Genomic DNA, 66933 nt, shown 5'->3' with positions numbered 1-66933 from the left:
GGACACTGTGAAACAAAGTTTTTTCTTCCCAGAGGGTCAATACAGCTGCATTAGACAAAGACATGGTTTCACCCGTGGTAGTATACAGTTGAAGTTGGAAGTTTACATACACTTAGGTTGGAGTCATTAAAACTCGTTTTTTCAACCACTCCACAATTTTCTTGTTAACAAACTATAGTTTTGGCAAGTCGGTTAGGACATCGACTTTGTGCATGACACAAGTAATTTTTCCAACAACTGTTTACAGGACAGATTATTTCACTTATAATTCACTGTATCACAATTCAAGTGGGTCAGAAGATTACATACACTAAGTTGACTGTGCCTTTAAACAGATTGGAAAATTCCAGAAAATGATGTCATGGCTTTAGAAGATTCTGATAGGCTAATTGACATCATTTGAGTCAATTGGAGGTGTACCTGTGGAAGATGTTCAAGGCCTACCTTCAAACTCAGTGCCTCTTTGCTTGACATCATGCGAAAATCAAAAGAAATCAGCCAAGACCTCAGAAAAAAATTGTAGACCTCCACAAGTCTGGTTCATCCTTGGGAGCAATTTCCAAATGCCTGAAGGTACCATGTTCATCTGTACAAACAATAGTACGCAATTATAAACACCATGGGACTACACAGCCGTCATACCGCTCAGGAAGGAGACGCGTTCTGTCTCCTAGAGATGCGAAAAGTGCAAATCAATCCCAGAACAACAGAAAAGGACCTTGTGAAGATGCTGGAGGAAACAGGTTCAAAAGTATCTATATCCACAGTAAAACGAGTCCTATAGCGACATAACCTGAAAGGCCGCCCAGCAAGGAAGAAGCCACTGCTCCAAAACCGCCATAGAAAATCCAGACTACGGTTTGCAACTGCACATGGGGACAAAGATCATACTTTTTGGAGAAATGTCCTCTGGTGTGATGAAACGAAAATAGACCTGCTCGGCCATAATGACCATCATTATGTTTGGAGGAAAAATTAAAAGGGGGAGGCTTGCAAGCCGAAGAACACCATCCCAACTGTGAAGCACGGGGTGGCAGCATCATGTTGTGGGGGTGCTTTGCTGCAGGAGGGACTGGTGCACTTCACAAAATAGATGGAATCATGAAGAAGAAACATTATGTGGGTATATTGAAGCAACATCTCAAGACATCAGTCAGGAAGTTAAAACTTGGTTGCAAATGGATCTTCCAAATGGACAATGACCCCAAGCATACTTCCAAAGTTGGCTTAAGGATAACAAAGTCAAGGTATTGGAGTGGCCATCACAAAGCCCTGACCTCAATCCTATAGAACATTTGTGGGCAAAACTGAAAAGGCGTGTGCGAGCAAGGTTACACCAGCTCTGTCAGGAGGAATGGGCCAAAATTCACCCAACTTATTGTGGGAAGCTTGTGGAAGGTTACCTGAAACGTTTGACCCAAGTTAAACAATTTAAAGGCAATGCTACCAAATACTAATTGAGTGTATGTAAACTTCTGACCCACTGGGAATGTGATGAAATAAATAAAAGCTGAAATAAATCATTCTCTCTACTATTATTCTGACATTTCACATTCTTAAAATAAAGTGGTGATCCTAACTGACCTAAGACAGGGAATTTTTACTAGGATTAAATGTCAGGAATTGTGAAAAACTGAGTTTAAATGTATTTGGCTAAGGTGTATGTAAACTTCCGACTTCAACTGTACATGTTATATCACCTTAAAAAGGGTTTATTTACAACTTATTGGGTATAAGATGTTGGAAAAAGTTGTATAGGATAGTCTGACATATAACCCCTAACTTGAGTACAGTCCTAGCCAATGAGAACCAAGAGGGGTCTAGCTTCGTCATTCCTGACTGGGAAAGGCCTTGTTTCTAGGCCGTAGAAAATCCTACATCCATCTCATTAGATCAGAACAGGTTGGTTCAACAGTGATTCATATTACTGGTTTGCATCCTAAATAAAGGGATAGTTGTGTTTTGCTGCATAACACTTACATTATTTGTTTACTTATATGATGTGGATCATTGTCAGGTTATTAGATATTTAAGCTTCTGTAACAAAATAACACCATGGTTATAATAACACTTTAAACAGGTAGTTTGTAAATGTGTAGAATGTGTTTGCTTTGGGGCCACATTGGTAAGTTAACTTATGTAAATTAGACAGTCACAGAGGATTTTCTTCTGAATAACTGGTCAGAGCATAGCACTTTCCATTCAGCTTCAGGCAACTTTGATGTAAGTCTTGATCACACCTGTAGTGAGCACTTCTATCCGTTACACCCATTGTTGCTTATCCATTGTTCACTAGATATATCAATGGATTTACACCCAACACAATGTTGAAAAACAGAATGCTTCCCACCACTAGAACACAGAACTAGACTTGGGCTGGACGTGATCCCAATGCTGCCACCAATGTAGCAGAAGAAAGTGAATGCTGCAACAGGGACTCTAACCAGGGCTCATACGTGGCAAAGTGAACTCTAATGGCCGTTGCCATGAAAACCTAGTAGGCCTCTGGGCAGAGGCAGTAGGCCTAAAATGCTGGCAATGCCTTGTTAGTTGTTACAATAGCCTAAGTATATAACATGATTGACACAACATAATAATCATCATGAAACGGCCTTGGAAGTCCCATACGGTAGGTGGAAGCCAACATAATTCATTATTTACATTAGCCTGTTTAACTGGATTGATATGGCTTAACTGATCATATTCCAGACTCGTTATAGTTCCAAATACCATTCAGTTGCACCGGGGGAATTGAAACCAAACAGATCTTCTGTTTCCCCACATTTATTGATTAATTCATTTCCCATCATGAAAATGTATCCCCATTCCCCAATCAAATACCTTCATCGATACCACAAAAAACAGACAAATACAGTTTTCCCAATCTGGCAACCCTCATAAAATCTGACATAGGACCAGTATCCCAAAGTATTAAGTCAAAAAAAGCACATGAAACAGCATTAGCATTAATAAAATAAACGTAAGGCTACTATTATATTACAACTATTTCGGTGACAACCTGGTTTATTAACAAAATTTGGTTGTTAACACTTTTTTTTTATATACACTACCGTTCAAAAGTTTGGGGTCACTTAAAAATGTCCTTGTTTTTGAAAGAAAAGCACATTTTTGTCTGTCAGCGTAGTGTCCAGAGCATGGAGGCGCTACCAGGAGACAGGCCAGTACATCAGGAGACATGGAGGAGGCCGTAGGAGGGCAACAACCCAGCAGCAGGACCGCTACCTCCGCCTTTGTGCAAGGAGGAGCAGGAGGAGCACTGCCAGAGCCCTGCAAAATGACCTCCAGCAGGCCACAAATGTGCATGTGTCTGCTCAAACGGTCAGAAACAGACTCCATGAGGGTGGTATGAGGACCCGACGTCCACAGGTGGGGGTTGTGCTTACAGCCCAACACCGTGCAGGACGTTTGGCATTTGCCAGAGAACACCAAGATTGGCAAATTCGCCACTGGCGCCCTGTGCTCTTCACAAATGAAAGCAGTTTCACACTGAGCACGTGACAGAGTCTGGAGACGCCGTGGAGAACGTTCTGCTGCCTGCAACATCCTCCAGCATGACCGGTTTGGCGGTGGGTCAGTCATGGTGTGGGGTGGCATTTCTTTGGGGGTCCGCACAGCCCTCCATGTGCTCGCCAGAGGTAGCCTGACTGCCATTAGGTACCGAGATGAGATCCTCAGACCCCTTGTGAGACCATATGCTGGTGCAGTTGGCCCTGGGTTCCTCCTAATGCAAGACAATGCTAGGCCTCATGTGGCTGGAGTGTGTCAGCAGTTCCTGCAAGAGGAAGGCATTGATGCTATGGACTGGCCCGCCCGTTCCCCAGACCTGAATCCAATTGAGCACATCTGGGACATAATGTCTCGCTCCATCCACCAACGCCACGTTGCACCACAGACTGTCCAGGAGTTGGCGGATGCTTTAGTCCAGGTCTGGGAGGAGATCCCTCAGGAGACCATCCGCCACCTCATCAGGAGCATGCCCAGGCGTTGTAGGGAGGTCATACAGGCACGTGGAGGCCACACACACTACTGAGCCTCATTTTGACTTGTTTTAAGGACATTACATCAAAGTTGGATCAGCCTGTAGTGTGGTTTTCCACTTTAATTTTGAGTGTGACTCCAAATCCAGATAATTTTTGTGTGATTTTGTTGTCAGCACATTCAACTATGTAAAGAAAAAAGTATTTAATAAGAATATTTCATTCATTCAGATCTAGGATGTGTTATTTTAGTGTTCCCTTTATTTTTTTGAGCAGTGTATATATAAAATATTATTTATTGTGTGGTCTTATTATGTGTGTAAAACTGAATAAACAGAGTTAAAAAAATAAAAAAATAAAAATGTAAAAGACTCAAGGTCACAGAATATTACAGCTGCAATATAGGGGGTTGGAACCAACATTATTTTCCAATTGTTTCCACTTTTTTTTCCGTTACATTGTTCCAACCAACAAAATAAACTTCTGAACCGGTTCATTTCATTCCTTTCTGTTCATTTTTAACCTGTGAAATCAACCTTTTTAGCTCATTAATTTACTTCACCAATCAGTGCAGATAGGGCAGGCAAGCTAGTTGTTTACATGCGTGATGGACAGACAAGTGTTGCTTATGGCACAAGATGTGACTGACATTTTATGGGTGGGGAGAGAGCGAGAGAGGGTTGAGGAGCAGGCTTGAAGTGCTAGACATCTTGTTAGCTAACAAGCTTGAGCTAGCAAGCTTGTGTGTGCAGAGCGGCACCAGAATTAAATACACGTCTTAGTTTTTAAAATTTTAAATACAACGTGAAATGTTATAACTAGACCTATAGGCCTTAATTATCATTCTTCTGTCTAATAAAAAATATAAATTCCTCTCTCACATCAGTACAGTAGCCTTTGCTTCGGCGGTAGAGGGGTAGGTAGCCTAAACATGATGCACACCTTGGCAAAGATTTTCAGCTTGCAGGCAGACACTGGAATAAGTTTCTGAGTGACTGAGTGAGGGCTTTGCATAGGCGCGTTGTTGAGTTTTTTTTGTTGGACTAGAAAAAAATGCCTGGAACGTAAAATAATGTTATTAACCGGTTTACATGCTTTTAAAATCACGGTTCTGTTCCGGAACAGTATGGATTACATTTGTTTCCGTTTCTGTTACTTAAATAATTAAGTTATTTTCCGGTTTTCGGTTCTGTTCCCTGAACAGGTTCCAACCCCTGTGCAATATGTACATTTTTGGGCGACCTGACCAAATTCACATAGAAATGTGAGTTATAGATCTCTCTTTCGCATTGAAATCAAGTGTAAGACGCAGTAGATCTCTTCTATGTGCATTATTTCTATGCTTCCCGTTCTTAAGTTTTGTTTTTACTTTCGGTTTTGTACACCAACTTCAAAAGCTGAAAAATATTTTTGGTTATGGAAAATTTAGATGGTTTAGAATGTACAATTATTCTCTATACTATACTTGCTTGTTTTGTCACAAACTGAAATTAAGCAAACTATTAGTATATTAGCAACCAGGAAATGCCGGAGCGATTTCTGCATAGTGCTTCTTTAAGTCAAATCGAGCAATATCCCACATGACATCTTATTAGTAATACATTTCTTGTTTTAGAAACATTACTAAGCATGCTCATCAGTTTTTTTGTGAAAATTTGGCAGAAAATATATTTTCTAATCTACCTGCCACAGTGGCTGGAATACAAAAAAGTTAGTTTTAGGCCCTGCTCCTAGTGCAAGGCCTAACAATGGAAGTCGGTGTCCCAAAGGCGGGAAGACAGGCGGTCTGCTTATCGTGGAGCAAACCCTTTCGCTTCGCCGCCTCTTCTTCTTTGGGATTGGGTTGGCGGATCGCATTCAAATTTTAAAGTGCATACACCGCCACCTACTGTACTGGAGTGTGAGGACAGTCCCAGCCTACCTACATTAAATTCTCTTAATTAGTTCTGTTCCTCAAAGAAAGTGAAAAAGCCCTAGACACCACGTCCTCACCCCATTCTCTCCTGCCCTCAATCATGTCCACATCTACACTTGGTTTCAGAAACATCCATGGAGGAACGTTCCCCAATGCAATTGGCAGCCCTATCTCTCTCTCCCCCAGTCCATATTCTACCAGTAAGATGTCCTTCTGAACTCCCTTTCAACCTCACCCAGTAGGCTAATGCAAGTTTGTCCTGCCTTATCCTCAGTGGCAGTTCCCCACTATCCACCTACAATGCCTCAACAGGTGTCGTCCTGAAGGCACCCACGCACAGTCTAAGGACCCTTGACGGTATCCTATCCAGGTGCCGTAGTACTGTTTTGGCTGCCAATCCATATACAAAGCACCCATAATCCAAAGATGACCTGATCAATGCCTGATACATATACAACAGTGTTGGTGTATCCAACCCTCAATCATACCCTGCTACTGCTTTCGTGAGGTTCAGCACCTTCCTACATTTAATTTCAATATACTCAACATGTCCCTTCCATATAAGACTCTCATTAAACCCCATACCTAAATACTTAAACTCCGACACCATATATTTGCAGCCTAAAATCGGTAACCTTCCTCCTCGAATACACCATAAAGCAGGACTTGGCCACAGACATCCTAAACCCCCCATGTTAGAGACCAATCTTCCACAACTCTCACAGCTACTTGCATCTTCCTCATCACACATTTGACATCCCCACCTCTCTTCCATACTCATCGGCATACAAAGCCACGCCTACTCCCTGTCCCACCTCCTTAAAGATGCAATTTGCAGAGAAATCACTGCCATTTCCTGGTTGCCAAAATTCAAATAGTTAGCCTAATTTCAGTTTGTGACAAAAAAGCAGTCAATATAAAGAATCGTTTTACCATCTAAACCACTGTGAAATATATTTTCCATAACCAAAAATATTGTATTTTCAGCTGTTTGAAGCTGGTGTATAAAAGTGAAGGTAAAAGATGCAAAAATTAAACTTACAAACAGGCAGCATAGAAATAGTGCACATGGAACAGATCTTCCGCATTTAAGACTTGCTTTCTATGAGAATGACAGATCTATAACTCACATTTCTATGTGAATTTGGACAGATCGCCCAAAATGTTACATATTGCAGCTTTAAATATGTCATCTATCATCAGGGTTAACAACACCGGACTAACTACACTTTGCTGAGAAGAAACATTGCCCACTTAAAACCACACTGACAATTCTGACGCCACCTTCACCCGTATGACTCGATCGAACTTGATCAACAACCCTTCCCTCCACATGGTATTGAAAGCTTTCTCAATGTCAAAATACACAACACTCATCACCTCTTTTATTGTCAGGGCCTTGGCTATGTCTGTGCTAACTGTCATCAGGGCATCCATGGCAGACCTCCCTCTCCTGAACCAACTCTGTGCTACGCTCATCAAACCCTTAGCCCTCCAACACCATTGTCATCTCAAACACCCTTGTCATCTCAAACATGCCCTTACGAAAAAAGATTGCAGTCAGAGTGCAGTATAACTCCAGTGCACTGCAGTATGCTGCAAATACTGCGTCCAAAATACTTTTATGCAGTAATTTGCAGTGTAACTGCAATAAGAGTGCAGTTCACTGAAGTTATTCTGCAATTACTGCGTCCAAAATACCACAGTCAACTGCAGTTACTGCACTTTCAAAGCTGTAATATTTTTTGTAAGGGTAGAGAACTCATCCATAGCTTCTCCTGACTCCCCTTTTCTCTTTAAGACATCTCCATGCTCCTTTAACTTTTCAATACGTCACTTCTTATCATAACACAGGTGCTCACATCTATGAACCGCTGCATTTGTCTTTTCTTTACTTGATACAGCTGTGACGTTTTCTTCTACCAACACTGGAATTCCAACTCTGCTTTTACTCAGCTTCGCCTCTTCGCAGTAAACTGTCCCAAAGCTCAACAGAGATCGACTATCTCTGCTATCGATATATTTTTCTCTGCTGTGTGGCAGACTGTTGTAGTCGATTAATAGCTTTAAAATGTGGCGGATAAATAAAGATGTCCCACTCAGGCCATTTACAATTGAAAAAAATGGTCACAGTTCCGGTCTGCTTAAGGGGTGTTTCTCCCATAGCCACCAATGCATTAGCTGCTGGGTCTGGTCCGCTTAGTTCATTGATTTGTATATGAACCAGAAAAAAGGAGCGAGTGAAATGTCTCGCTTCCTGTTTCATCTCTGATAACTATGATCCATATCCGATTTCGGATTTCCTGATATGATTAGGGGTTGGGAAAGAACGAAGTTCATTCAATTTAGCTAGTCTTTTCTGAAACGTAACTGTTTCGTATGATTTGGGCATTTAGAGTACGGTGTAACTCAAGTATTATGATTCAGTAAACGTAGAAAGGCTAAGCACTGTTTTTATTTGTGAAAAGAAGCGGCTAGGTTAGCCAGCTAGATTTAGCGAAAGCCTTTAGCCTGCACTGTTGAAATGTCTGCCTCGGCCGGTGTCTCTCCGTCAGCCCAGGGCACTGCCCTGGTCAGTCCAGGCACGGGGATGTCCATGTTTCGGTGGCTTGAGGTTCTTGAGAAGGAGTTTGACAAGGCGTTTGTTGACGTCGATTTACTACTGGGAGAAATCGATCCAGATCAAGCTGACATCACCTACGAGGGTCGTCAAAAGATGACAAGTCTCAGCTCCTGTTTTGCTCAGCTTTGCCACAAAGCCCAGACAATTTTTCAACTTAATCACAAAGTCGAGGTGAGCACAAGCTTTTCTTGTATCAATGTTAAAAAGTATGTGTATGATCATCTGGTATGTAAGGGTATGCTGGTTATGTATGAATTATTAAATAGCTGTCAGAATGTCACTTTCCATGACAGTGCGTCTCTGCCCATCCAGCTGACTGTCAATTGAAATAGCTAATTGACATAGCTAATCAGGCATCACACACACACGATTTGAGTGCCCCTCCACGTTGCCAAATCTATTGATGAGAGAAACAAAATGAAGGATCATCCTAACCCTTACTCCACATATGACCTCACCATGCTCACATTAATGAATGTTTGATCAGGAGTGTAGTTGACTCTGTCAACAAGACTTTCCCAGCAATTCCTGACTACCATAGAGCTCTTATTACTGCTTGTAAATCAATACTGAATTTCAGCCTTCAACTTCAGCTCAATGTATTGCTGAGGCCAGGAAATCTGGCTTTACACAAGCAGTTGGCCCCCAACAACACTAGAACGTCATTGCCTATTAGGCTATTTGACGTGGCTAAAGTAAACAACATTTGTGGGAAATCCGCTATCATGCAATTTGCGAAATGCCTCAGTTTTCTGTCCACTGGCAGAGTGTGTGACCATTTCAAATTATTCTAAGATATATTTAGAGAAAATAGGTTAGATCTGCATTGTTACATCCTTACCTAGGCCTACATGTTTTCCACCGGCCTACAGTAGTTTTATGAGCTAATGGTAGGTTGATACAATGGTCATATTAGATGGTGGTCGTCCCCAGGTCAGGTATCGGGTTTATAGCAGGAAGGGTAGGTCAGAAGCTCATGCTAAATATACATCAAAGGCCCCCAAAAATCCATGCCTTTTGCGGCCAGTGGCCATTGTGCCCTTCTCCCTGAGTGCTGTGTGCTCCATCACGTGATTGGGTCTTTCTCACAGGCTACAAGTGAAGACAGACACATCGGATCAAATTCCGAGGTGCATATTGAAGATATTGGAAGAACGTCCACATTTACTTTTCGTCAGCCAACAAGATGAGTAGGCATAATGGACAGCAAAAGCACTAGCCTATGTCAATCTACTATCCTCCAGAGTACAAAAGTCGACCTATTCTGTGCGAGAAATAAATATTTGTTTACTACATTCTTTTGGTTACTACATGATTCCATATGTGTTATTTCATAGTTTTGATGTCTTCACTATTATTCTACAATGTAGAAAATAATAAAGAAAAACCCTGGAATGAGTAGGTGTGTCCAACCTTTTGACTGGTACTGTATGTGTGAAATTTGTTTTGATTTAGAATGGACCATTATCATGCACTTGTATCGAAACAGGGGCATCGGGAAAAAATAGATGTCATCTATGCACTTAAATAGCGAATTGAGGACACTTTTCCCCATGGTTTATTTTCATGCCAGGCAGGTAGGCTATACTCCTGTTGTAAATATAAGCGAAGTGCTTAATATTAGGGAAGTTGAGAAATAAATATAGTAGGCCTAGCCTATAGAAAGCTGGTGCGATTCTCCTCTTTTTAGTAGAGGCGTGTTTTCTCACGCAATTGCATAGCCTATTGAAATGTTGCGCAGCATGAGCTCATGGGTTCTCATGAAGTGTTTGATTAGATTTTCAAATACATTTGCATTGTCGTCAGTGATTAGAGGGACAATAGAGTGCTGAGTACCAGGCAGTTAGCAAGTTTGGTAGGCTACTAATGACCAGCAGCATCAGAGCTTGGAGAAGCCTAATCACCGTGACTATACGGTCACGTGGAATTTGACTGCCGTCATGACTCGTGACCGCCGATGCGGCGGTAATACGGTCACCGCAACAGCCCTATATAGGCCTGCCATACTAGACTGTTATTGATTACCAAACATAAAAAAGTGATTGCTCAGCTATTAAGACTTCCTCAGCCTCGTCTCCGGACTGTTACTCAGGTATAGTTTATCAGGAAGAGGTCAGCCGGACGCCTGTCTTTTCCTTCCTTCATGCTTAGAGAGCACATTGTTTAGGAGCAAGGATATAGAGACTCCAACCACGAGACACACATTCCACACTTGCCCAACACTCTGTGTCACATCAGGAAGTCCTGCCCCTTTTTGACATGTGTGTGTGTGTGCATTTGTCTGCTTGCATGTCTGTATGTGTCTTTGTATTTTGTCGGTTGGTTTGGCGTGCGATGCCAGCAGCTGCACTGTGTAGGCTAATGTTTCTCCTGATGTAGCATACAGCCACCTGTGTGTCCAGACATGTGGGCTGCCTCAGTCTGAATAGAGGCCAAAGTGGTCAGCAAACAGACACACACACTCCTAATGTCCTGAATTATTTAAACTTTTGTCCCCTACTACCCTACATTTGAGGAGTAAATACAGGCTAAACTGTCTTAAATGGTGGGTTGTACTATAGAATATTCTAGGCCTGTTTGATTTAGACTGGATCTCTATTATAATGAAGGCCTGCCTGATTACTGCAATGATAGATGAGTCTCTGTCTGAGGATGATGATTGATAAATCATTTAGGAGACAGGTAGTATAGTACTCAGTTAGATTCACATGATATAATCACACTCCTCTTTCATCATCATAGGTGGAGTGAATCCTAACCTTATTCAAAGCATACTGTGGATCAATTCATTCCTTCAGCTGTGACATGCAGGTGGCCCCAGTTAGATGAATTGTTCTCTGCACTCAACTCTGCTTCCCATGTTGCCAAGCTGAATAAGCTCCAGAGACGAGCACAAATTATATTTTTTTCCCCAGGGTTTTGTTGTGTACAATAGACAACCTTCAGCGCAAGATCTGTAGGCCAATTCATTTTGGCACAATTCATTCAGGCTTGAATAACAAGGAGCCTGCTTTCTAAGAAAAATAGTATTGAAAAATCTGATAGAGAGCAGAGTGGAAATGTAAAACGGGAAAAATGGAATTTGATCGGTGTTGGGATAATGATTTGGGCCTGGTACACTTGACTTGACTAAACATACATGATGATGAGGGTTCCTAAGAATCTAGGAAGTCTGAAGAAGCGTACAATTATGTAACTCTGTCTGTCTGACTCTCTCCCTCTCTCCTCCAGGCTCAGCTGGTTGGCCTGCGATCGGAGCTGACTGACGTGCAGGCAGAGAAGGTGGTGGTGGAGAGGGAGGTCCACGACCAGCTCCTCCAGCTCCATGCCATGCAGCTGCAGCTTCACGCCAAGGCTGGAAAGACTGTGGACTCGGACTCCATCAAAGACAGGATGGTAGGGCACCGACCACACACCCTCACACCCACACTACTCTCGCTCTAGTTTCTACTTTGTGATTCCTACTGTGGTTTCAAGGTTTCTTATGTCGCAGTTCCGTCCGAGAATAAAACTACCTGTATACGTCTTGGACATTCTTGGGAAGAAATACAAATACCTTTTTTTACCTTTGTTGATGCGTTACTGTACCTGAATCTGGTATACCTGCTAAGGTTCCAGTGGGCCTGTAAAGTGGTAAATGGTCACATTCTTCCCCACTGCTTGGCTGTGATTTTCTAACCTCTTACCCCTTCTCTGTTCTTCTCACCTTAAGCCTGTTCCCTCAGTGGAGGAGATGGTAAGTGTGTGCATGTCCTCTGTGTGTGTGGTTTTTTGGTTGGGGATAGCTGTGCGTCTGTGTCTGTACTCATCCCACCCTCAAGGTCTGTCTTTTCCTGCTCTTGCTAACAACAGTTCATCAACAAGTCCAACAGGCTGTCTATGGGGCTCATGCTAGCAATGACTGACAGTGACAACAGATCTGGAATTATTGTAGCTTTGTTGCATTGTCTGTTATTGCCTATTCATGTATGTCCGTGTTGCCCCATTTGATTGGAATGTGCATGTTTTGATACTTGGAACGTGTTTTGTTTCAATAGTCAAAAAAGCGCAAAGGGAAGTCAATGATTTCCAGGATGTGTGTGTGTGTGAGTAACCCAGTTTGCGTGTTGTTCATTCTTAATCAGCAGAAGTGTCAATGCTTTGAACTTATGACAGCCAAACCCACAGTCACCTATCTTGTTTGTGTGTATGTTGTCAAGTAGATATTTCATTTCTGCTTCACCGATACTGTGTATTGTATCCATGTTTGTCTGTGACATGGTCTTTGTGGCTGCAGCCCAGCCTGTGAGGATGCAGCAGTGGACTGCTCTTTTCCTGCTCCCTGCCCTGCGGGCCGGCTGCAGTGCCTGTCAACTGCGCTTCCTCTAATGTTGATCAGAGGAGACTGCTCCAACCTCCAGTCATGGCCCATTCTCTCTGACTCCTCAGTGGAGCATGGATGGGTCTCTGTACAGCAAAGTGCCAAAGCTGATAGGAGTAAAGCACTTGCACTCTATCTTTCTCTGTAGAGTTTAACTCAACCATTTATCTTTGTGTGTGTGTGTGACAGGAGAGGGAGCTGCAGGCCAACAAGAAGGAGAAGGTGAAGGAAGTGAAGTTGGAGGCAGAGGTCAAGCTGCATAAGAAGGAGAATGAGGCCCTCCGCAGGCACATCGCCGTACTGCAGGCTGAGGTCTACGGGGCCAGACTGGCAGCCAAGTACCTGGACAAAGAGCTGGCTGGAAGGTAACCCTAACTCCAGCTCCAACCCTAACTCCAGCTCCAACCCTAACTCCAGCTCCAACCCTAACTCCAGCTCCAACCCTAACTCCAGCTCCAACCCTAACTCCAGCTCCAACCCTAACTCCAGCTCCAACCCTAACTCCAGCTCCAACCCTAACTCCAGCTCCAACCCTAACTCCAGCTCCAACCCTAACTCCAGCTCCAACCCTAATCTTGACATAACGCAAATAGGATCTTCCCCTCCAAATTCCCAGATTTGAAATAGGGAGGGACTACCTGAAACCAATAATGCTGGTATTGGTAACTGGTTGTCTTTGGGTCCATTGTCTCCAGGGTTCAGCAGATCCAGTTACTGGGTCGGGACATGAAGGGGCCCGCTCATGACAAACTATGGAACCAGCTGGAGGCTGAGATCCACCTCCACCGCCACAAGACAGTCATCCGAGCCTGCAGGGGGCGCAACGATCCCAAGAAACCCCTACCGTCTCCAGTAGGGCATGTGAGTGGACATCAGAGCCATCGCTAGGGGATTGATCTTAATTGTAGTTAAGGTATGTTTACTGTTTGCTTTTCACTATTTATTTGCCTGTTCGATCTCTCCCTCAGGAAACCGATGTACTGAAGAAGACCCAAGGAGTTGGTCCTATTCGTAAAGTAGTGCTGGCCAAAGAAGATCACGAGGGACTTGGAATTTCAATCACGGTAACCTCCACCAATTTAGCCCAAACCAGAAAGTGTTAAATGCTATGTCTTAACCCATAGTGTGTTGCTCATCTGTCATGGTCCATACCTTAATATGTGTGTGTGTGTCTTATTTCCGGATGGACAGGGTGGTAAGGAACACGGGGTGCCCATCCTGATCTCAGAGATCCATCCTACCCAGCCTGCGGAGCGCTGTGGGGGGCTCCATGTGGGTGATGCCATCCTGGCTGTCAACAGCATCAACCTGAGGGACGCCAAACACAAGGAAGCTGTCACCATCCTCTCACAACAGGTCAGACTCAGCTCCTGGGAGAGAGAAGGGCTGAGTGCTCGCATCTTGAATTCAGGCAAACGTAGCCTGCTGGTCCAGATATGTTTGCTTTGTTATGTTTGTTGTCATGCTATACATGTATGACATAATGACTGCATTGAAGCGTTGGTACATGTACACCAAGGGACCAGGCTAAGTAAAACCATTGTAAAAAGCTAAGACATTCCTTTTGGGATTTCAAAAGCCTTTATTGAGTTGGTGACACCTTTTTGTGTCTGTATGACCATTTAGTGGTTAGCCTGGGGGTTAAGCTTTTACTGAGAGTCAGTCATCTCTCCTCTCTCTAAAACAGCAGTGGTGACCTCAGTCAGCCTACAACCGGAGGTTCATGAAGGTTCATGCTGGGGTTAGTCAATTTAGCCTGCGGGACTGCTGCTGTGCATTGGTGGGGAAAACAGTTAATCATGCCTCAGCAAACCAACAAATGAACTAAGTAAGCTCTTGTTAAGTTTTGTCTCACTCTCTGTGGTGTGTGTGTGTGTCTCCAGAGGGGAGAGATAGAGTTTGAGGTTGTGTACGTAGCCCCGGAGGTGGACTCTGACGATGAGAACGTGGAGTATGAGGATGACGGCGGCCATCGCTACCGGCTCTACCTAGATGAGCTGGAGGAGGGGTCAGCCGCCAGCAGGAACAACGGCACCGCAGACGCCGCATCGCTACAAGGTAAGTTATGTCTGCGGTACCTCATTATTCATAGAAAACTAACACATTGTTTTCATAGTAGTATGGCTTCATTTTAGTGTGCGTGCATTTTAAAGTGTTGTCTTCACATTTCGCTTGCTTTATACAAATGGGAGTCTTTGTGTTAATGTGAAAATGGACTTTAAAGAGTGCCAAAATGCCATATGAGCATATGTGAATGAACTGAAAATGTAGCGTTTCATCCACCTGAAATGCCCACAGAATGTGACGGTAGATGCTCCAGTAAAGAGAGAGTGTATTCATGTCCGTCTCTCTCTCTCTCTCTGTGCTGCAGCTCTGGAGAAGATGTCAGTGAGTGACAGCCCGGAGAACGGAGACACCGGGATCTCCAGTGAGACACCATCGGAGGAGACCCTGTCTAAGGCTGCTGAGTCCGGAGAGAGCTCGTCATAGAGAGAGGGAGGGAGGGAGGGAGGGGGGGGGGGGGGGGAGCTGAAAGACTGAAGTGCATGTGTGTTTGTGTACTATACTGTATGAGATTTGAGAGACTGGACTGCACCAGAGTCCCCCGGAGGATATATGTGGGGATAGAGTTGACTCATCATTAAGTTGTTATGGAAACGCACTCGGAGCTCTGTTGAATTCACGTCACCATCTTCGTGCAGTGGTGAGGAGCCAATGAGATGAGACCCGATATTGAGGAGAGGATGTGGGTCTAGTTTGGAGAAGATAGTAGAATCGATGGATGGTATATCCCTCAGCTGAGTGGTATATTTCTCTGTTTGTGTATAGTTACTGATCCTTTTTGCCCCCACACTGACTACACTACCTTACTGGGACTGCCATGCTGGATACTATTTTACAAGGCCGAGAAAGATCTTCTCCCTTCATAAATGTTGGCTTTTATTTTTATCTTCCACATGTAGCTACTGTAGATGAGGGTTTTTCTCTCAACTTGAATGTTCATCTTCTACCACTGATTATGATATCGATGTTGAATCCCACGTCAAACCTGCACCGCTCTAAGATCCACCAGTAGGCCTAGTCCTTTGTTCAGAATATGAGAGAGTTACATTCACCTACTTTATGTCAAAACAGAATGTACAGGGAAAGAATTCTAACTATATGAACTTTGAGGGTGTTCCATCTGTGTTTGATTAATGGTATCACAGAATGTCACCATAGTTCAGTGTTTAAATGCTGGATACATCTGTTTTTCAGTCCTCTGAGGACTCATTACATAATGTTTTTCTTTAATGACCCAGTGCACCAGTTAAAAAAAAAAAATCTCAATATAAAATCATTTCTGAGTAGCAATTAGGTACCTTACTGTGATTTATTGTCAATTTAAAATGGTTAAATAGAAGCAAATTGCTCCTTAGCAAGAGCAGTTTCTCAAGCAAGATTTTTGCTAGAACTGTCTGAGTGGTTTGAGTGAGGAGGGGAAAACTAGCTGTTATTGGCAGAGAGGTTTGGAACTCTCTTATTGGTCTATTAACAAATTTACCACCTGGTGATGTCACCAGGCAGGCAAAAACTCCATCACACCAAAACTGCCTGAAACGTCAGGTGATCTTTTCAAACAGCTTTTATACTAAAAGGGCATTATCATAGTTAATGGTGTTTAACTGACCAGTGTTTGCAAAGTTGGGCTATATCTTCAACATTACACCGACAATGATATGATTAGTGTGTGTATAAAGCACTGCAAATTGAGTCGCCTGTAAGAGGAAGTGAGCGCTCAGGGGGACAACTCAAAAGGACAGAATAGGGAGACACTGGATTGGAGGGCCAAATCTTGTCTTTTCAGTTATTGTCACGTTGACAGAAATTAGAAGTGCAATGTCTTTATTTTCCCCCTCTTAAACTCAACTAGGATTTCTCCTTTGTTCTAGTCCCTTTTAACAAAGTACATATCTTGCCTTTTGTATGCGTCTCCCAAAAGTCCATCGCTGGTTGGTTTTCCCACCCTTCTCTACTGCTGGTGTGCTGTGGTCTTGTGGTGGCAGTCAAGCTGTGTCTTCAGACTCGTTAGGACCCAGAGATGACTGACAACAGTGTGTCTGCTACACTGTGTTCTGATATCTTTTTCAAATGTATTTATTTCACCTTTATTTAACCAGGTAGGCCAGTTGAGAACAAGTTCTCATTTACAACTGCGACCTTGCCAAGATAAAGCAAAGCAGTGCGACAAAAACAACAGTTACACATAAACAAACGTACAGTCAATAACACAATAGAAAAAAATCAATGTACAGTCTGTCATAGGTTGGTAACCTTATCTGAGTGATGGGGGTTTGTTTTCCAGCTTTATTCAATTCATTTGACACAACCAAAAGGTTTCTGTATATTTATATTCTGTATATGCAAAGGTTAATAGCAATAGAATGTTTTTATGCACGATCCATTTATTCAAATTCACAAACTATCATCTTAGACTAGAAATAAATCTGTATATGCTATATTAATGTATTAGCTATTTTAAAATAAGAAATCGGTGCATTTCTGTAGATCATATTGGAATTTAGCTACTGTAGTAGCATCTCTACGTAATACAAATGTACCCCCATGGAGTGATTGTGGGGGGTGGGGGGTCATGACAATCTACAGCCTTGTGTACTAATGTTGATTTAATTCATGGCCATTTCTTATCAGTGAGGCTAAACTGCAGGTCCGGTTTTGGATGTAAATTGCGCTTTGATCTAACTCAAATGCTCTGCATGAAGGATGTGTCCAAGCCATGGACAGTTCCCTGCTTAACGTTAGTGAAATGACAGAGCGGCACTAGAGACCGAGGCGTCATCCCAACACTGGCGCTGCATGTCATGCCATAAAGAATGTTCATCTTTCCGCTTGTTGCCAGTGATTTCGCCCAAAGGAACAAAGGCTCCCTTTTTGTACACAGTTTTTTACCCGACCTTGTTTTCTTAATGTTATTTTAAAAGGGGTCTCTGAAATATCTGTACGTAATGTATAACAACGTTAAATAAAGAAATGTATTTGCCCAATGTGGTCTGTGGATAGCCCGCCCAGCCGTCAGGGCTCAGATCTCTTGAAGGATTCAATCTTCACTAGGTTGAAATGTGAAGATCCAAATGTTTGAATGAGGAACAGAATGATAAAGTGGAAGTAATTTTTTCTGATCTGTTTATTATTGTTACTATAATATTGCTTTTGTTCAGTGAACCACAATGAACACCAGGGGGCGATGTAAACTGTAGAACCAGTCGGTACAGTGAGTTTATCCATACATGAAAATGGCAACATTCATGGCAATTATTCAGTGATTAATAGTAACAAGCATAATAAAAATTTTGCTAATTAAAAGTTGATTCCAACTGCTGATCTTAGTTATGGTAAAAAAAAATAAGATTTGCCAAATACTTTAAAATAAGCTCCAATTTTAGATTTGAACCGTTTAAGCCGTTTCGATGGGAGGCACAGTACAAAACAGATGGGCCTTCAATCAATTGTATACTCCTCACATCCTTTCATCTCCTCAAAACCCATTAGGTCAGAGGGGAGGGACATCAGGCTTTCTCATCCAATTGGTTTTGAGGATACAGAGGACTTGAGTAGTATGCAATTGAGAAAAGGCCATACTCTTCAAGCTCATATGAACAAAGTCAGCAGTCTGCAAGAAGAGACATGACTGGAATTTGAGGGGATAAGCTGAATAGCTAGGAGCAGTGTGTTCACAGAGAGCTGCTCTGAGTCTGAGCTTTCATGTAGCTTTGGGTTGGAGGCTGGAGGTGTAAACAGTGTTCCACACCCCTGTGTGAACGACGAGGCCACTGGCAGACACTCTGATCACAGCCACAAAACAGGCTCTACTCAAGCCTAGTCTATCTCCATCAGACCATCACCCTACCCCCCGCTTCTGAAGAGACCAGTGACGTGTTATCAGGGTCCTCAGAGAGGCCGTCATACCCCCCCACCACCCAGCTCTCTCCCCTCGGTTGGGCCCATAGCTGGGAGGACTGGGCAGCAGCAGTGTCGCTGATTATCAGCTGCTTCCCCACGACTGACACCAAACTGCCACATTCCTCCACAGACAGACACAGGCTGAGTGGAGGTGGGGGATCCTGTAACTTCCTGCTTCTTTGGGCGCTGGGACTGGAATGCCGGGCATCCTAGGGCCGAGGCTACGGCTGCTGAGAAACACATTTTCACATAGTAAAGAGACCTTGACATGAAGAAGTCAACTGCTGGTGTTTTTATTCAGGGCTCAGCTTACAGCCAACATGCAGTAGACACACAGAACGCTTTGAAAGAGAGTGACATCACAGAGAGAGTCTGTAGAGAATAACCTCTCGCAGTACATGTACATACAACCCAGCTGAAAAGATTTCCCCAAAAGATTTCACAGAAATGAAAGAGTTCTTAGCTCGATCCTAAGTTCTGTCTTCAGTACACAGCAGCAACACCACACTCACAGGTGCTTTAAATACAGTCGACAGCATTTTTCTTTTTTCTTTCCTCTTGGCAATATACATTTTCAAACTATGCACTTGTATGTACACACCTATACACAAATCGACTAGACTGTAGTATCGGTACCATTCAACATGGCTTTGTATTCAAGATCAATTTAAATGGAACTGGCCTGTATAGTAGTTCTTCACCTTGTCCAGTTAAACAGAGCATCTAGAAACACAGCTTTGTGATGTGTTGTAGTCCAGTTTACTCTCCTAAATCCCCAGCTGGACGTTTCTCAATACGCCAGACTAACTGTAAACACTCTGCCGTTGCCTTTTCATTGGCTCTCTGATCACACTGACCAGATCTGCCTCCAGACTGATACAGAGCAGCAATGCAGCCGTCGGCTTCAGAGCCCCCTGCAACATGGTGACAAAGCCCCCATTGTGGGGGACCCCATGCGGTGACACCAGTCCTTTCAGTCACTTCATTCACAGTGTGTACTTACAATTATTTGTTAAGAGCACTGACTGACTTTGTAAAACATCCTATAGTAGGACCCGCTGGGGACAAATCTACCACTTTTAACTGGGGTGCTGCTTCATTTAATAAAGCACTCTGCTTCCTCTATGCTTCCCTGCTGAAAGCAGCTTAACCTCAGACCGAGAGATTCTGAAAGCTTTATCATGCCCTCAAAATATACTGTACAGTTAAGGAACGAAGTCACATTATTTCTTAATGTATGTTACAGTCACAGTTGAGAATGAGGAGAAGCATTTTCCCATTTTTCAGGACATTTCCTGTCTCCATCACCATTTGCTTTTTAATAAATCACCCCACCCCTTAAAAAAAATAGGACAGTTAAAGTAACCATCTGTATTTTCTTATTCACAAAATGTCTGTCAGCACAGCCTCCGATACAAACACAAACACTGTCGTCTCCCACATTCCCGAAAGTCAGTTGAGAAATCATTTACCGGTTGTGTTTGCTACAGTAAGCTCAATCTCAAACGGCCGTGAACTGATCAAAATCACAGTTTGACAGTTTAGTCCTGTAGTCCCAGACATGTTCCATCTTCAGGTTCCTCCAGAACTGCCCTCAGGGTCTGGTCTATGGTCCGGCCTATGGCCCATGGTGGGGGCCACCCTCACACAGTCCCTGGGGGTGGAGTAGGTTTCCAGCACGGCCGGCTTGGCCTGGGGGCTCTGGTAGTCTGAGAGGCCACTGCTCTGGCACACAGGCTTGTTCACCTTGGGGCTGTCGTAGACCCCCTCAGAGTTACTGTGTTCCCGGTCTATTTTGAGCTGGGGCATCTGGTAGCCCCCGGAGGAGCCCACCCCTGCCTTCCTGTCCAGGGTTTTAAAGGATGGGGTCTTGCTGAGGATCACACCTGGGACGCTGTAACTAGCCGGGTCGGGCAGGAACCCGTCCTTGTGGAAGGTGTGATGCTCAATGATGGGCGTGGCGTACTCTGGCTCCTGGTTGGTGAGAGGCAGGGCATACTGGTTGGCTGTGTGCAGGTAGTCGTAGTGGGTGGAGGGGTTGCTAGGATCCTCCTTGGTCTCCATGTCCATAGGCCGGAACGTAGAGCCCTTCCTGGCCACTGTGCCAACCCCAATCATCAGAGGCTGCTGGTACTCTGGAGGACAAGGACACAGGCCACTTAAGAACAGAACTGAATACTACCAACTTTATTACCAGTGTCCCGGTGATCAAACGTGACATTCTGTTTTGGAATGAGCATATTAAAACACCAACTTAAAATTGTTTTCACTCAGTTATAATGAATTACATCACTCTGTTATAGATCAAAAGGACACCACTTTTTCAACACGGACATTATCTCTTTGATTTCTCTGCATATACAGGTAGCAGGTTTACAGTGCACAGGGAGCCTGTGATCTATCTAAATATAGAATATTCAACCCTGGCAGAGTATGTGAATCATCAATAATTGGTGCCCTGAAGGGAAGCTGTGGATTATTAACAGTAGCAGTAGACCATTACTCATCTGGCTGCCTCTCAGCCTGTCAGGAACTATTCAGCAGACTACTAGAGGACTTTCCAAAGTCAAGGATTACACTGGCTAGCCTCCTACTGGCTCCAGCTTTAATGATCAAACCTCTCCAGCTTACCCAGAATTACATGTAATTACTAATAAGAGCCAGAGAAGAGAGGATCGTCAACTGGCTTTTCAGGCCATTGTGTGATGTCTTCTTACTTTGTATGGTCGGTTCACACACTGAGCCAGGAGCTTACAATGAGTTCTAGATTACCTTGGCCATGGAGTGAGCAGAGAACTGTAAAGCAGAGAATTGTGTGCGCAAGAAGGGTCACAGTTACTGTGAATGGGGTTGTCTGTAAAGAGTGGAGAGCTTGACTTTCAGAGTTTACCACCACACACTGCCTGGGTGATGGAGTAATTATGGATCAATACAAGTAACCCAGCCTCTCGTGAAGGAAGATGGAAGTTCAATAGCAGGTGGTGGTGCCTAGGGCTGTTACGGTGACTGTATTACCACCACAACGGGACTCAAAGGGAGTCAAATTCCATGTGATCTTTTAGTCACGGTGATTGGGCTTCTTCAAGCTCTGATACTGCTGATGGTCATTAGTAGCCTTCCAAACTTGCTAACTGGTACTCAGCACTCTATTGTCCCTCTAATCTCTCTGATATCAATGCAAATGTAATCGAAAATCTAATCAAACACTTCATGAGAGCCCATGAGCTCATGTTGTAAAACATTTCTATAGGCTATGCAATTGGGTGAGAAAACAGAGTGATGGCCTCTACTAAAAAGAGGAGAATCTCATCAGCTTTCTATAGGCTTTTCCTAATATTAAGTAGGGCTGGGCGATATGACGATGTATATTGTGTGACGATAAAAAAACTTTTATCGTTTCATATTATGCTCTCGTTTATTTCATTGTGTCGCAAATCACTCTATACGGCAATATTTTTAGTCAATTGGACGACGCACGTGCCGTGTGAAAGAAAATTTGCAACACAAACAAACATGGAGGAGAGTGAACGTGACATAGAACACAGAGACACGGAGCTCGTACCTAAAAGAGGGGCTACTTCGGTCGCATGGATGTGGTTTGGGTATGAAAAGTCTGACACAGACCAGAAAACAGTCCTCTGCAAAATATGCCGCAGGCCGGTCCCGACAACAGGCTCAAATACCACTAACCTCTTACCACCTATGCAAGAATCTTGTGAAACATTACGGAGAGAGTCTACGGATGAGACCCAAAAGTACAGTCGAGGGCTCAAAAACAAACCCCCAACTCAGACGTTGCAAGAGGCTTTTGCCCGCGGCAAACCGTATGGCAAAGAATCACAAAGATGGAAGGAGATAACAGCTGCCGTTACAACTTACATCTGCAAAGACATGGCCCCAATTTACACGGTCGAGAAACGGGGGTTTCGTGAGTTGGTGCTAACACTCGGCCCAAGGTACCAAATGCAAATTGATTTGTGACATGTATTAAATGCGAAAATAACATGCAAAGCGGGCAAGCCCCCCAAAATAAATAAATTATATATATATATATATATATATATATATTTTAGGCCTATATTTTCTTTGCAACTATAGTTGAAGTGTTTTCTATTTACCTTTTTATACATTAGTATTTTATATTTTGTTACATGCTTAATAGAACATTTGCACAAAGGTTCTAAATAAGAGGAGAAATAACCTTTTATTTGTTGAGTAAAATTCAAAATGTAATAAGAAATAGGCCTTTACATGTGGTCATTTTATATAAACTATTTATTCATTGAATTGACAGAAAACGTGCAATATCGTGATATGTATCTTTATCGGGATATGAAATGACCTAAACTCAGCAAAAAAAGAAACGTCCATTTTTCAAAACCCTGTCTTTCAAAGATAATTTGTAAAAATCCAAATAACTTCACAGATCTTCATTGTAAAGGGTTTAAACACCGTTTCCCATGCTTGTTCAATGAACCATAAACAATTAATGAACATGCACCTGTGGAAAGGTAGTTAAGACACTAACAGCTTACAGACGGTAGGCAATTAAGATCACAGTTATGAAAACTTAGAACACTAAAAAGAGGCCTTTCTACGGACTCTGAAAAACACCAAAAGAAAGATGCCCAGGGTCCCTGCTCATCTGTGTGAACGTGCCTTAGGCATGCTGCAGGGAGGCATGACGACTGCAGATGTGGCCAGGGCAATAAATTGCAATGACCGTACTGTGAGACGCCTAAGACAGCGCTACAGGTAGACAGGACGGACAGCTGATCGTCCTCGCAGTGGCAGACCACGTGTAACAACACCTGCACAGGATCGGTACATCCGAACATCACACCTGCGGAACAGGTACAGGATGGCAACAACAACTGCCTGAGTTACACCAGGAACGCACAATCCCTGCATCAGTGCTCAGACTGTCCGCAATAGGCTGGGCTTGTAGGCCTGTTGTAAGGCAGGTCCTCACTAGACATCACCGGCAACAACGTTGCCTATGGGCACAAACCCACCATCGCTGGACCAGACAGGACTGGCAAAAAATGCTCTTCACTGACGATTCACGGTTTTGTCTCACCAGGGGTGATGGTCGGATTCGCGTTTATCGTTGAAGGGATGAGCGTTACACTGAGGCCTGTACTCTGGAGAGGGATCGATTTGGAGGTGGAGGGTCCGTCCGTCATTGTCTGGGGCAGTGTGTCACAGCATCATCGGACTGAGCTTGTTGTCATTGCAGGCAATATCAACGCTGTGCATTACAGGGAAGACATCCTCCTCCCTCATGTGGTACCATTCCTGCAAGCTCATCCTGACATGACCCTCCAGCATGACAATGCCACCAGCCATACTGCTCATTCTGTGCGTGATTTCCTGCAAGACAGGAATGTCAGTGTTCTGCCATGGCCAACGAAGAGCCCGGATCTCAATCCCATTGAGCACGTCTGGGACCTGTTGGATCAGAGGGTGAGGGCTTGCGGACATCTCCCTCTGAGAACAACTAACACAGTAACACACTTCCTGTTGAATCTGCAGACGTGTTGCTGTGCGTTTTGTTGCTGTGCGTTTTGCTGCCAACTTTACTTTGCTAGCTGACAACTTTACGTTTTTTTGTTTTGTTTTTGTTTTTAATTACCGTTTATATTTTTAGTTTTTTCCATCGCAACTTTTTCCCCTCATTCAACTTTTTCACTCCGGACGCTTTATCTGGACATGGTTCGTCAACACCTTCAACAGCCGAAGCTAAGTAGTAACATTAACATGATGTCTTCTAATTGCAGTCGCTGTACTCATAATATACAGGAGAACGATCGCCTTACGGCGAGAATAGCTGTGCTACAAGCCCAGCTTCAGACGCAATCGTTAGGCAAGGGTAATTTCAGTGTAGGAAAGGAAGAAACAGCGTCTGTGCCACCAGTAAGTACAGATAGTAACGTTAGTATAAATCCCCCCGCACAGTCCCCGCAGCCGGACAACTTTCTCATGGCTTCTGGAGGGAAATGCTGTTGGAATGCTCAACCGGTGTCGCTCATTCAGCCGACAGAAACTTTCAACCGGTTCTCCCCATTATGTAGCGAGTCGGAGTCTGAGTCTGAGTCTTCTCTTGTCTCTACTCCTCCCGTTACGGGGTCTGAGACGCCGAAGGCTCCCACCATTAGCTCTGACAAATTGAAAACCCTAGTCATTGGCGACTCCATTACCCGCAGTATTAGACTTAAAGCGAATCACCCAGCGATCATACACTGTTTACCAGGGGGCAGGGCTACCGACGTTAAGGCTAATCTAAAGATGGTGCTGGCTAAAGCTAAATCTGGCGAGTGTAGAGAGTATAGAGATATTGTTATCCACGTCGGCACCAACGATGTTAGGATGAAACAGTCAGAGGTCACCAAGTGCAACATAGCTTCAGCGTGTAAATCAGCTAGAAAGATGTGTCGGCATCGAGTAATTGTCTCTGGCCCCCTCCCAGTTAGGGGGAGTGACGAGCTCTACAGCAGAGTCTCAGCACTCAATCGCTGGTTGAAAACTGTTTTCTGCCCCTCCCAAAATATAGAATTTGTAGATAATTGTCCCTCTTTCTGGGACTCACCCACAAACAGGACCAAGCCTGACCTGCTGAGGAGTGACGGACTCCATCCTAGCTGGAGGGGTGCTCTCATCTTATCTACCAACATAGATAGGGCTCTAACTCCTCTAGCCCCACAATGAAATAGGGTGCAGGCCAGGCAGCAGGCTGTTAGCCAACCTGCCAGCTTAGTGGAGTCTGCCAATAGCACAGTCAGTGTAGTCAGCTCAGCCATACCCATTGAGACTGTGTCTGTGCCTCGACCTAGGTTGGGCAAAACTAAACATGGCGGTGTTCGCCTTAGCAATCTTATTAGGATAAAGACCTCCTCCATTCCTGCCATTATTGAAAGAGATCGTGATACCTCACATCTCAAAATAGGGTTACTTAATGTTAGATCCCTCACTTCAAAGGCAGTCATAGTCAATGAACTAATCACTGATCATAATCTTGATGTGATTGGCCTGACTGAAACATGGCTTAAGCCTGATGAATTTACTGTGTTAAATGAGGCCTCACCTCCTGGTTACACTAGTGACCATATCCCCCGTGCATCCCGCAAAGGCGGAGGTGTTGCTAACATTTACGATAGCAAATTTCAATTTACAAAAAAAAAAATGGCGTTTTCGTCTTTTGAGCTTCTAGTCATGAAATCTATGCAGCCTAGTCAATCACTTTTTATAGCTACTGTTTACAGGCCTCCTGGGCCATATACAGCGTTCCTCTCTGAGTTTCCTGAATTCCTATCAGACCTTGTAGTCATAGCAGATCATATTCTAATTTTTGGTGATTTTAATATTCACATGGAGAAGTCCACAGACCCACTCCAAAAGTATTTCGGAGCCATTATCGACTCGGTTTTGTCCAACATGTCTCTGGACCTACTCACTGCCACAGTCATACTCTGGACCTAGTTTTGTCCCATGGAATAAATGTTGTAGATCTTAATGTTTTTCCACATAATCCTGGACTATCGGACCACCATTTTATTACGTTTGCAATCGCAACAAATAATCTGCTCAGACCCCAACCAAGGAGCATCAAAAGTCATGCTATAAATTCTCAGACAACACAAAAATTCCTTGATGCCCTTCCAGACTCCTTCTGCCTACCCAAGGACGTCAGAGGACAAAAATCAGTTAACCACCTAACTGAGGAACTCAATTTAACCTTGCGCAATACCCTAGATGCAGTTGCACCCCTAAAAACGAAAAACATTTGTCATAAGAAACTAGCTCCCTGGTATACAGAAAATACCCGAGCTTTGAAGCAAGCTTCCAGGAAATTGGAACGGAAATGGCGCCACACCAAACTGGAAGTCTTCCGACTAGCTTGGAAAGACAGTACCGTGCAGTACCGAAGTGCCCTCACTGCTGCTCGATCATCCTACTTTTCCAACTTAATCGAGGAAAATAAGAACAATCCCAAAAAAATTTTTGATACTGTTGCGAAACTAACTAAAAAGCAGCATTCCCCAAGAGAGGATGGCTTTCACTTCAGCAGTAATAAATTCATGAACTTCTTTGAGGAAAAGATCATGACCATTAGAAAGCAAATTACGGACTCCTCTTTGAATCTGCGTATTCCTCCAGGGCTTAGCTGTCCTGGATCTGCACAGCTCTGCGAGGGCCTGGGATCGGGAGAGACACTTAAGTGTTTTAGTACTATATCTCTTGACACAATGATGAAAATAATCATGGCCTCTAAACCTTCAAGCTGCATACTGGATCCTATTCCTACTAAACTGCTGAAGGAGCTGCTTCCTGTGCTTGGCCCTCCTATGTTGAACATAATAAACAGCTCTCTATCCACCGGATGTGTACCAAACTCACTAAAAGTGGCAGTGATAAAGCCTCTCTTGAAAAAGCCAAACCTTGACCCGGAAAATATAAAAAACTATCAGCCTATATCGAATCTTCCATTCCTCTCAAAGATTTTAGAAAAAGCTGTTGCGCAGCAACTCACTGCCTTTCTGAAGACAAATAATGTATACGAAATGCTTCAGTCTGGTTTTAGACCCCATCATAGCACTGAGACTGCACTTGTGAAGGTGGTAAATGACCTTTTAATGGCGTCAGACCGAGGCTCTGCATCTGTCCTCGTGCTACTAGACCTTAGTGCTGCCTTTGACACCATCGATCACCACATTCTTTTGGAGAGACTGGAAACCCAAATTGGTCTACACGGACAAGTTCTGGCCTGGTTTAGATCTTACCTGTCGGAAAGATATCAGTTTGTCTCTGTGAATGGTCTGTCCTCTGACAAATCAACTGTACATTTCGGTGTTCCTCAAGGTTCCGTTTTAGGACCACTATTGTTTTCACTATATATTTTACCTCTTGGGGATGTTATTCGAAAACATAATGTTAACTTTCACTGCTATGCGGATGACACACAGCTGTACATTTCAATGAAACATGGTGAAGCCCCAAAATTGCCCTCGCTAGAAGCCTGTGTTTCAGACATAAGGAAGTGGATGGCTGAAAACTTTCTACTTTTAAACTCGGACAAAACAGAGATGCTTGTTCTAGGTCCCAAGAAACAAAGAGATCTTCTGTTAAATCTGACAATTCATCTTGATGGTTGTAAAGTCGTCTCAAATAAAACTGTGAAGGACCTCGGCGTTACTCTTGACCCTGATCTCTCTTTTGACGAACATATCAAGACTGTTTCAAGGACAGCTTTTTTCCATCTACGTAACATTGCAAAAATCAGAAATTTTCTGTCCAAAAATGATGCAGAAAAATTAATCCATGCATTTGTTACTTCTAGGTTAGACTACTGCAATGCTCTACTTTCCGGCTACCCGGATAAAGCACTAAATAAACTTCAGTTAGTGCTAAATACGGCTGCTAGAATCCTGACTAGAACCAAGAAATTTGATCATATTACTCCAGTGCTAGCTTCCCTACACTGGCTTCCTGTTAAGGCAAGGGCTGATTTCAAGGTTTTACTGTTAACCTATAAAGCGTTACATGGGCTTGCTCCTACCTATCTTTCCGAGTTGGTCCTGCCGTACATACCAATACGTACGCTACGGTCACAAGACGCAGGCCTCCTAATTGTCCCTAGAATTTCTAAGCAAACAGCGGGAGGCAGGGCTTTCTCCTATAGATCTCAATTTTTATGGAACAGTCTGCCTACCCATGTGAGAGACGCAGACTCGGTCTCAACCTTTAAGTCTTTACTGAAGACTTATCTCTTCAGTAGGTCATATGATTGAGTGTAGTCTGGCCCAGGAGTGTGAAGGTGAACGGAAAGGCTCTGGAGCAACGAACCCCCCTTGCTGTCTCCGCCAGGCCGGTTCCCCTCTCTCCACTGGGATTCTCTGCCTCTAACCCTGTTACAGGGGCTGAGTCACTGGCTTGCTGGTGCTCTTTCATGCCGTCCCTAGGAGGGGTGCGTCACTTGAGTGGGTTGAGTTACTGACGTGATCTTCCTGTCTGGGTTGGCGCCCCCCCTTGGTTTGTGCTGTGGTGGAGACCTTTGTGGGCTATACTCGGCCTTGTCTCAGGATTGTAAGTTGGTGGTTGAGGATTTCCCTCTAGTGGTGCGGGGGCTGTGCTTTGGCAAAGTGGGTGGGGTTATATCCTTCCTATTTGGCCCTGTCCGGGGGTTTCTTCGGATGGGGCCACAGTGTCTCCTGACCGCTCCTGTCTCAGCCTCCAGTATTTATGCTGCAGTAGTTTGTGTCGGGGGGCTAGGGTCAGTTGGTTACCTGGAGTACTTCTCCTGTCTTATCCAGTGTCCTGTGTGAATTTAAGTATGCTCTCTCTAATTCTCTCGTTCTCTCTTTCTCTCTGAGAACCTGAGCCCTAGGACCATACGTCAGGACTACCGGGCATGATGACACCTTGCTGTCCCCAGTCCGCCTGGCCTTGCTGCTATTCCAGTTTCAACTGTTCTGCCTGCGGTTACGGAACCCCTACCTGTCCCAGACCTGCTGTTTTCAACTCTTAATGATCGGCTATGAAAAGCCAACTGAGATTTATTCCTGATTATTATTTGACCATGCTTGTCATTTATGAACATTTTGAAAATCTTGTCTCTCTCTAATTTTCTCCTTCTCTCTTTCTTTCTCTCGGAGGACCTGAGCCCTAGGACCATACGTCGGGACTACCGGCCGTGGTGACTCCTTGCTGTCCCCAGTCCGCCTGGCCTTGCTGCTATTCCAGTTTCAACTGTTCTGCCTGCGGTTATGGAACCCCCACCTGTCCCAGACCTGCTGTTTTCAACTCTTAATGATCGGCTATGAAAAGCCAACTGAGATTTATTCCTGATTATTATTTGACCATGCTTGTCATTTATGAACATTTTGAAAATCTTGTCTCTCTCTAATTTTCTCCTTCTCTCTTTCTTTCTCTCGGAGGACCTGAGCCCTAGGACCATACGTCGGGACTACCGGCCGTGGTGACTCCTTGCTGTCCCCAGTCCGCCTGGCCTTGCTGCTATTCCAGTTTCAACTGTTCTGCCTGCGGTTATGGAACCGCCACCTGTCCCAGACCTGTTGTTTTTCAACTCTTGATGATCGACTATGAAAAGCCAACTGAAAATTATTCATGATTATTATTTGACCATGCTTGTCACTTATGAACATTTTTGAACATCTTGGCATAGTTCTGTTATAATCTCCACCCGGCACAGCCAGAAGAGGACTGGCCACCCCTCATAGCCTGGTTCCTCTCTAGGTTTCTTCCTAGGTTTTGGCCTTTCTAGGGAGTTTTTCCTAGCCACCGTGCTTCTACACCTGCATTACTAGCTGTTTGGGGTTTTAGGCTGGGTGTCTGTACAGCACTTCGAGATATTAGCTGATGTACGAAGGGCTATATAAAATACAATTGATTGATAGGGCCATTCCCTCCAGAAATGTCTGGGAACTTGCAGGTGCCTTGGTGGAAGAGTGGGGTAACATCCCACAGAAAGAACTGGCAAATCTGGTGCAGTCCATGAGGAGGAGATGCTCTGCAGTACTTAATGCAGCTGGTGGCCACACCAGATACTGACTGTTACTTTTGATTTTGACCCCACCTTTGTTCAGGGACACATTATTCCATTTATGTTAGTCACATGTCTGTGGAACTTGTTCAGTTTATGTCTCAGTTGTTGAATCTTGTCATGTTCATACAAATATTTACACATGTTAAGTTTGCTGAAAATAAACGCAGTTGACAGTGAGAGGACATTTCTTTTTTGCTGAGTTTGTCGGGATATGAGATTTTGGCCATATCGCCCAGCCCTAATATTTAGCACATTGTTTCTCTTTACAACAGGAGTATAACCTACCTGGCTGGCATGAAAATGAACCACGGGAAAAGCGTCCTCCATTCGCTATTTAAGTGCATAGATTACATCTATTTTCCCTGCCCCTGTTTTCGAGACAGGTGCATGATAATGGTTCATTCTAAATCAAAACAAATTTCACACATATATTATTTAGCATATGTAAAGACAAGATTAAATCAAGAATAGTCTGATGGGTGAGAATATTAGCCTATCACTTGTGAATTATCTATTATCACCAGCATAAGAAACAAAGTATTTTTTGCAACTCACCCATGTTTTAATAAGGTTTGTATCACAACTAAAGTGGCCAAATAAGTTTTTAAAATGAAGCACATTATTGCCTAACTGGCATACAGAAGCAGCGCATGAGTTTCAAGTTTGGGGAAGAAAATGTTCACCATAAAATTGCACCTTTAATAAAAGCATAATCGCATTTGGGCTCACTTTTGATAATTGTGTTTTCCGCTAGTGGAACATTCGCGCTTATAGCCTACTGCCGTGTGCACATTGCTGCGCTTATAATGTGAAGAAATAGCCTAATAGTTTATCAACATTTTAAGCTAAACGTTCTGATCTGTTGCGTTAGCCTCATTGTGTAAAAAAGGTTTTTTGATGCTAGTGGTTCTCTTATTTTGGGATCTATCAGATCCCACAACTGTCCCAGACTATTTTTGGAATATTTATTTCTCGCACAGAATAGGTCAACTTTTGTACTATGGGGGATAGTAGATTGACATTGGCTAGTGCTTTTGCTGTTCGTTAGGCCTACTCATCTAGTTGGCTGACAAAGTAAATGTGGACAGTTCTTCCAATATCTGTAATATGCACCTCGGAATTGGATAAGAGTGTGAGCAGTTACGTCTCCAATGTGTAGGTCTTCACTTGTAGCCTGTGAGAAAGACCGGATCACGTGATTGAGAGCCATGTGAGTAACAGGTGCTTCGGAGCATTCAGCACCCAGGGAGAAGGGAATTCTAATTATTATATTTAGCCCCAGTGTACAACAGCCACAAAAGGTATGGATTTTTTAGGGGGCAGCCACACAAACGGGATGCCAGTGGGAAATTCGAGGCATTATCAAGTGCATGTTAAATTGTGAATGAGAGAATGATGAAGGGTGTACAGCCTGCGCAAAAAACTAAGCAGAGCTCATGCCTTTAATGCGACTTTTTTCAAATCATTGGAGTTGCATCATACAGCCATACAATGTATTAAAAATCAAAACATAACCCAACGTTTGTAGAACAATTAAAGTTACATTAATTAATCTAAATGAAGCATATAGGAGTACCTATTTCTTTGTTAAACGCTCAACACAGAATAGCCGCATGTGCACACTCCATCAAATCGTTTGGAGAAAATATCCTTTCTATTTTATTCAGCTTTGTAAAATAATATAAAATAATGCCACGGAATTCTAAGCTAATCTTGTCTACTAAATGAACTAGTGTAGCCCACAGCCAAATGGCATAGCCAGATCAGGACCTAACATAAAGACAAGAGTATGCTATTCTGTTATTCTGAAATAGACTACATTTTCTTCATATGATGTTTCTTTAGACCTGTCTAAAATAAATAATGGATTTATTGTGAAGGTGTAGGCTACATTACATGGATTTATAATACTGGATTTCTTAAAATGTAGATGTTCCAAAGGTCTGCATCAGTGGCTTGTAGGTTATGTGTGGAAGACAGGAGATGCTAAAAGTGTTCATGTTAATTCATGGTAAATTACCATGGGACCGGCAGTTATTTGTTTGACAATCACCGGCTGACAGAATTTCGTGACCGCCACAGAACGGTTCTATATTCACTTCCATGGGTGCCTCAGTCTCTTGAGTTGTGATGATTGGAAGTGTGGGAGTATGGACGTACGTCTCAGTGAGTGCATGTGTCCTCACCTGCCATGGTGCTGGTGACCAGGTCTAGTTTCTGTATTGGGTCTTTCTCTGAGCTGTAGCTGATGGTGAACTCTGTGGACTGGTGCCTGGCAAACGGCTGCTTGATCTGCTTCCAGCAACCTGAGGGCCGGCAGGCAGTAAAAAGACAACTCCACAGACAGACAGATATAATGACAGGACTCTAGCATGGAGAGAGAGCAAAGATATAAGCCCCAGATGCAAGCCCAGGCCTGACTGAATTTTCACTAACCACACCCCCCACTACACAGCACAGACATGTTGTCACAGATCAACAAATGGACTCTGGCAGTTTCCTTAAAGCAGCCATAATGATGAATGATAGGTAACCTGTCCACTGACTGGGTATCACTATAACAACATGGATTATTTCTAGGGCTCATCTTCACCATACATGTTCTGTTTCTCACAAAATAAATGATTCAATTTTGATGTGCAGTTATATGAATGACATCTTTTACAAAGTAAAATGTTCACTGACCTGGTTTCTGGGCATCTGACGATCCGTACGAGTTCTCTTTTCTCTTCTTCCTGTGACAGAAAGACAAATGCCTTTGTGAACTCCAGTTACAGGGAGGACAGTGGTGCTCCCTCACCCCATTCCTCTGATAACCTCCTGGGGGGAGATGAGGCAGGGGGGGTGAGGTGTCCCCTAAACACCACTGCCTGGCTCTGCTGAGCACCCCTCGTTTCTCTTCCTTTTTCCCCTCTCCCTTTTGCTCAGCTGGCCACATCTTCTGACACTGACAGATGACCCCGTAACGGATTAGCATGCTTCAGCCAAACGAGTGTACTCACATACTCCGTTGAAAAGACATTCGCTTGAAAAACGAGAAAAAAAGCTTCAATAGTACTGTTTGTCCATTTTGAGACGCAATAGCCACTTCCTAGTCTGAATTAGGGCTGCAAATTTTCCATGTGAAGTTAAGCCCAGGAATTTTGCTTAAAATTCATCAAATAAGTTAGCTTATGACAGTGAACCTTTTTTTGTGGGATATACAAGGAAATTCTAGGTCTTGTGGCATATTTTGGTTAAACTATCCCCAATTCAATGGAATTGCAACCGTCTCTATGCACAGTGCATTCTGCCATCACATGCACAGTGCACGCTTCCATTACATGTACAGCTGATTCTCAAGATCTTTCACACTAATGAGATGCAATTGAGCCCACACTACTGAGCCAAGGACTACATGCTTTCTGGTAAGTTTTGATTACAAAACTGAGTGGAGTGAACATTTCATATGACATACATGTTTTTTAGTTAACTAGTAAATAGTAGCCTACAGCAAAATGTTTAAATAATTTCTAACTAGTTCGTTTTTGATACCATGTGGGTTTTTAGACGTGTTGCTGTGCGTTTTGTTGCCAACCTTACTTTGCTAGCTGACAACTTTACCGTTTATATTTTTTGTTTTTCCCTCACAACTTTTTTCCCTCATTCAACTTTTTCACTCCGGACGCTTTATCTGGACATGGTTCGTCAGCACCTTCAACAGCCGAAGCTAAGTAGTAACATTAACATGATGCCTTCTAATTGCAGTCGCTGTACTTATAATATACAGGAGAACGATCGCCTTACGGCGAGGATAGCTGTGCTGCAAGCTCAGCTTCAGACGCAATCGTTAGGCAAGGGTAATTTCAGTGTAGGAAAGGATGAAACAGCGTCTGTGCCACCAGTAAGTACAGATAGTAGTATAAATCCCCCCGCACAGTCCCCGCAGCCGGACAACTTTCTCATGGCTTCTGGAGGGAAATGCTGTAGGAATGCTCAACTGGTGTCGCTCATTCAGCCGACAGAAACTTTCAACCGGTTTTCCCCATTAAGTAGCGAGTCGGAGTCTGAGGCCGAGTCTTCTCTTGTCTCTACTCCTCCCGTTACGGGAATTGAGTTCCCTGAATTCCTATCGGACCTTGTAGTCATAGCAGATAATATTCTAATTTTTGGTGATTTTAATATTCATATGGAAAAGTCCACAGACCCACTCCAAAAGGCTTTTGGAGCCATCATCGACTCAGTGGGTTTTGTCCAACATGTCTCTGGACCTACTCACTGCCACAGTCATACTCTGGACCTAGTTTTGTCCCATGGAATAAATGTTGTGGATCTTAATGTTTTTCCTCATAATCCTGGACTATCGGACCACCATTTTATTACAATCTGCTCAGACCCCAACCAAGGAGAATCAAAAGTCATGCTATAAATTCTCAGACAACACAAAGATTTCTTGATGCCTTTCCAGACTCCTTCTGCCTACCCAAGGACGTCAGAGGACAAAAATCAGTTAACCACCTAACTGAGGAACTCAATTTAACCTTGCGCAATACCCTAGATGCAGTTGCACCCCTAAAAACTAAAAACATTTGTCATAAGAAACTAGCTCCCTGGTATACAGAAAATACCCGAGCTCTGAAGCAAGCTTCCAGAAAATTGGAACGGAAATGGCGCCACACCAAACTGGAAGTCTTCCGACTAGCTTGGAAAGACAGTACCGTGCAGTATCGAAGAGCCCTCACTGCTGCTCGATCATCCTACTTTTCCAAATTAATTGAGGAAAATAAGAACAATCCAAATTTTATTTTTGATACTGTTGCAAAGCTAACTAAAAAGCAGCATTCCCCAAGTGAGGATGGCTTTCACTTCAGCAGTAATAAATTCATGAACTTCTTTGAGGAAAAGATCATGATCATTAGAAAGCAAATTACGGACTCCTCTTTAAATCTGCGTATTCCTCCAAAGCTTAGCTGTCCTGAGTCTGCAAAACTCTGCCAGGACCTAGGATCAAGAGAGACACTGAAGTGTTTTAGTACTATATCTCTTGACACAATGATGAAAATAATCATGGCCTCTAAACCTTCAAGCTGCATACTGGATCCTATTCCAACTAAACTACTGAAAGAGCTGCTTCATGTGCTTGGCCCTCCTATGTTGAACATAATAAACGGCTCTCTATCCACCGGATGTGTACCAAACTCACTAAAAGTGGCAGTAATAAAGCCTCTCTTGAAAAAGCCAAACCTTGACCCAGAAAATATTTAAAAAACTAAAAATCGGCCTATATCGAATCTTCCATTCCTCTCAAATTTTTTTGAAAAAGCTGTTGCACAGCAACTCACTGCCTTCCTGAAGACAAACAATGTATATACGAAATGCTTCAGTCTGGTTTTAGACCCCATCATAGCACTGAGACTGCACTTGTGAAGGTGGTAAATTACCTTTTAATGGCGTCAGACCGAGGCTCTGCATCTGTCCTCGTGCTACTAGACCTTAGTGCTGCCTTTGATACTTTCCGGCTACCCGGATAAAGCACTAAATAAACTTCAGTTAGTGCTAAATACGGCTGCTAGAATCCTGACTAGAACCAAGAAATTTGATCATATTACTCCAGTGCTAGCTTCCCTACACTGGCTTCCTGTTAAGGCAAGGGCTGATTTCAAAGTTTTACTGTTAACCTATAAAGCGTTACATGGGCTTGCTCCTACCTATCTTTCAGAGTTGGTCCTGCCGTACATACCTACACGTACGCTACGGTCACAAGACGCAGGCCTCCTAATTGTCCCTAGAATTTCTAAGCAAACAGCTGGAGGCAGGGCTTTCTCCTATAGATCTCCATTTTTATGGAATAGTCTGCCTACCCATGTGAGAGACGCAGACTCGGTCTCAACCTTTAAGTCTTTACTGAAGACTTATCTCTTCAGTAGGTCATATGATTGAGTGTAGTCTGGCCCAGGAGTGTGAAGGTGAACGGAAAGGCTCTGGAGCAACGAACCGCCCTTGCTGTCTCTGCCTGGCCGGTTCCCCTCTCTCCACTGGGATTCTCTGCCTCTAACCCTATTACAGGGGCTGAGTCACTGGCTTACTGGTGCTCTTTCATGCCGTCCCTAGGAGGGGTGCGTCACTTGAGTGGGTTGAGTTACTGACGTGATCTTCCTGTCTGGGTTGGCGCCCCCCCTTGGTTTGTGCTGTGGTGGAGATCTTTGTGGGCTATACTCGGCCTTGTCTCAGGATGGTAAGTTGGTGGTTGAAGATATCCCTCTAGTGGTGTGGGGGCTGTGCTTTGGCAAAGTGGGTGGGGTTATATCCTTCCTGTTTGGCCCTGTCCGGGGGTATCATCGGATGGGGCCACAGTGTCTCCTGACCCCTCCTGTCTCAGCCTCCAGTATTTATGCTGCAGTAGTTTATGTGTCGGGGGGCTAGGGTCAGTTGGTTATATCTGGAGTACTTCTCCTGTCTTATCCGGTGTCCTGTGTGAATTTAAGTATGCTCTCTCTAATTCTCTCCTTCTCTCTTTCTTTCTCTCTCTCGGAGGACCTGAGCCCTATGACCATGCGTCAGGACTACCGGGCATGATGACTCCTTGCTGTCCCCAGTCCACCTGGCCTTGCTGCTGTTCCAGTTTCAACTGTTCTGCCTGCGGCTATGGAACCCTGACCTGTCCACCGGACGTGCTACCTGTCCCAGACCTGCTGTTTTCAACTCTCTAGAGACCGCAGGAGCGGTAGAGATACTCTTAATGATCGGCTATGAAAAGCAAACTGACATTTACTTCTGATTATTATTTGACCATGCTGGTCATTTATGAACATTTGAACATCTTGGCCATGTTCTGTTATAATCTCCACCCGGCACAGCCAGAAGAGGACTGGCCACCCCTCATAGCCTGGTTCCTCTCTAGGTTTCTTCCTAGGTTTTGGCCTTTCTAGGGAGTTTTTCCTAGCCGCCGTGCTTCTACACCTGAATTGCTTGCTGTTTGGGGTTTTAGGCTGGGTTTCTGTACAGCACTTCGAGATATTAGCTGATGTACGAAGGGCTATATAAAATAAACTAGATTTGATGATTTTAGCTCGCTTGAGCCTGCTAACTGAGGAGTGTTAATTCACCTGTTTCCATAAATGTATCATTTTAAAACATCTATCTCACACAGGAGTTGTTTATTCTAACTGCTTAACTATTTATCACCCCTCCAAACAGACATGCTTTATCTACTCATTTGCTGGATGCTGAGTTCAGAGTTCAAGTGAAGGTCAAGCAAATCATAGAGAAAGCACTGTATTGCAATCATCTCTGATGGGAGGTTGAATGTTCATGGGCAAGGAATAATTAACTACATTATCTCCACCCCTCAACCAGTATTCTACAAGAGCACAGACACAAGGGACAACAGACACACCGGTCTCTACATTACAGATGAGCTGAAGGCAGTCATCAATGACCTTGGACCACAGAAGTTGTTTGTACTGGTGACAGACAATGCTGCGAACATGAAGGCTGCTTGATCTAGTGGAGGAGTCCTACCCTCACATCATACCCATTGGCTGTGCTGCTCATGCATTGAATCTGCTCCTCAAGGACATCAGGCACTGAAAACAATGGATACACTCTACAAGAGAGTCAAGGAAATGGTTAGGTATATGAAGGGTCATCAAGTTATAGCAGCAATCTACTTCACCAAGCAAAGTGAGAAAAATAAGAGCACCACATTGAAGCTGCCGTTGTGGTGGTGTTGTCATCATGTTTGACAATCTCCTGGAGGGGAAGGAGTCTCTCCAAGAAATGGCCATATCACAGTCTGCTGATATAGGCAGCCACATCAAGAGGATCCTCCTGGATTATGTATTTTGGGAGAGAGTGGTAAGCAGCCTGAAATCTATAGCAGTAGCCATTGCATGGATTGAGGGAGACAATGCCATCCTGTCTGATGTTCAGACTCTGCTTGCAGATGTAAGAGAAGAGATCCGTACTACCCTGCCCACTTCACTGTTGCTCCAAGCAGAAGACACTGCAGTTCTGAAATACATCAAAAAGCTGAAGACTGCCTGAAGCCCATACACGCTGCAGCGTACATGTTGGACCACAAGTATGCTGGCAAGAGCATCCTGTCTGGTGCAGAGATCAACAAGGCCAATGGTGTCATCACTACCGTGTCTCGCCACCTTGGCGTGGATGAGGGCATGGTTCTTGGCAGTCTGGCAAAGTACACTTCCAAGCAAGGGCTTTGGGATGGAGATGCAATATGGAAGTCTTGCCAACATATCTCATCAGCCACCTGGTGGAAGGGACTTTGTGGATCTGAGGCTCTTTCCCCTGTCGCCTCAATCATCCTCCAAATCCCACAACCATCAGCCGCCTCAGAGCGCAATTGGTCCTTGTTTGGGAACACACACACCAAAACACACAACAGGCTGACCAATACTAGAGTTGAAAAACTGGTGGCCATCCAGGCAAATTTGAGGCTTTTTGAGCCTGACAACGAGTCAACTCATTTAATTAAAGTTCAATTCGTAAATAAATATATTTTTTTCTATTGGAAGGATTTTAATAATTTGCAATTACGTCTACTTATGATAAGGTAAAAGGTTTCTGTTTCTGTCTCCATATATGGTAAATATATCCAATGCAAAAAACATCTACATTTAAATACATTTGCATATATTTCCATTAATTCCCACGGAAAGTTTCCACCTGTGAATATTCCCCAAAATATTGTCTGAACGAAGACTCAAGAAATCTGTCATTCATTTTGACATTTTCGCCGAGATCTTAGTCGCGTAATTTTTCATCTAACCAAGTTGTTTGGTTCATTATTTCTTAATGAAAAAAACTGCATGAAAACGAGTCGTCTCTCATTGAATGGCAACAAAGACTTTATTGAATAATCCCTACTGTTTTTGTTTTTGTGTGCACTTTTTACCCCTTTTTTCTCCCCAATTTTGTGATATCCAAATTGGCAGTTACAGTCTTGTCCCATCACTTCAACTCCCGGACGGACTTGGGAGAGGCAAAGGTTGAGAGCCATGCGTCCTCCGAAACACGACCCCGCCAAGCCACACTGCTTCTTGACACACTGCTCGCTTTACCCGGAAGCCAGCCGCACCAATGTGTCAGAGGAAACACCGTACAGCTGGGGACCAAAGTCAGTATGCATGCGCCGGCCTCCACAAGGAGTCGCTAGAGCAGTATGGGACAAGGACATCCCGGCCGGCCAAACCCTCCCCTAACCCGGACGATGCTTGGCCAATTGTGCGCCGCCTCATGGGTCTCCCTGTTGCGTCCGGCTGCGACACAGCCCGGGATCGAACCCGGATCTGTAGTGATGCCTCTAGCACTGCAGTGCGGTACCTTAGACCGCTGTGCCACTCAGAAGGCCCTATAATCCCTACTGTCGACCAATCACAGACAAAGAAAAAAGTGCCCGAACAGCCGACCAAACAAACATTTCACAAAATGTCATCAGAATATAAGTGCAAACTCCTCCGAACTGTTTTGGCTGGGAAGCTTGTGGACGCCTTTAAGCCCCTCTATCTTCCACCTCCACATAACAAAAGACAACAAAGGCTGATAGTAAAAAGATGAATGGTATACATCCACATGTGTTGTGCATCCTCCTCCAGTGTTCTCTCACTGGCACGAATGACTGTGGTTGTGTTGGTGGTCAGGCTTGTTGTGTTAGCTGAGCAACAGACAGGCAGCCATTTCAAAAGGACCGTTCTAGGAATCTCCCTGACCCTCATTGTCCCATACATCTCTCCCTCGCTCAAATCTATTCCATCTCCTTCCCTCTCTTTTCCTGAAAAGATCTCCTCCTCAGGCACATCCATACTGACACAGACACACAGGCAGGCTGACGACATCTCCCACACATAATTAACAGACATAGTCTAGAGAGTAGGCACAAGGTAGGGCAGAACCCGCTGCTATGGGGCCATATAAGGTCAGGCCACTCTGAGCTCGTCAGTCACGTTGTCATGGGGACAGGAAACCTATGAGTCATTAAGGTGCAAGCTCTTCTTACACGACCTTACACTACAGTCTCTAAAAGCATTACATTATCTATTCAAATGACATGAACCAGCCACTTACTTCTGCAGCATCTTGAATAGACAAATCCCAATGAGCACCACAGATAAGACTGTGGGTACGATGATGATGGCCAGCTTGACTGTGAATAGAGAGGAGAGAGCATGTTAGCCGGCTATTACACAAACAAACATCTGGTGGAAGCAGTGTTTTAATGAGATGGGTACCTAGGTCTGCCTGGGAGGGCACCGGCTCAGTGATCTCCTCGTCCCCCACCGGAGGCTTGGGTTTGGTGGGTACCGTCTCCAGGGTGACCTGGGATGACATGTTCACTGAGGGTAAAGAGGGAAAGGGAGAAGAGTAGAGGAGTGGAAGCGAGTGAGAGAGAGTGAGCGTTGAACGATCAACAGGTGTGCCAATAACATTCAGCAAAATTACAGATCTATCCTACTTCCCCACTTTATTGTAAATGTACTGTAAAACAATAGGTCAGTTCCCTACAGGAACTGATCTTCCTCACCAAAGCTTCTCTAAAAGGCAGTCATCAATCGCAATTACTGACTCACTGATAACACCATCTGGTCCTGCAGCCAGACCCACTCAACCAGACTGATATATTTCTGCTGTAGTCAGGTTAGATATGGTTAGGATTTATACCTCTGACATAGTTACAGCCCAGCAGCTCTACCCTCATGGCAATCCTCTGGTGCCAGGTGTGAGGTATGATGCGCAAATAGCGGGCTATGATTGGAGGGTGGAAGGTGTTCCTGGTCTGATGCAGACTGTCCTGGTTCCCCTCAAATATCTGACCGGGAGAAAGGGGGAGAGAGACAGAGACAGAGAGGAGAGGGTCAGAGGGACCGGCAAGCATTCTTGTGACTCATGAGTAACAGAAGACATTGATTATGCATATAGGAATGTCTGTTGTTGTACAATAATGTATAAAGACAGTTCATTATGGAACAATAGACATAACAGGCAATTGAATATGGAAGTCAGATATCAGATAACTGGGTTTGGAATAGTCACCATGTATTGTGTTCTGTTGTTCTGTGTGTAGGTTCTCCACCGACGACTCTCCTTGTGATCCATCACGAAGCTCATCACATAGTAGTCATAGTTCAACATTGTAGAGCCAGTCGTGATAATTCCTGTAAAACAAAAACAGAGCGCATGAAACTCCAGTCAAAATGTCGCATTTTCTTTCTATTGTACAGCATGTTTCACCCCCCCTTTAATCTTTTCTCTCCGTCTCCGGGGCAGTGATGTCACCCATTGGTCAGTCCTGGAATGTACTGGAACAGGGACAGGAGACATCACCTCAGAGAGCAGAACAATCACTGCACCACCACGTGGAGACCTTCACAGTCATTTGCAGCTCCCAGACAGTATGATTGAGCATTTTTGTGGCAGATGAGCACCTGGCACTGGGCCAGAACAATATGGCGGCAGACGGGCGACCCGCAACATGTCATTACTCCACATTACACACGGCATTGTGGGTTATATGGAGACGCAGCACACCTATCATTATAGGAAATGACTGTCATAATTCCAATACAGAATCTCAAGGTATTGAAATTAACTACTGGATTTTTGGCTCATGGTTGAAATTGTACTTTTGGTGTACTTTGAGTGCAAGAGTTTCCAATTCATAATTGTTATATCAAATTGTATTTGTCACATGCACAGAATACAGTGAAATGCTTACTTACAAGCCCTTAACTTCTTAAAGCATTGTTGTTTAAAAAAATTAATTAAATTAAGTTTAAAAAATAGATAAGTAGAAAATAAAAGTAACAAATAATTAAACAGCAGCAGTTAAATAACAGGTGAGGGTATATACAGGGGGTACCAGTACAGAGTCAATGTGCGGGGACACCGTTTAGTTGAGGTCATATGTACATGTAGGTAGAGTTAAAGTGACAATGCATAGACTATAAACAAGAGTAGCAGAATTGTAAAAGAGGGGTCTGGGTAGCCCTTTGATTAGCTGTTCAGGAGTCTTATGGCTTGGGGATAGAAGCTGTTAAGAAACCTTTTGGACCTCAACTTGGCACACCGGTACAGCTTGCTGTGCGGTAGTAGAGACAACAGTCTATGACTAGGGTGGCTGGAGTCTGACAATTTTTAGGGCCTTCCTCTGACACCGCCTGGTATAGAGGTCGTGGACAGCAGGAAGCTGGGCCCAAGTGATGTACTGGGCCGTACGCTCTAGCCTCTGAGGTGCCTTGCGGTCGGAGGCCGAGCAGCCCCGTCGATGAGAATGGCGTACTCGGTCCTCCTTTTCCTGTAGTCCACAATCATCTCCTTTGTCTTGATCACGTTGAGGGAGAGGTTGTTGTCCTGGCACCAAACAGTCAGGTCTCTGACCTCCCTATAGGCTGTCTCATTGTTGTCGGTGATCAGGCCTACCACTGTTGTGTCAAACTTGATGATGGGGTTGGAGTCTTGCCTGGCCATGCAGTCATGAGTGAACATGGAGTACAGGAGGGGACTGAGCACGCACCCCTGAAGGGCCCGCATGTTGAGGATCAGCGTGGCGGATGGGTTGTTCCCTACCTTTACCAACTGGGGGCAACCTGTCAGGAAGTCCAGGATCCAGTTGCAGAGGGAAGTGTTTAGTCCCAGGGTCCTTAGCTTATTGATGAGCTTTGAGGGCACTATGGTGTTGAACGCTGAGTTGTTGTCAATGAATAGCATTCTCACATAGGTGGGAAAGTGCAGTGTGGAGTGCAATAGAGATTGCATCATCTGTGGATCTGTTGTGGTGGTATGCAAATTGGAGTGGGTCTAGGATTTCTGGGATAATGGTGTTGATGTGAGCCATGACCAGCCTTTAAAAGCATTTCATGGCTACAAACGTGAGTGCTACGGGTCGGTAGTCATTTAGGCAGGTTACCTTAGGCACCTGGACTATGGTGGTCTGCTTGAAACATGTTGGTATTACAGACTCCGTCAGGGACAGGTTGAAAATGTCAATGAAGACACTTGCCTGTTGGTCAGCGCATGCTCGGAATACACGTCCTGGTAATCCGTCTGGCCCTGCGGCCTTGTGACCTGTTTAAAAGGTCTTACATCGGCTACGGAGCGCGTGATCACACAGTCGTTCGGAACAGCTGGTGCTCTCATGCATGTTTCAGTGTTACTTGCCTCGAAACGAGCATAAAGGTAATTTAGCTCGTCTGGTAGGTTCGTGTCACTGGGCAGCTCGTGGCTGTGCTTCCCTTTGTTGTCTGTAATAGTTTGCAAGCCCTGCCACATCTGACGAGCGTCGGAGCCGGTGCAATACGATTTGATCTTTGTCCTGTATTGATGCTTTGCTTTTTTGATGGTTCGTCAGAGGGCATAGCGGGATTCATATATAGGCTTCCGGGTTAGAGTCCCGCTCCTTGAAAGTGGCAGCTCAGTGCGGACGTTGCCTGTAATCCATGGCTTCTGGTTGGGGTATGTACGTACGGTCACTGTGGGGACGTCGTCGTCGATGCACTTATTGATGAAGCCAGTTACTGATGTGGTGTACTCCTCAATGCCATCAGAAGAATCCCGGAACATATTCTGACAACAGAAATCCAATCTACCATAATATGATTATCAGAAAAGCATGACCGTCTAGGAAAGAAAGGGTTGTATTCCTCAGACTATAGAATCTTATGATTGTTGCACAACAACAATTCTACTATAAAAGTGCTTCCATTTTCAATAGCTCGCATTCCAATCAATACAACGTTCTCCTTAACTCTGAATTTCGGAAACGGCAGACAAAGCAGACATTCTTTATTGACTGGAACCCAATGTGTTGTAAAGCAGCATGAAATTAACTGGTGACTACATACACCACGCTCAAAATAAACTCTCGTGTCCGGCATGGTCCTATATTTAAACCAGCCTTCATAAGTCTCACTCTTGTTTGTAGAGGAGCAATACAGAGGGGCATTCTCTAACGCTGTGTGTGTGTGTGTGTGTGTGTGTGTGTGTGTGTGTGTGTGTGTGTGTGTGTGTGTGTGTGTGTGTGTGTGTGTGTGTGTGTGTGTGTGTGTGTGGTGCACATGTGCCACAATTTGGCAGTGGTGAGCCCTCCAGAGTTAAATCACGAGACAGACCCCTTTTTCCGACAGATGTGTTCGTGTTGCGCCTTAGGGCAGCCAGGCAGGAGAGAGTTAAAACTGAAGGCCTGTTTTTAAATTGATGCCACGGAGGGAGGAATTCTACAGCAAAGCTCTGCCATTGATCCTTTATGACTTGGCCAAGAACACCAGGGCTCCTACTTCATTACGGTTAACGGTTACAGTATGCTGAGCACGGAGCAGGCCCAGTAAGAAGGGATTGCCATTCATCAGGACAGAGAGCGTGGTAACGGTGGAAATATGTACCAGTAGGCTACAACCAAATCTCAAAATTCCAACAACAAAAAAAACTTAAGCGTCGCCTGGTAACCCAAAGGCATGCTGGGCAAGCAAGACATGCTCTATAGGGTGTGGAGCCAATATGGGGATCCAAATAAATGAATAAACCCTGAGAAAAAAAACAGAGTGCTACTTATCTTCTATTGTTAAGAGTGAGTTAGAGAGGCGTTTTGGATGAGTCATGTTTGAAAGCAGATTTCACTGAGTAGGACTCTTATCTCACCTGTGATCCTCTTCTTCTCCCCCAGGTCCAGCTGGAGCCACTGCAGGCTGTCGTTCTGGTCTGCAGCCCAGGAGCGGCTCCCTGATCCTGGGTCAGCCTGGGAGCTGTTGGGCGCCCAGTCAGACTGATGACCCATCTCCCCTGCCCTCTGCCACCATGAACTGGCACTCACAGACACAGTCCGCAGCACTGACTGGTTCTTACAGTCTAGAAAACAACAAAGGAAGAGGAAAAAGTAAATAACATTAAACTTAACGAAAATATTCCCACTATTTCCTCTGTCTCCCTCCAACATGACTGCTTGTTTTAGTTTTTCTGGTTTATTATGGATTATAAGTGACGAATGTTAAAACCAAATTCAAAGGAGGGGGACTGTATATTGTTTCTCAACTTTGCACTGGCGTTTAACTAACATAAAACGCATGTGGAACCAATAACACAGCCACTCGTGGTGAGCACTGACTCAACAGGAAAATGTACACGTCTTAAAAATCCGCCTCTGTACTCTTAACTGGAGTCACATGTTGTAAAAAAAGAGCACAAAGGCAGTGGAGAAGCATTAGGGGAATCTGAGCCCAGCTTTTCTGAAGCCCACTTCTTTCTGAGGGGAGACATCCTGTCAGAACAGTCACAGGAGCACCTAGTCTGACTAAAAGCCCTGTCAACTCCACAACTAACTAAAACCCTATGTAACAACTATGACTAAAGCCCAGTCAACTCTTCAACAAACTAAACCCTTCTGCACTAGGACCCTACGGCAGCTATGACTCCTGTACTCATCACCATTCCAACATAATGAGAGTGTGGACAGAGGACAGTCAATAAGGAGCTAGTCTTGATTAAAGTGCAGGACATCGACGTTGTTGACGAGGTCATGAAGCTTCCAGACTAGGGAAAGTATGTCATGGCATCATTTGTCAGTGTCAGGACATTTGTCAATGTGTCATGTGAACATTGATGCTGTCTAAGTCAATCGGAGAGATCGCTCCACTCAAAGATTGATTTGTTAAAGGGAGCAGTCCTCGAGGCAATAAACGAATGATCACATATTAAGGCCAATAGTCCACAAGAAACATAACTAAATTGGAAATGTTTCACATCACAAGTTCTTAGAAATCGGTACCGTTGTCCAGTTACTGAGCGTAAATATGACTAATACATGCAGCCAATCTGCAGTTGTATCATCACGTGTCTGAATTAATACTTCTGCTCTCTATACTAAACACCAACGGTTTATTTCAAATCAAATCTTATTCGTCACGTGCTTCGTAAACAACAGGTGTAAACTAACAGTCAAATGCTGACAGGCCCTTTCCAGCAATGCAGAGAGAAATAGTAGAAAAGTAGTAATAATAATAAAAATAAATACACAATGAGTAACGATAACTTGGCTATATACACTGGGTACCAGTACCGAGTCGATGTGCAGAGGTACAAGGTAATAACTTGGTTATATACACAGGGTACCCGTACAGAGTCGGTGTGCAGAGGTACGAGTAATTGCGGTAGATATGTACATATAACTAGGAGTAAATAGATAATAGTAGAAGCAGCATACGTGAGGAGTCAAAAGAGTTTGTGCAAAAAGGGTCGATGCAGATAGTTAAATAGTTAACCAAATAGCTACACGGACTAACTATTTAGCAGTCTAATGGCTTGGGGGTAGAAGCTGTTCAGGGTCCTCTGACTCCTCCTGGTATAGAGGTCCTGGATGGCAGTGTGCTCGGCCCCAGTGAAGTACTGGGTCGTACGCACTACCCTCTGTAGCGCCTTGCAGCCGGATGCCAAGCAGTTGCCATACCAAGCAGCGATGCAGCCAGTCAAGATGCTCTCAATATTGCAGCTGTAGAACTTTGAGGATCTGAGGGCCCATGCCAAATCTTTTCAGCCTCCTAAGGGGGAAGAAGCGTTGTCATGCCCTCTTCCCGACTGTGTTGGTGTGTGGACCATGATAGATCCTTATCGATGTGGACACAGAGGAACTTGAAGATGACGATGATGCAGCCTATGGGGGCGTGCTCAGCCCTGTTTCCTGTAGTCCACGATCAGCTCCTTTGTCTTGCTGATGTTGAGGGGAGAGGTTGTTGTCCTGGCACCACACGGCCAGGTCCCCTCCCTATAGGCTGTCTCATCATCGTCGGTGATCCGGCCTACCACTGTCGTGTCGTCAGCAAATGTAATGATGGTGTTGGAGTCATGCGCAGCCACTTAGTCGTGGGTGAACAGGGAGTACAGGAGGGGACTAAGCACGCACCACTGAGGGGCCCTAGTGTTGAGGGTTAGCGTGGCGGATGGGTTGTTGCCTACCCTCAACACTCGGGGGCAGCCCGTCAGAAAGTCCAGGATCCAGTTGAATAGGGAAGTGTTCAGTCCCAGTGTCCTTAGCTTAGTGATGAGCTTGGAGGGCACTGTTTGAACGCTGAGCTGTAGTCAATTAACAGCATTTTCACATAGGTGTTCCTCTTGTCCAGGTGGGAGAGGGCAATGTGGAGAAAAAATATATAGATTGCATCCTCTGTGGATCTGTTGGGGCGGTATGCAAATTAGAGTGGGTCCAGGGTCTCTGGGATGATGTGAATGTGATTATTTGTGGGTGTTCCCTGGAGGCCTGCCTGCCTGCTGTGAGATAGATAGCCAGAGCCTATCTATCTATCTCCACAGGCAGAGTTGACTGACTGGATGAAACTGTGCCAGATTGCAAACAGCCGTATTAAAATAAACAGACAGGAGATAAGGGGTTCCCATGCTTCCCAAGATAAGATGCGACTACGCTAACTTTCATTTTTCCTTGCCATTTAGCACTTATTGACTGTGAATTATGTCCTTTTTCAACACCTATCAGCAAATTGTCCGAAATGCCAGCGTACAATTTTTAATTTAGTAAGCTGTAGGGAGGCTTTGACAAATTTCTGCCTGATAAAATCAGCACATTTTGTTTGAGATACAAATACTTAAGAGCATAAAATCAGTAGCGAATGAGAACAAAACAAATCTTACCATTAGTGACGAACGTGAAGAGAGCATCGGACAAAGAACCGCTGGAAGAAGAAAAATAAGATTTCCATCAATGGTGGACTGTTAGCTTCAACCATTACAATGATACATTGAGGGCCTGCCATTGTGGAGGAACACCCATTGTGGCCACAAAGGAGCATCCCCAGATTGTCACCCCACCCAGTTCTCTTCCCAAATCAGCCTTCCCCCAGGACCCAGTGCCTTGTTTCCCCTGCCCTCCTACACGCTCTGTGGAGTCTCTTCTCTCCTCGCTGCCTGTAACTGGGGGATTAACCTGAACACATTAAGACACCGGGGGTGGTGTGAATTAAAGGGGGCTAGTCGGAAGAATTATCTTTCTCAGCCATCACTCAATATCCTGTCATTTTCACCAGCTTCCTGAATCTGATGTCTCTGAACAGTTCAAAAAAGCAGATATGGTGGCTCAATTATATTTTGGGACGATTACAGAGGTGTGTCAAACTACAAAAAGAGAAAACGCTTTAATGTGGGTCCTAAACTTCACCTGAGTGTCAAAATAATCGAAGTATCTCAGTCAAAATGTAACTGATCCTGCTACAACGTGGATACAGTACGAACACCACACAGGTATCCATCGTGATTTGACATCATCCAATTTCATATTACAAACAAGATATTGATATTTTCTTCCAGAGACAGAGACTTACATCTTCTGGAGGTGGGATGGGGCTTGAGTGAATGCGATGTTTTCTTTCCACATTTCTAGTCCAAATCCAGCACAATCCAACGGGAAAATGTCAAACTTGGCTTGACAGCGTCCAACACTTTCTGCATTTCATTCATACCACCTTAAATACCGTTGGAGTGTTGCAGTTAACAGTGGGTTCTGACAAGCCAGGTATTCACCCCTTTTAGCAAAGGCCAAGCATTTGGAGAATTAGCCTTGTATTAGGCTGGGGTTGTACATTTACAACGGAGCAGCTCTGTGCTTTATGTAGATTTGATGACATAGCACTTTTCAAGGGAAATCCACAAATACTCAAGGTCTATAAGGAGGTGTATATTCATTTCAGCAGTGCATGTTAGCCAGTGAATCCAACGAAGCATTAAGAAAGTGATTGCTTGATGAGCAGCATTCAACGGTTCGTGAAAACCTAAAACACACATTTCAAAATGTCTCCATTTGAATTGCCAATATAGCTTTAATGCATTCACATAGCTGTAGGCCTTAGGGCTCTGAAGCCTATTTGTGATATCCATGACTTTTCAGGTAATCTTTGCATGCATTACTTCTAACTGACAGAAACCTGTCCCCCACTGAATATATTACGGACAGCTTGAGTGATGGCCAATATTATTCTCTCCTCGGCCACCTCAGACCTCCACCATACATCTCTGTGAATGCCATAGGCCAGACTGAGTGTCTCTGACATTAGGAGCTGGCTAATCTTATCGCTGAAACAGTGCAGGAATGCTAGCCCGCTAGCCCTGCCTGATGAATCCTGTTTTGACTGAGGTAAACTATCCAAGGTCAGCTGGTGCCATTTATTTAACACTCATAGCAGAGATGACAGAGAACATGGTGTCCCATCATGCAACCACTTCTTTCATAATCTTACGAGCTATCCTAAGCCAGTAGGTAATGTTTTTGGATGCTAATTGGTACCTCTGCTTAGGCTGCATTTACACAGGCAGCCCAATTCTGATCATTTTTGACCAATCACATCAGATCTTTTCACATCTGATCTTTTTCAGAGATCAGAATTGGGCTGCCTATCTAAAGTGCAGCCTTAGTAGTAGCCTTTAGTGCTGTTAAGGGCAACATATGATGCCTGACATTCACATCTACTGCTGTCGTACTGCCTACACTCTTAATCATGGCATGTCATTCCGCAGTACTCACTCTTTGGACTGGATCCCATTGGCTCTGGTGGCGGGGTAGTGACTCAGGCCTTTTTGGGTCTCCACGGATACCCAGCCTCCTAACTCATCCAGGATAACCCCGGCATGGACCGCAGCCTTACACAGCACAGACGTCTGAAAGCAGAGAGATATATGACACAGACAGTCAGCACAGATAACCACGACTAAACGCAGTGAGGCTGGGAGAAGAGTGAAACTTCGCACACTGGTAATGAAAGTCTGACCGTGAGCTAGCCAAAAACCACAACCACACAGAAATACTACATATGGCAAAAACCATTTCATCAAGACAGTGTAGGCCACGAAACATACAAATTTAAACATGGACACCCTAAGTGAAAAAGCTTGCACTACGGCTTCCATCAGTGCATCTTTGTTCATTACAATGCACCATCCCTCCATCTGAAGTTCCCCTTTACGGGGACTGGCCCCGCCCCATGATAGATGGCATGTACGCAATGCCGCTCCCCATCATTCACCTGTGTCAGCAATGGGAGCACAGGCATCTCAACACAAATGAAAGAGGCAATCTCATGACATGGAGCCACCGTCGACTCTAATCTTATTTAAGGTCCATGCATTATCAATCACGCCACACTTAACTTAAGCATGGAAAAAAGGCACATTGTGATTGCACTCAGGGGCGACAATGACGGTCATTGTAGCTATAGGAGGAATGTCAAACATATTTCTCGGTGGTGAGTTACTTAGAAAAGCAGTACCTTGTCACAGAACATAGCCCTGGAATAGCTAGCTGCCTACCTCTCAGTGAATGACCCACCCTGCTGCTGAAATGAAGGACTGGGACAGGTAGGAATGACCTCAGAGATAAGAGTATAAAACAGACATTTTCTCCAAAAAGACAGGATTGATGATTTACAATTCATGACAATTAACATGGCAATCATTGGAGCGCTTTAAAAATGTCCATCAAGGATCAATTGAAACAAGCACTCAAACACATTAATACAGACAAAAAAAATGAATTACCGAAAACATATTGTTATTCAAATGTTAAAATAAATATATATACTAACTAACTTTAACATGGGGACAAGGTGAAAGCTCTGTGCTCAAATCTGTTTCGGCTCATTTCAGCCTGCAGCAATTTCCTCCCTTTCCATGTAAAAAGCCAGTACAGACAAGCTAGATTCCAGACAGGCTGGTCTGGCAACTAGGTGTTATAGGTGACCACTGAGCACATATTCCATGCTGGGTGGGAGGGATGGGAGGGAGGGCTGCTGCTCCCATAACGGGACCAGTGGCTGGGACCCTGAGGACCTGCTTTACAGAATCTCTTATCTGGAATAACAGCTGCTCTGGTGAAAGATTTAACTGCCTCATGAGTATAACCCTGATCTTTTATTTACTGCAGGGCAAGACACCGTAAATACAGATAACGCTGCCCTGCTGCCTGTCCGTCTGTCTGCCGATAGAGCAGATGGATAGGCTCTGGTAGTTTGTATATTAGATCATGGCCCCAGTCAGTTATGTCTAGAGACTAATCATGGACTGGTGATGGAGCAAGGCTGGGTTCAAGGCTGCTGCTGGTACTAGGAGGGGCATAATAGACTAGATAATGGCTTTAACACTTCAGCCAAGGACTGTCTGGTTCTAACTGAGACTGGCCATGTGTCCTGCCTCGGTTAACCTTCTTGTCTATACCTCTGCTGACTACTGTATTTCACAGAACCATTTACCATTTTAGCGGGGGGGGGGGGGGGGGGGTTAATACCACACAGTAGGAGAGGAACCATCAACAGTTACTTACTTCCCTGCTGTCAATGCCCAAGGGTCATATTCACTAACTAAAAGAGACAAATGACCTGTCAACAAACAGAATATATTGCTAAATGATTCATTTACTACAGTGCTTCTTAACACGGAACGGCGACATATGGTATGATAACCACGTTAATTACCTATATGCAGTGTATCAAAACAATGCGAATGGTTATACCAAATATACTCTGAGGAACCATTAATACAACAAACTGCCCGGAACACATACAAACGGTTGTGTTAGTCTAAATGCTAATGAGCGTGTCTATTGAATGGGTGCAGTGGACAGACAAAGCCTGTTGAACAGAAGTTGTTATCTCATAATCCTGGCCCTCCACCAAACCCTCCCTATACAATAGCCAACGTGGACTAATCAATCGCTCTGGAAACGAGTTCTATGGTTCAGTCCCTCAGCCCTCAAGCTTCTTCCCAGCAGAAGACGGTGGAACGTCGTTGTTGTGCTCAAGCAGCCTATTGTTGTGGGGCTTGAGCTCCCTGCTGGGCTTCCTAAGCCTGAAGCTGTCTGTCACATTGTCACACTGACCGCTGGCCACTCAATAGCCCTGATCACGCCCAAGAGAGAGCTGACCCTCAGGAGCCCGAGAAAGCCTCTGGTCTGAAAAGCCCCTCTCTTTTTAGATACACCAGCCAAGGCAGGGGTGAACATGGCAGGAGGACCACAACTGGGGTTGATCCCCTCCAGGAGGCCCACATGAAAGGTATCCGGAGCCCCATAGAGATCATAATTGATTTTATATGTCTTGAGCCCATAGGTGGGAGGGCTGGTAAAACTATGGTTCTGAAGTGACTCTGGACATCAGTGACCAGAACTTTCTCACAGCGCTTAGTTCTTAAGTGCTTAGTCTGTATGTGTTTGGCTGTTTACCTCAGTATTACACATCTTATGGTATTACTATATAGCTACTATTTCCAGGTATTACACTGAAAGGTCGGAAATCTCTAGCTCTAAAGGAGCCCAAAGCATTCTACAGTACAAGACCTCTAAGCCAGTTAGACACAAACACTTTTTGTTTGGTTTTACAGTTGCCTTGCTTCTGTGGTTCGACTGACCTGTGATGCAACCTACTAAACAGCAAAACCCAGCTCTGCTGCCGAGGAAAAATGCACTGCAGTTACATAAACAGATTACCCATCCAGTATACCTCCACAACCAGTGTGTGTGTGTGTGTGTGTGTGTGCGTTGAGGGAGGGTGGGGGTTTATCAGGGGAACAAAGGGCCCAGTCCACACCCAGTCCACACCCCCTACTCCCACTATGAACCCTGAGGTAGAAATGACACAACAAGCAGCCTCAGGCAACACAGCAGTGTCCCAACAAATCACAACCACTTGCACAGCAGGAGCCAGACAAAAGCAACAGCAACAACTGGTTAGCCTGGGGCCAACTCCTCATATCCAGCTTTTGGTGTGTCTGTTTCTCTGGCTAACAAGGGCCCATACAGTAAACCTACTACTACTCTAAGCACCTGTGGACAGAGGACGGTGGTGGTCTAAGTGGGGCATCTGAACAGTTTAGTTCCTCTGACATAAGACAGGACAGGCTAATGTAATCAAGAGTAAACAAACAAGTGCATGGCTAGCTGGCTGCTTCAGGGGACTAGAACATGTCAGGGCCAAACTGCTGCCAAGGCTTCGAAGGACACAACGATGCCTCGTAAATAACGAATCCCCAAACCAATGTCTGTGGTTACACTTTCCCCAAGGAGGAGGCAGAGAGCAAACAGCATTTGTCTGCTTTTAGAAACCTGGGAACATACAGTAAAAAGCATGCAGTAGGCTACCCTTGAGGACAGTAGTAGAATTTTACTTACATGTCTGTAACCCTGGGAAATATCCCCGGATATGTCGCCCGCCACTGCTTTGCATCCTGCCGGACAGTACTTCCTGTGAGGGTAGACAACAATAGACACAGTTCAGTGAGAGATCTCTTCACACCAGAGACACCAACATCACAACACCGTAAGTGGACAAAATTGACTTAATGGAGACGTATTGTATAAGATACTTGAATCTAAATTGTATAAATATTCCAGAATATTGAGGAAATGAGAAGCCCATCTTTGACTAGCTGATGGGTAACAAGGGGTAATATTTTCCATTAAGGTCCATGATCAATCTAGTAATCTATTGCCATTACAGTTCATCAAGGACACAAAGGAAGACATCTGACTGGTCGTAGACACACACCCCTACATTCGAAACACCCTTACCTGTACTTTAAGTCGGAGAAATGGCTGCCTTTGTCTAAACATGTCAGCAGATCTGAGGTAAAAAAAAAACAGGAGAGGGAAGAGATACAATGAGAGCTAAAAATATAATCTGACCAGTGGCTTCAGAGTAGAGCAGACAGAGGAAACCAGCCATGTGGAGCAGAGAGGACCATAACAGGACACTATTAGAACAACAGGATGAAGACCCTGGTTCCTTCACTCCCTCTGGGATAAAGATTCATGTACACACACACACACACACACACACTGACCAAACCGGCCATGTTGCAAGCCTTGCAAAATAAACCTACATATTATTCAATCATTTCATCCAAACTGCTCGCACGCGTCTGCATAGCCAGGCCCAAAAATAGAACTTCTATTTTAGACACGATGCGCTTCAAGTCCCACTTCTCGCATCTCCTCATTGGTTTTGAAGAGCATATGCCCACGTAGGTGATTGAAAGATGAAAAAAAGTCCACACTCATGTCCAGTTGGTGGCGGTAACACACCTTAAAGTTGGTTGCCAACTGCCATATAAAATCCACAGAAGAAGGATCAACGAGGAGAGACTATGTTTCCCCTTTTTATATGAGGATTAATTGTCGGAGTAGAGAACACACAATTTTGTATAACTCAAAATGGGTCAAAAGTCTACAAAGATATAGCAACAAAAAAAAATGGACCATATACATTTCAGGTAAAATAACAACCCAATGTTTATCTCCCAGGACAAATTAGCTAGCAACAGCAAGCTAGCTAAATGTTTCATGTGTGTTTCGACCTGTCTCCTCGGTTGGTTTTGGTATTGGTATTTGTATTTTAACCTGAGTGTCATAAACGTGTCTGGTGGGGATAGACAGAATCAACATGCGCACGATGGCACACGCGGACACACGCACGGAGACGGTTTGGTCAGCATGTTATCAACCAACAGTCATCTATCTACATTATGCTTCGGTTAACAACAACGGTGGAAATAGGGATATCCATCAAAACCAGTTTGCAAACTGACACCTATAATCTCCTGGATCAGCACACTGTGTGAAATGTGTGTCTTATTCAACATGGCCTGACTAACAGAGTCTACGCTGTGTTTGAAAAAGATGCCTGTAGAAACAGCCCCAAACAGCTCCGGGTTCACCCTGCGCAGAGAAACGAAGAGGAAAGGCAAGCCGTGGCATGTGGCAAAGCTGATTGGTTTACCGGGAGCACTGTCCGTCCGCCAACCAAGAGGGACGGAACAGGACTCAGGTGTTCAATATTAAAACAGCATAACTGTCAGTGTAGGAGGAAGAGCTTCAAACCTCTGTTGTCCCCGGTGAAGTAGGAGAGAAGAAACCCTCGGCCGGAGATGTGACGCCCGCTGCGGAACTGTACGATGACCTCATTGGAGTCTGTGTGCATCTCGCTGGGGTAGGACTTCAGGCTGCCACAGAATGTCCCATACACTGCAACAGGAGAGAATGGCAGGTTTATCAAAACAACCATTGACCTGCATTATCTACATTTTGACAGCAATGTGACCTTATTTCCTATTCCAAATGACCAACACAAGACGGTGCCACCAGTGTTTTCCCTAAGTGCCGGCCCTCAGCTAAACAGCCGGTAACAGACTCATTTTCGGCCGGCTACTTTTTCCACTTCATAAATGAACTAGGCTGCTTCTCATTTAAAAGTACGCTAGTTCGCTAGTCAGAAAAGTCTGTATAGCCCTCTCCCGCTAGAATGAACGATATGCCGTGTCATCTTTTGATAAGTGAGCGATGACAGAGAAACTGCTGGTTTGTCAGTCTCCTGGCTGTCTGCTCCTCGGTACCTGTGTACATTTTGTGCGCCGTGGTTGGTTGCAGTAAAATGTATTTTCAGGATGCTTCTTTATCGTCTCCTGTGCGTGAATTTACACGTCCTATGTAACGTAAGTGGTAACTTAGCCTAATTATTGTTTTGTGGCACATTCATGTATTTTCTTTCACAAGTTTCAAATAGCTAGCCACAGACGTGGTGCAAAGACTATTTACAAACCATGTGTTTGATGTATTTGAGACCATTCCACTTATTCCGCTCCAGCCATTATCACGAGCCTGTCCTCCCCATTTAAGGTGCCACGAACCTCCTGTTGTGGACTGGGGAGCTAACAACAACCCAGACAGCTCTTGCAATGAATGAATGTGGAGCAGGCACTTTGCTCTTAGCACTATAAAGGGGGCTGCACTGACACAGACTTGATCCTCTCACTCATGTGAGACACATTTGACAGAAGTATCTAAAATAACAAAAATTCTAGTACCGAACTGTTTTTTTCGGTTTAATGTTCTCTTTCTTAGAAAATAGTCCTGATCATATAGGACTAGACAATATCCAAAACAACTAACAAAACACTGAATTCATACAGTACATTTTCAGTCATTTTAATTGTCTTTCTACTCAACTCTTTTACCAATGTTGGAGGTAAATTAGGTTGTGTATTTCAGAAGGAATCAAGGCATTAGAATGTAACAGAGGCACCAAAATAGAGCAAAACAATGGCATATTATCGGAAAACACCGACCGACACCCTATCTGAGGTCACAGACAGGGTCTGACCTACTATCTACAGGGTCCCCCTTCCCACCGGGACTGTTTGTCCCTCCAGACCTCACCAACAGGGCCTCTATTTTCAGCCCCAACAAGCCACATCATGTCATCTAAACCGCTCTTCCTCTCGCCCTTTCACACAGGAGGGAAAAAAAGCTTCCTTTTGTCAACGACAGGAATCTCACTGTAAATAATTTGCAGGGCAGACAAAGATGGAAGAGAGAGATGCCCAGGCCAACCTAGTGCCCAGGGCCCTTTCCAATGAGATGGAACTCAGCCAGTGCTGGTTGTTCTTGGTCTCCATGGCCTTTGTGGCTTTGCTTTCACCTGACGGCCATGATGATACACGATGCCTCCACCAGTCAGCGCCATGGAAGCCACAGCCTCTGGGTGGAAATCACTATATCCACCGACTCACTGTACTACACGTCAACAACACCGAGGGATTTCATGATGAACAAATACATTCCTCAATCCTATTGTCCTACGGAACATTAGAAGGGTCATATAAGAAGAAGTTTCAAAGAACTGTGAAAATACCACTTTCAAGGTCAGGACCCGATTTCCTGTTAGAAAAGTATGACTGGGAATGGGATACTGTAAACAACACTAATTCCTATGGATATTTATGAGCAACACACGTTGTGAAACCTGGTCGGTAATGGAATACTTCCACCAGGAAGCTGTTGAGGGGAGAAGCCAAGGCATGCAGTGTTTCACCACTGAGATTTCCAAGGGCCCTTGACACCCTGGCCTCTGTACTGGTAACCTCAGCCGTGGGTGAGTTGCAACATGGGCATGATAATCATTCACTACATTAAGATGGATCTGGCAGCTCAACATTACCCTCAGTCCATACCCTGCTCTTCTCCCCAGCCTACTCATTCTTACTCGCAGTGGCAGGCTGAAGGAGAGACTTCCTGGCACAGTGCTGCATGACAAATGCTTCTGTGGGGCTACGCTCCGCTAACAGCCGACAGACGTTTTATTGCTTGTCAGATATACTGTGACTAATTGTCAGGTGAGGTGGCGGTGGCGTTTCACATGTTGTACACACTTGTGTCACTGTTTCCTTAAAATTTGTTCAATACAAATTGATTGACTTCTAACAAATGTATGACAATCAATGTAAATAAATTGGAATGAAGATTACATGGAGGGTTAAGGGTCACAATGTCTTACTGTAGGAGTCAGTTAAGAGCACACTATTTGTAAGGCCTGTTTATTCAAGTCAAACATTCTACATATCTGCTGCAAAGCCCTGAGCACTTATTCTCGGTTAGTCCATATTATGGCAACAACAGCAATAAAAATGAAGTGAAACGAGAAACGACAGTCCATTACTTGAAGGTCAGTCAATCCAGAAAATGTCAAGAACTTTGAAAGTTTCTTCAAGTGCAGTCGCAAAAACCCTCAAGCGCTATGATGAAACTGGCTCTCACGAGGATCGCCACAGGAATGGAAGACCCAGAGTTACCTCTGCAGCAGAGGATAAGTTCATTCGAGTTACCAGCCTCAGAAAATTGGGATTTAACTGCACCTCAAATTGCAGCCCAAATAAATGCTTCAAAGTTCAAGTAACAGACATCTCCACATCAACTGTTCAGACTGCGTGAATCATTCTTGGTTCCAACCGCTGTGTCTTTGTGAGACGCAGAGTAGGTGAACAGATGATCTCCGCATCTGTAGTTCCCACCATGAAGCATAGAGGTGGGGGTATTTTGCTGGTGACATTGTCTGTGATTTATTTAGAATTCAAGGCACACTTAACCAACATTGCTACCACAGCATTCTGCAGCGATCCGCCATCCCATCTGGTTTGCGCTTAGTGGGACTATCATTTGATTTTCAACGGGACAATGACCAAAAACACAACTCCAGGCTGTGTAAGAGATATTTGACCAAGATGAGAGTGAAGGAGTGCTGCATCAGATGACCTGGCCTCCACAATCACCCGACCGCAACCCAATTTAAATGTTTTGGGACGAGTTGGACCACAGATCGAAGGAAAAGCAGACAAGTGCTCACCATATGTGGGAACTCCTTCAAGACTGTTGGAAAAGCATTCCAGGTGACTACCTCATGAAGCTGGTTGAAAGAATGTCAAGAGTGTGCAAAGCTGTCATCGAGGCAAAGGGTGGCTACTTTGAAGAATCTCAAATATAAAATATGTTTAGATTTCTTGAACACTTTTTTGGTTACTACATGATTCCAAATGTGTTAATTGATAGTTTTGATGTCTTCACTATTATTCTACAATGTAGAAAATAGTCAAAATAAAGAAAAACCGTTGAACGAGTAGCTGTGTCCAAACTTTTGACTGGTACTGTATATTCAAACCCTATCAAAAGCCCAGAGATCAAGGTAACAGAGAGACTAATAGAATACTCGGTGGGCTTGAATTCTCGGACCAGCAGGATCCTCCACACCTTCCTCTTTGTTGTAGTTGAGAACAGCCTCACAGAGACATCCGCTCCCTCCTCCAGCACTCTATATATAGTCAAATCCCCCACAAGAACTCTGTCCTTGGCTAAGTTATTAGGGAAGCGCAGTCTGACATGTGCTTTTCATCTGTGGGGAAGGAACGTTGTGAAGACTGTTCTGTGTAGAACCACCACTACCACAGCTAGCTAGCTAGGTCATACATCAACTCATAGACCCAGAGAGACAATAGCCAAGGCCAAGATGGTTGACTCAGACTCACCATGTTCTCCCCCGTAGCCTCCCTTGAGGACCTTGACGTAGTCCGACTGGCAGTCCCGTGCCTCCACGTCGAGGTCACCAAACCTGATGACTAGGCTGTTACCCTCTGGCACCTGGATCTTCCACTCACACCAGGTATTGTTGGGGTAGGTGCCCGGGTAGCTCTTAGAGGAGAGGACACCGCTCTCTGGGCCCAGCACTGAGTGGCCACAACCGTCATCTGGACAAAACCATAGGGGAGAAGTCGAGTTAGATTAGGATGAAGTTCTGTCTCTACTTTGGTGTTGTATTTCAGTTACATCGTTTAAGACTTGTTAGACCATGATATGAGGAATGTGTGACGGTGGAGCTAGGTGGAGAGAAACCAATAAGATGCAAAGTGCTCTCTCATCTGGAAGGCAAATAAGAACATTTTTGTAAGACAATCAACATTGTACATTCAAGGCTCAACTTTCACTTCACAACCAGGCCAAGCAACCAGTAAAGAAGACATTTGTCAGTCTGCTAGCCAACATTACTAATTTCAGCAGCAGGTCTAATAAGAGAACATGCCAGTACATACAAAAGGAATCACTCATGGTAAGTAAACATTGTGGGAGGGAGACAAGTCAAGACATACCAAACATACTGTAAATGTTGCATTGTGTCAGTCAAATACAACGCCTAATGAGAGCTATTTGAAGTCAGTCCTAATTACATCAATCACATTGAGTCATAATGAACCAATGTCTCATGAGCCAACATCTTGTCCTTAGACCAACAAGTCAAAACAAACAGGAATTACTTCACAGAAATACCTGCTGCATTTCTGCTTAGGAACGCACAGCATAACACTGACACACAATCTCCAAGAAAGGCAATTCTCTCTCCCTGGAGATCCCCATTGGGTGAAAGAAGAGGTGGGGTGTCTGTCTGAGACGCTCAGCTGCTGGGGCCAGGCTCCTGCAGGTGTGGGGCTGCCCTTTGGCCATGTGTGTGTGTGTGTGTGTGTGTGTGTGTGTGTGTGTGTCAGTGGATCCCACGCCTTGGAGCCCTGGTGACACAGTGGCCCCTGTTTACAGGGAGGTTAATCCACTGTCCCCCAGGGTGTGGCATTAACACCTGTGACAGCACTAACAGGCCTGCATGGGCGTCATGGCAGCTGTGTCCCACAGAGACCAGTCACCAGACTGCTTCCCACCGACCTTGACCCAGTCCTAGTCTCTAATCCCTTGCGACTTCATGTAGATAGGACATTATTGCTTAGCAATATGGTGAAAATTAAACCTCTTATCAAAGGCAAGGTTGAGCTACTAAATTACCATATTGATATAGGCTACCTATTGAATTCTTCAAATCATACCTATCTATTTCATTCAGATTTATACTGAAATATAAAAACGCAACATGTTAAGTGTTGGTCCCATGTTTCATGAGCTGACATAAAAGATATCAGAAATTTTCCATACGCACGAAAAGCTTATTTGTCGCAAATGTTTTGTACATCCCTGTTAGTGAGAATTTCTCCTTTGCTAAGATAATCCATCCACCTGACAGGTGTGGCATATCAAGAAGCTGATTAAACAGCATGACCATTACACAGGTGCACCTTGTGCTGGGGACAATAAAAGGCCACTCTAAAATGTGCAGCTTTGTCACAACACAATGCCACAGATGTCTCAAGTTGAGGTAGCGTGCAATTGGCATGCTCACTGCAGGAATGTCCACCAGAGCTGTTGCCAGATAATTTAATGTTAATTTCTCTACCAAAAGCCGTCTCCAACGTCGTTTTAGAGAATTTGGCAGTATGTCCAACCGGCCTCACAACCACACCAGTGGCCAGGAGGTAGGGGCAAAGGGTTTGTTTATGGACTGGGCCCTTAAACTCAGATATATGTGGCACATAAACACTGTCCAGACATCAATGGTAGGTTCTGAGTGATGGTGGAGCATTTTGTATAGGAATAAACATGTATTAATAAACACTGACATGTGGATAAGAATCCCTAAAGTTAGATTCTTTCCAAGGAAGGTAAATCAAATTTAATGGAAAAACATTTAGGCAAAATTAGCAGGCCCGTGGACAAATGAGGCTATTAAAAAACAAGATGGGAGCTTTGGCTTGTCTGGCCAGTCCCAAGCCATGGAGCGGCAGGCACACACAGTGGCCTTTGTGGTCCGAGGCTGAACTAGGTCCAGGTGTGAGGCTGGGCGAACAGCACAGCGGGACGGAACATTTTAAAAACAGGATGCAGCTACCCACCTGGGAGAAGGTGAATGAGCGGTGACATCATTACCACAATGGTAAAGGAGGAAATAGACTACACCTATGCCACAGAGCATTACTGACCATAGGTGTGTAAACAGAGAAGGGCAGAGTGGGCCCTGTAACATCAGCTCAAGAGTATTTTCATGTAGTGGTTTGTTTGGGACACTAACAATCAACCTCTCTGTCTACTGTATGTTTAAGGTTGAACTTTTTGGTCGTTTTTTTTTAATTTTTTTTTACAGTTAGTCCAGATGTACTTTTTTATTTTTTAACACTTGACAGCATCCCCAGCAAACATGACCTAGACATTTTCCGATCCTCTCAGATATGGGGTGCCTGTGTTGGTGGTTTCAGTCTGTCTTTTTTGATGCTCCTGAGATTTCTCATTCATAGCAAGGCAACATTTGTCTATGCAGTGCCTATAGCTAGCTTGACGACTCACACTGACTAAATTCTTCAGCTGCTCTGTCGTTCGCTACATACTTTAGCCCAAAACTCATTGAAGTTGTTTTGTAGTGACGAGTGGCGTTTTACAAAACAAAGTCCAGAACAGACTCTGGGAAACACACTGCAGTTTTGTCACAGCACAATGCCACTGATGTTAAGGTTTGGGGGAGTGTGCAGTTGGCATGCTGACTGCAGGAATGCCCACCAGAGCTGCTGCCAGATAATTTAATTTTAATTTCCAACATCTTTTTAGAGAATTTGGTAGTACGTCCAACCGGCCTCAACTGCAGACCACGTATAACCACACCAGCTTAAGACCTCAATATCTGGCTTCTTCACCTGCGGGATCGTCTGAGACCAGCCACCCAGATAGCTGATGAAACTGAGTTTGCACAACCAGAAGTTCTGCACAAACTGTCAGAAACAGTCTCAGGGAAGCTCTGAGTGCTCATCGTCCTCACCAGGGTCTTGACCTGAATGCAGTTCGGCGTCGTAACCGACTTTAGTGGGCAAATGTTCACCTTCGATGGCCACCGGCACGCTGGAGAGTGTGCTCTTGACGGATGAATCCCGGGTTCAACTGTACCGGGCAGACGGCAGACAATGTGTGTGGCGTCGTGTGGGGGTGAGCGGTTCGCTGATGTTAACGTTTTGAACAGAGTGCCCCATGGTGGCAGTGGGGTTATGGTATGGGCAGGCATAAACTACAGACAAACAAACACAATTGCATTTTATCGATGGCAATGTCAATGCACAGAGATACCGTGACGAGATCCTGAGACCCATTATTGTGCCATTCATCCGCCGCCATCACCTCATGTTTCATCATGATAATGCACAGCATCATGTCGCAAGGATCTGTACACAATTCCTGGAAGCTGAAAATGTCCCAGATATTCCATGGCCTGTATACTCACCCATTGAGCATGTTTGGGATGCTCTCGATCAACATGTACGACAACGTATTCCAGTTCCCGCCAAAATCCAGCAACTTCGCACAGCCATCGAGGAGGAGTGGGACAACATTCCACAGGCCACATTCAACAGCCTGATCAACTCTACGTGAAGGAAATGTAGGAAATTTGTCACACTGCATGAGGCAAATGGTGGTCACACCAGATACTGACTGGTTCTGATCCATGCCCCTATCCTTTTTTAAAAGGTATCTGTGACCAGTAGATGCATATCTGTATTCCCAGTCATGTGAAATCCATAGATTAGGGCCTAATGAATTTATTTCAATTGACTGATTTCCTTATATGAACTGTAACTCAGTAAAATCTTTGAAATTGTTGCATGTTGCGTTTACATTTTTGTTCAGTGTAGTTGTCACGGTATTAGACTAAGCATAGGTGATTTGATGATGTTGAAACATTGAAATGGTGCTGGAATAGTGCAGGCAGCTCCTGTTTTCCTTGCAACTTCCGGTAACTCTCCATGGTTCTAACTCAATAGGTGCTTTAGTAATCCGAAAATGTTGGAAACATTAAAAAGAAAGGTTCACCCATTTTGAATGGTACATTGTTTTTGTGCATCTCTGAGTGACGTTCTATCGAGTCCCTGGGTCATTTCATGATTTCATGTGTATCTGAGTTATTGGCATTCAAACAGGCAGAAATCCAGCCAGTATGACGTAACACTGTTAAAGTCACTCTCATTTGGAAGCCCAAACAGATATATTTGACTAGAACATAATAATTTCAAACCTTGCTTTCATTTGTATATGATCACGTTTCTCTATTATGCGTGGGAATACTTGGGAACAGGCTTTGGGCCTTCCTCTGACATTTGAACTCCAAACTATGTTTTCCAGCGATTGTATTTAGAAATATTGCGATATTCCTGGCTGGGCCTCTGTTTCACTGACATTCTCAACTCAACAACCATCTCTTTGCTATTTGCCACGCAGCGCTGCCCAAATTGCGGGCCCTTCCGACAGGCTATGCGATTTAAAACAATAAAAACAAGCTTCTTTTTTCTCTCGAGAAGCTAATGATCATCCAAATCATGCTTTCTGGTGTAGTAGCATTTAATATCATAAAAAAAAATAATAATTGTTGATTAAATCATTTTATTGATTATTTTACCCCTTTTCCTCCCCAATTTTGTGATATCCAATTGGTAGTTACAGTCCTGTTCCATCGTTGCAACTCCCGTACGGACTCGGGAGGGGCGAAGGTCGAGAGCCGTGCGTCCTCCGAAACACAACCCAGCCAAGCCGCACTGCTTCTTGACACAATGCCCGCTTAACCCGGAAGCCAGCCGCACCAATGTGTATGAGGAAGCACCGTACACCTCACCGTGTCAGCGTGCATTGCGCCTGGCCCGCCACAGCAGTCGCTAGTGTGCAATGGGACAGGAACATCCCTGCCGGCCAAACCCTCCCATAACCCGGACCCAATTGTGCACCCCCCCCATGGGTCTCCCGGTCACGGCCAGCTGTGACAGAGCCTGGACTCTAACCAGGTTCTCTAGTGGCACTGCGATGCAGTACCTTAGACCACCGCGCCACTCAGGAGGCCCTTCATTTTATTAATTACTGTATAGACAGGATTAGGCCAATTAGGCTATCTAACTTGTGCATTTCAATTTACTTTAGGGGAAGCTTAGCCTTATAGATGCGCCGCCTATGCTAATTCCACCTAAACGGTGTGTATCCTTATTTCCCTCCAGGCATACTGATAAACACCAACAAAAACTCGTGAAAAATAGAGTAGTAGCAGACAATATAATGATGCAATTTCAATTTAAAATGCCAGCGCACCTCTCATTGTCTCTCCTGATCACCTGGCTGACTACTGCCCTCGGGACAAACATGAAATATTCACCTCAAACACTCAGAGGGGGAGCCGTGGAAGTAGACAATGTGACAAACAGGGAGGCTCAACCTAATGCCAGGTAGAGGCGGTGGGGGAAAACACCATCAAACAATGACTGGAATCAATTCTTCCCCAACTCTGTGTTGGACTATAATATGCATCGGACTAAAACTGCTCACTGCATGGATCGACATTAGAATCCCAAAGGCAGCCAGAGAGATTTAGCTGTCTCCTAAACGGACTGCTTGTGAGTGCTAAGGCATGCGTGGCATTACAGTTCATTGTTCAAGAGCCAGCAGCCAGTGGTGCCTCCTTGGTAATGAGAGACAATACCACAGGAGCACAGGCACAAAAAGATGACCCCGCTTGTAAGGGAGAATCTCAATTGCATACGCCTCGCGTCCTCTACCCTCGCCTCCTCAAAACCCATTGGATGAGAAAGCCAGAGGTCCTTTTCCTCCAATGGGTTTTGAGAAGGAGGCGAGAGGATGCGAGGAGTACGCAATTGAGATGCTTCCAATGGCACGTAGCCTACTATGAGCCTACATGGTTACATGAGTACAAAATCGAGCCATGCTGTCACTGTGGTGTGAGAGGACGATCATAGCTAGTATGAACCCAGCTCCAGTCAGTTCCTTTTGGCAGGTTTGTCACTGGTGAAAGTCGCCTACTGTATCTTCTCAAGGATTGTTAGATTACAATTGACGGGTATAGTATGTTGCCCTACATGTCAACAACATGATAGTTCAAAGACATCCTAACTGACAACACATTTGAATATTGTATATTATGGAAGCCTGCTGACAATCTCATACAAGTAGGGGATTTGCTGAGGAAACGTTGAAGCAAACTGTCTCTGCTCAGTAGAAAGGTTGAAATATTTAAGCAGAGTGTGGAGATCAATGAATCCATAAGAGTGCATTTTTAAACTAAAGTCAACAGGCCTTAATGGTTAACCATTGCACATTCCTCATCTAATAAGTACAGCTCAAGGAGTAATGTTTGAAAGACAACTTAAAACATGACTGGTTACATTTGAGTCAGAGTTCTCAACGTTTTGCATGATTGATCGTAACTTAATGTGGCCTATCAATGATCTAATGTAACAAATGTATGATGCATAAGATACTTGTAGTTATATGCCACACACTATTGTTACATTTGACTGTTGGCAACCCAGTTATCACACACGTAGGCTACTTAACATTCGAGGCTTGTTGAACATGCCACACAGTGTTATTAACCCTTGATCTGCCATGTGGATCAGGCACACCAAAAGTGAATGAAGTTCAGTACAAAGTAAAACGATCAGAACCATGGTGAATTTTATTTTATTTCAAATCGAATGTAAGGTAACTAGATCTGTTAAATCTCATCGGTTGTAGTACAAAAAGTATTGGGTAATCGTGTAAATCACTGTTGCTTTAACAACGGTTAGTTAGCTTACCGAGTTTTTCACCGACCGCGGAAAGTATAGACCAAACGACAAAGAATCCATTAACTTCCTTCTTTACAGACATCTCAGCTTTTATCCACAGTAACGCAACGAAGGCGCATATGGAGACACATTTGTTTCGTTTTCATGGGATCATTTTCTTTAGGAAGTTTTGCCGTAATAGAAAGGATCCCGACGCGCTCTGTCTGTTTCTATCCTGCCTGCTTCTCCACAGTATATTCATTCCTTGAATGAACTCTTCCGTGTTTCATCCACAGGCGTCACCAAGTGGTCGGGTCGACCAACCAGTCTGACCGCCTCCGCGTCGTTGGGGAGAGGGGGATAACTGCTGAGCAGCCGAGAAAAGTAGACACGCAACACAATTAATCAAAATAATTGTTGAGTTCAACTGCCCACCCCGGCTGAAAGGTATAGGCCTATGATCGTTAATACTAGGCTTACTTCTTACATACACTATTCCGCAATCAATTGCCAGTTTGCTACCCTAAGTATTCTAGCCTATTTAATGACAGCAATACTATCACTAGGTAAGGTGTTTTTTGGTTTAACATAAGGTGATGACCATAGGGCAGTGAGGTATGAAAGACCCCTGTTAATGTGTTGATTAGATCAAGTTGTTCTAATCAAATAGTATACATTATTCTCTTTTGCTCTGTCTCTATGCATCTTTATCCTAAACATTCAAATCCACTTTTGATTGACTGGTGTTATTTCGCTTTA

General features: G+C 44.3%; 2 protein-coding genes across 3 annotated transcripts; one reads left to right on the top strand and one right to left on the bottom strand.

The window, feature by feature from the left end:
- The first annotated feature begins 8172 nt into the window (after positions 1 to 8172).
- Positions 8173 to 17941, top strand: gopc (golgi-associated PDZ and coiled-coil motif containing). 2 transcript variants are annotated; one of them, XM_071413538.1, is made up of 9 exons: positions 8174 to 8707; positions 11768 to 11932; positions 12249 to 12272; positions 13086 to 13261; positions 13592 to 13757; positions 13865 to 13960; positions 14088 to 14252; positions 14780 to 14954; positions 15268 to 17941. In XM_071413538.1, exons 1-9 carry the CDS (start codon positions 8438 to 8440, stop codon positions 15384 to 15386), a joined length of 1356 nt encoding a protein of 451 aa, XP_071269639.1. In that variant the 5' UTR covers positions 8174 to 8437; the 3' UTR covers positions 15387 to 17941. The 2 variants fall into 2 exon arrangements, with proteins under 2 accessions (XP_071269640.1, XP_071269639.1); XM_071413539.1 differs by lacking the exon at positions 12249 to 12272 and having other exon boundaries at positions 8173 to 8707.
- Positions 17942 to 19134: 1193 nt separating this feature from the next.
- Positions 19135 to 66514, bottom strand: LOC139582979 (discoidin, CUB and LCCL domain-containing protein 1-like). Its single transcript, XM_071413537.1, has 15 exons — positions 66205 to 66514; positions 59245 to 59463; positions 55271 to 55414; positions 53963 to 54014; positions 53564 to 53636; positions 49931 to 50064; positions 48049 to 48089; positions 45052 to 45258; positions 41452 to 41573; positions 41080 to 41227; positions 40650 to 40754; positions 40486 to 40564; positions 33106 to 33155; positions 32607 to 32726; positions 19135 to 20992 (listed from the first exon to the last, which is right to left on the bottom strand). Exons 1-15 carry the CDS (start codon positions 66275 to 66277, stop codon positions 20430 to 20432), a joined length of 2130 nt encoding a protein of 709 aa, XP_071269638.1. The 5' UTR covers positions 66278 to 66514; the 3' UTR covers positions 19135 to 20429.
- Between the last annotated feature and the right edge of the window lie 419 nt (positions 66515 to 66933).

This window comes from Salvelinus alpinus, chromosome 8 (genome assembly GCF_045679555.1).
Source record: "Salvelinus alpinus chromosome 8, SLU_Salpinus.1, whole genome shotgun sequence".
Classification (NCBI taxonomy): Eukaryota; Metazoa; Chordata; class Actinopteri; order Salmoniformes; family Salmonidae; genus Salvelinus; species Salvelinus alpinus.
Note: the sequence above shows the minus strand (reverse complement) of the source record. Positions and strands in the feature narration are given on the sequence as shown.

Coding starts and splice junctions, on each gene's coding strand:
- gopc (XM_071413538.1), top strand. CDS start 8,438: ATGTCTGCCTCGGCCGGTGTCTCTCCGTCAGCCCAGGGCACTGCCCTG. Junction 13,961..14,087: donor GACTTGGAATTTCAATCACG/GTAACCTCCACC, acceptor CCGGATGGACAG/GGTGGTAAGGAACACGGGGT. Junction 14,253..14,779: donor TCACCATCCTCTCACAACAG/GTCAGACTCAGC, acceptor GTGTGTCTCCAG/AGGGGAGAGATAGAGTTTGA.
- LOC139582979 (XM_071413537.1), bottom strand. CDS start 66,277: ATGTCTGTAAAGAAGGAAGTTAATGGATTCTTTGTCGTTTGGTCTATA. Junction 59,464..66,204: donor CGCGGTCGGTGAAAAACTCG/GTAAGCTAACTA, acceptor GGTTTTGTCCAG/ATGACGGTTGTGGCCACTCA. Junction 54,015..55,270: donor CTTCACCGGGGACAACAGAG/GTTTGAAGCTCT, acceptor TTTTTACCTCAG/ATCTGCTGACATGTTTAGAC.